The sequence below is a fragment of the Gossypium raimondii genome, chromosome 5 (genome assembly GCF_025698545.1).
Source record: "Gossypium raimondii isolate GPD5lz chromosome 5, ASM2569854v1, whole genome shotgun sequence".
NCBI classification, from domain to species: domain Eukaryota; kingdom Viridiplantae; phylum Streptophyta; class Magnoliopsida; order Malvales; family Malvaceae; genus Gossypium; species Gossypium raimondii.
Window position 1 is genome coordinate 21,307,955 of NC_068569.1, and position 72,089 is coordinate 21,380,043.

General features: G+C 33.1%; 3 protein-coding genes across 3 annotated transcripts; all 3 read right to left on the reverse strand.

Annotated features, from left to right (window-relative positions):
* Positions 1–23,562: 23,562 nt before the first annotated feature.
* On the reverse strand, positions 23,563–24,156 carry LOC105766874 (uncharacterized). The gene has a single exon (XM_012586426.2). It carries the CDS (start codon positions 24,154–24,156, stop codon positions 23,563–23,565), a length of 594 nt encoding a protein of 197 aa, XP_012441880.2.
* Positions 24,157–33,110: 8,954 nt separating this feature from the next.
* LOC105766871 (uncharacterized) lies at positions 33,111–33,729 on the reverse strand. Its single transcript, XM_012586422.2, has one exon. It carries the CDS (start codon positions 33,702–33,704, stop codon positions 33,111–33,113), a length of 594 nt encoding a protein of 197 aa, XP_012441876.1. The 5' UTR covers positions 33,705–33,729.
* Positions 33,730–69,013: 35,284 nt separating this feature from the next.
* LOC105770805 (uncharacterized) lies at positions 69,014–69,607 on the reverse strand. Its single transcript, XM_052630260.1, has one exon. It carries the CDS (start codon positions 69,605–69,607, stop codon positions 69,014–69,016), a length of 594 nt encoding a protein of 197 aa, XP_052486220.1.
* Positions 69,608–72,089: the final 2,482 nt, after the last annotated feature.

Here is a 72,089-nt window from a genome sequence, read left to right on the forward strand (position 1 = left end):
GGTTTTCTGGGTATTGGCTCGATGGCCTAAGAAACTACATAAGTAGTGAATAATTCCTTTAAGGATCCGAACATGCTTTAAGTCCACTTTTGAAAAGATTACCAAATCATTTGCAAAGAACAAAAGGGAAATATCTGGCCCCATTTAGATAGTTTGATTTCAATTTGTTAAAAAGAACCAAAGAAATAAATAGATCCGGTGGCTTGGTTTGATTTCAATTTGCTAAGAAAAACATAATACTGCAAAGTAACATCATTTTTTTCCACGAATAGAGTAAAATATCTTTGTAATGTCAAGTTAAATGATCTTTGGTTTCCCATCTTTTCTTTACAAATGACTCATTATTCTTTCTTAAAGTTTAATAAAGTAATTTTCAAAGGATAAGGCTCTGTCAATTAAGAGGTAATGGTTCCATGATTTAGTTTTTGGATAATAAGGAAAAGTTCACTAGTACTTCTGGATGCAAGGAATTGAAAGAAAGCATTAAGGAGAAGGCAATTAAGGAAAGCAATAAATGGAAATGGAGCGCGACACAAGTAGGGTGGAAGACGGGAAATACTCTTAGATCTTTCTTACAAAAATTTCATCCTAGAACAATAGGTGTAATTATTTCCAATTTTTGCAAAAAGGTCATAAGTGGAAGAGGTAGGAAGCTTGATATTATTTGGGTTTGGTTAGATTCTGAGTCCACTTTGAATAGATAATGATTGGAATATTCATAATTCATTAACTTAATGGAATATGAAAAAAATTATATAATTTTTCAATGATTATTTAAATTAATTCACAGTTTCAACAGCAACAATAATGGCAACACGCCCATGACATCAATATTATATTGTATCAATCAAGATAAAAAATTCACACATTAGTATCTATTCATATTCGCTTAATTTTTTGCCTAATACTCATTTGGATTTTCAAGCTCGAGAGTTGATGTTATCTCATATCTCATTGAGACATAATATTTCATAAATCGATTCCCAGCAAGGAGTCGAGGTGCTTGAACCTTTGTGTTAATTAGTTCCTTTTCAATATTAGCAATTTTGGGACCTATAACAGCTACATCATAGTTTTTGGTTTGGGGATCTTCAACCAATTCTGAAGATACCATTTCAAATGATAAGATTGCATATTTGTAAGCCTCAATGTAACAATTAAGAGCTTTCAAAGCCTGGTGAGAACCTGGTTTCTTAATTATTTCATTATATACATTCAACGTTGCCTTGGCATTTGCTGCTCCCAATTTCATAATGAAGGTTCCTAGTTGGGTTATATCCATTGACGCAGTAACTTCAGGATTGGAAAATGCTTTCAGTCAAAACCTGCGATTTTCAACTGCCTTGCCATTGTATAAATTTTCTACTTGTTGCGATGGAGGTATCGGAAGGGAAACATTAGCCTTTGGAATAATTGCACTTGTTGGCCGAAAAGAAAGCGAAAAGGTAGATAAGAAAATAACTAAAACTAAGCATAACTAGTTTTGAGGAGCTATTGTCTTGTTGATTATGATACGAAGATATTTTTAATTACAAATTTTGATCTTTTGATTTTTAATTTCTTTTACTACTTTTTATAAAGGTAAAACAAATCAATTTTTGGATAAGTCTTAGCAACAACAACATACATTATTTATCAATTATAACAATAAAGTTATTTTACGATTTTGTTAACAAAATTAATTTAGTAATTTATTTACTAATATAAGTGTTTGACTGTACAATTATATTGTTTTTTCCCTTTTTTATTGAAAATTTTGGTTGCAATCAACTTTTCTTTTGGTGTGTAAATAAAACTAACCAACTCTACTGAATAATTACAAACGGAAACTCAACTACTTTATCAAACCCAAATTCATCTAACATCTCCTTAGGGGAATTAACAAACGCTTGAACCTTTGTATTCCTATCTGAAGCCACCTTAGCAAGCCTTTCAGGAACTTTTTTCCTACCTCTCCGAATACACTTGATTTTCTATTGGACTATAGTTTGTAAAAATAAATGAATCCTTCTTATTAAGGTTGAGGACAAACTGGCCAAGCAGCAAACCTGCAAAGCTTTAACGAATTCCAAGATATCCTTGTGTATCGACACATTCTTGAACCCCTTTCTCTAAATAATGGCTAAACCATCAATTATCCACAAATTTCAGCTTCAAAATAGAACAACTCCCTAAATAATGGTTATATCCTGTAACAGCCCGTTTTTGAGTCAGATCGGAACAATGGTTTTGGGACCACAAAAATGAGTTAAAGTATTTATTTTATTATTTTAATAAGTTTTGCTGCATGATAGAATGATAGTATAAAAATTTCGTTACTGTTTAAATGCTTAATTCGGTAAAAAGAACTAAATCGCGTAAAAGTTGTGTTCTATAAGCTAAAGGTATCAAATAGGCATAGAACTTAAAAGTGAAGGTCCTTATGTAGTAAATATCTCATTTATGAGTTAGTGGATGATAGTGGAGTGGCATTTGGTGTAATTACTAATGTTTTTAATGGTTAATTAGTAATTAAGTAATTAAAGTTAAATTAAAAAAAACAAATTAGGTTATCATCATTCTTTCATCATTTTGAACAGAAGGTTGAAGCCTGGGAAGCCATTTTCAGAGTTTTTGAATCCGACAATCTTGCATGCTTGATTAGGGTTGTTTTGAGCTCGATTTTTGATGATTTTTACGTTTTTGAGATCGTTGTTTCGTATACTAGCTAGCTCGTGTTTTAATTTTCAAAATTTTTGATGATTTTGTGAAATGCCATTGATGAATATTCAATATTTTGTTGATAGATTGTCATATTTTGTTAAGTGATTTTTGACAAAAATGTCAAATAGGATTTATTTGTGAAAATGTGAAAATGTGTGGTTAAATGTGTGAATAAGTGATAAATATAAGCTGATTTGTGCACTAGGAAAATTTGGCTAGCTTAGGAAGGTATTAAATTGCATGAATTTTGTGTATTTATGAAATAAGGACTAAATTGTAAAAATGTAAAATTTTGGGAGCAAAAGTGTAAACATGCCCAAATGTGTGTTTTGGATTAAATTGAATAAAGTAGTGATTGAATAAGTTGAATTTGATATTATAGAGATTAAGAAAAGTGGAAATCAAAGTTAGATCAGGGAAAGTCGAAAGTTATCAAGTAATCGATCCGATTCGCCAATTCTGAATACGAGGTAAGTTCGTAAGTAAATAAATGTTTTTGAAATTAAATATAAATGTTATATACATTTCTGAAATTAATTCGTACATGGTTATATATTGTCGATATTGAATTGTTTACGAATACGAGGATGTCGAATTGGATTTGTATATGATTATACATTGCCGAACTTGATTCTTGTATGGATATACATTGCCAAATTGTTTGTTATATGATATAAGTTGTCGAATTGATTCGTATATGGTTGTACCTTGCTGAAATTAATTTGTACATGGTTATATATTGTCGATATTGAATTGCTTATGAATATTGGATGCTGAATTGGATTTCTATTTGATTATACATTTCCGAACTTGATTCGTGTATGGTTATACATTGTCGAATTGTTTGTTATATGGATATAAGTTGCTGAATTGATTAGTATATGATTGTACCTTGCTGAAATTAATTTGTACATGGTTATATATCATTTTGAATTGTTTATGAATATAGGATGCCGAATTGGATTTGTATATGATTATACATTTTCGAACTTGATTCGTGTATGGTTATACATTGCCAAATTGTTTGGTATATGAATATAAGTTGCTGAATTGATTCATATATGGTTGTACATTGCTAAAAGTTAATTCATACATGGTTATATATTGTCGATATTGAATTGTTTATGAATAAATTGGATTTGTGTATGATTATACATTGCCGAACTTGATTCGTGAATGGTTATACATTGCCGAATTGTGGGATATATCAATATTCATTGCTGAATTGGATTCTTATATGAATATATATATCGTTGAATTGATTTGAGTATTGGATGACTGGTTTTATGTATGAAATGATTTAATTATGCAGTTGATAGCTTTGAATGAACCTTAGAAAATGTATTTGATATTGATGACATAATAATAGGAATTCAAGGTGTGATATCGTGTAAGACCATGTCTGGGACATTAGCATCGAAGTAAGAAAACATGTAAGACCATGTCTAGGACATTGGCATCGTATATAATTCGAATAAGACCCTGTCTAGGATAGTGGCATCGATATGCGTTAACATGAAGACTATATCTGGGATATGGCATTGTACGAGTTTTATAAGATTTATGTGTGTTCTAAACAAATCTGAGTGTGAACTTAAACTAAATGGTTCAGGTATGTGTGAATTTATATGTGTTTATAAAATATAAAGGTAAGTTAGTACTTAATATAATAATATGAGTTCATATGAGTTAGCTAATTGTTAGAGTTGTGTGACCCAAATTCTAAGAGATTGCTTGCAAGTCAAGTTAAACAAAAATATATTTTCTTTCTAGAAGATTTAGTATTTATTAGTATAATACATTTAGCATTTATTTGTATAGTTTATTTGACTTACTAATTTAGCCTATAAATAGGCTCTTTTACAATCTTAGAAATATATACACCCATTAGATTAGAACTCATAACACATTCAGAGAATTTTGTGTTTACGTTTTGAGGGTTCTTTGTTTTCGGGTTTTCGGGGTTTAGTTGTTATCTCTATCTTTTTTACTCTTCGTTCTTTTGCCATTATAATAAATTATCTTTGACCGTGGTTTTTATCCTCTTTGGAGGGGTTTTTCCACTTTAAATTTGTGTGTTCATCTTCTCAATTTCTTCTACTATTTTTACTTGTTCGTTGTTTATTCGGGACGATCCTAATACGTGGTATCACAGCTAGTTTAATTTTCATAGATTAGCCCGTTCAGAGATGGGAGCAACAAGGTTTGAATTGAGAAGTTCGATGGTGAGACAAATTTCAATCTGTGGCAAGTTCGGATGATGACAATTCTAGTTCAAAACGGCTTGAAAAAGGTTGTTACAGGGAAAAAGTCTGAGAATCTAAATCAAACAGAATGGGAAGAGCTTGATGAAAAGGCCTTGTTTGCAATCCAGTTGTGCCTCGCGAATATAGTATTGTAGGAGGTATTGATAGAGAAGACCTCATTCACCTTGTGGAAAAGGTTAGAAACTCTTTATGTGTCTAAGTCTTTGGCTACCCGTTTAGTGTTGAAACAATGTCTATTTACGTTTCGCATGAACGAAGGTGAGCTTCTTAAAGATCACATCAGTCAACTCATTACTCTTTTAAATGATTTAAAGAACGTTGAGGTTCATATTGACGATGAAGATCAAGCTATGATATTATTGTGCTCTTTACCCTCTTCATAGAAGTCTTTCAGGGAGACCTTGATTTATGGTAGAGACAAACTCTCGTTTGAAGATGTGAAGGGTCATTTGTTGAGTAGAGACAAACTCGGCAATGAGTTTGGTTTGAATAGCAAAGCAGATAGGCAAGCTTCCATTTTGGTAGCATCAAATAAACGAGACAAAAGGTGTCGCTATTGTAAAAAGTTAGGTCACGTCAAAGCAGATTGTTATAAACTGTGAAATAAAAGAGCTGCTGAGAGTAACGAGGAAGATGTAGTTGGTGCTAACTTGGTCGATGAAGGTGGTGAGGATTTCTTGTTAGTGTCAACGAGCGATAACTCCTAGCTTACGTCTGAGTGGATCCTAGATTCAGGATGTTCTTTCCACATGTGTCCCAATAGAGAATGGCTCTCCACATACAATTCAGTTGAAGGTGGAGTTGTTCACATGGGAAACGATTCATCTAGTAAGATAATCGGTATTGGTACTGTTAAAATTAGGATACACGATGGGACGATTAGGACACTCTCAGATGTCAGGTATGTACCTGATTTACGGAAGAATCTCATCTCCTTGAGTATTTTAGACTTGAAAGGATGTAGAATCAACAACAAGTCGAGCGACATTAAAGTATCTTGTGGAGCTTTCGTTTTGTTAAAAGGTAAAAGAACTGGCAGTCTTTATATTCTGGAAGGTTCTACAGTGACTGGTGAAATCGGACGTCCCTCGTCCGTTACGGAGTCAAAGTCAACTCGTAGGGAGCGGAGGCAACTTGGTCATAGGAGGGAAAAAGGTATGACCGTTTCATTGAAGAGAGGTTGTCTTTTGGATGCAGGTTTTGAAAAGTTAGGGTACTGTATTCGTGAAAATCAGACCTGGGTTAGTATTGATTTGGCAGTGCATAATTCGAAGGCAAGAAGTCTTCCAGCTTCTAAGCATAGGTTCAACTTCCCTGCATAGTTCAAGATAGGCCCGTGGCGGGTTTTGGCAAAGATGGCGTTGAAAGAATTCGTGTCAATGTGGAGATTGTTAGAGTTGTGTGACCCAAATTCTAAGAGATTGCTTGCAAGTCAAGATAAACAAAAATATATTTTCTTTCTAGAAGATTTAGTATTTATTAGTATAATATATTTAGCATTTATTAGTATAGTTTATTTGACTTACTAATTTAGCCTATAAATAGGCTCTTTTACAATCTTAGAAATATATACACCCATTAGAATCAAACTCATAACACATTCAGAGAATTTTGTGTTTACGTTTTGAGGGTTCTTTGTTTTCGGGTTTTCGGGGTTTAGTTGTTATCTCCATCTTTTTTACTCTTCATTCTTTTGCCATTATAGTAAAATTATCTTTGCCTGTGGTTTTTATCCTCTTTGGAGGGGTTTTTCCACGTTAAATTTGTGTGTTCATCTTCTCAATTTCTTCTACTATTTTTACTTTTTCGTTGCTTAATCGAGACGATCCTAACACTAATTGTATGTGTTTGTGATATGTTTGAGTTCAACTTAGTGTAATTGAATTATAATTTTCATTGAAATGATTTATTTGCTTATAACTTACTAAGCTTGCAAAGCTTACTTTGTGCATTCTTCCACTATTTTTTTTAAGATTATCGAAGTTATCTTAGACTCAGGGATTGTCGGAAAACGTCATCGCACTATCGATCATCTTGTTGGTACTTTTGAAGCTTTGTATATATGACATATGACATGTATAGGCTAGTGAACTATTAGTATATTTTTGAAATGTAATTCTCGCTATGTGATTTGGCTTGGAAATGGTGTATATGATGGAATTGTGTTTAGGATGCTTATCACGATATGTGACGTTTTGATGATTAAATGATGGAAAAGAATGAATATGTTTTATAAATGATTGGTCGATTATTTAGGTACGATTCTAATTGGTAAAAAATGAAAATGAATTGACTGTTCTGATCCGTGTTTTGATCGGTAACGCTTCGCAACTCTAATCCGGCAACAGATTCAGGTTAGGAGTGTTACATATCCAAGGATCTATTATCAATTTTGTTTATATGTAACACCCCCGGCAGTAGCAAAACATGTTTCCATTCTAACAGTCGCATCGGCATATAACGCATCAAATTTCCTACCAAATAACATTCAGAATCAATAACGAGATGTCTAGAGAGGTGACTCTTACAGGCTGAATTGTACTATTTTGCCAAGCTTATGAAAATCTTAATAGTTTAAATAAAACCCCATGTTATTCCCTAAAAGTAAAAAAAGGTTCTTGTTTTTCCATATGCGTCTAGCTCTTAAACAAAAATAACTAGACAAAAAGATCCACAAACATGACATCCACACTGGAGATCATAAATTAGTTTCCATCTAGTGTAGAAGACTATTAGAGCAGAATCAGGGCCGACGGTTTGCAAGCACAATCTGTATCCAAGCCTTTTTTGCAGCTGGGAAATCCCTAACCACATGAATTAAATCTTTCATTTCATGGTGACACATCTGATAGGACACACTATGACCAATGCCCTTTCGTATCCGTTCCAAATAGTTAGAAGATGTTGTTCGAACACAAGCCATAAAAAAAGGCACGTTAAGGTCCTTGAAAATTCCTTAGCCACCCTTTGTCTTTTCTATGCCATGTGCCCTCCATTCTAGATCAATAAGCACTCTTGACCAAAAATGACCCTACCGAGGTGCGCACCCAATTGATTTTATCCGGACCAGCCTAAGGGTGGTGAGGGGAATACTCAAAACTCTTTTATCAATATCCTTTGGAAACTGAGCTCTAAACAGTTCTAGATTCCACATCCCATCCTTAGTTACCATGTCACACAGTAAACAATCTATCATAAGATTTATTTGAGAAGGCACATGATTGAATGAACACCAATAGTAGACAAAATTCCAGGTCCATATAGACCAATATAAATTCTCTCCCGATATGGGTCGTACCTTTGCAAGTCCTCTCCATACGGCTGAACACCTTCATCGGGCAATACTTTCAGGCACCACGACTTTAAAGTAGACAATATTACTAAAATAATCTTAGAATAAAAATTAAAAGTTGGCACTTCATGAATGAGTAATAGCTTGCAATTCAAGATTAGGTATCCATGCTTGTAATCAATTTGCGTAATAATCTGCTAGATAATGAGCTGTTTGTAAAGTAAATCAAGGTTAATGATAGATGAAATTTAAATCATGCTTGTTTAGTTAGATGAACAATAATACATGCAATTGACATTAGTCAAATAGAGAAAGAATATTAGATAGTAATTAAAATGTCTATCTTAAATAAAGTGACATGTTACTTGAAATCAAAGTACATATGTAGATGCTTTATTTCAAATCTTTATGCCTTGATAACTATAATTCTAATAATACTTTTGCAAATATACAATCGATAGAATGTTATATTAGTAATTGCAATTCAGTAATCAATGAGTAAGAATAATGGGTGCATTAGAGTATCTGATCTTTTGTTCAAAATACTAATTTAGATCATATGAATATTACATAATTTACAAAGTTAATGTAATGAGAGTTAATTATTGTAGTTGAGCATTAATCACTTAAATCATTCTAAAGATCTTAATTAATTATTAATTTTACATAATTAGAAACTATACAATTACAATAATTTGCACATATTAGTTATTATTGTCATCAATCATAATTTGAATTAGAACATGATTAATTATCCATATGCACCATTAAAACTTTACAAATCATTCATATTTCAGAATTACTCATAATGAATTTGCTAGACTATTTGGCTAAACTAGATGATAATCAATCAAGATTGAAATCATTTGCAATTATATCAGAAATTATTAATGTTTGCCAACTATTATGTCTTTCAACTAGCATTTAAATAACATCCATATTTGAATTGATCTTGACGAGTACCAATTTCGAAAGTCTTAATAGAATTTAGAACTTAAGCCTACAAAGAATGGAGTTTCAATTTATTTTAAATTAATGTTTGACATTAATTCATGTTTCAGATATTAAGTTTAACGCTTTAGTAATCCTAACTAATTTTTATAGTACTACAAAATAACATACTTCTTATCATTATAATAAAGTTCCTAGTTAATTGTACAAAAAATAATTGCTTGTAATTTCTGCAATTTTGACCTAATAGTTTTAATTAACCTATTAGATACATAAGACTCTTGTTCAATATATTTGTAATGCAAGTATTAACAAAATTAGATAACTAAACTACATACTAACTGTCTACTTTATAATCAAAGCTATCATGTATTCCATTTGCTAAAACTTATATCTAACTTTATCATAAACGTATTACTTGATAATCTTACTACTAAATATGTAACAACATTTTCATTATTAAGTTATTCAAACTTTATTTACAAAGCCCACTAATATTATCTTCATTTCATTAATAACAATCAATTTGAAAATAATATAAATTGCTACTAGTCAACTTTGAATACAAATTTCTTCTTAACATTCCCTAAATTAATCACATATGTACACTCAAACTTTATATGCAACCAAATAAGATCTGAACTTCAAATCACGAGACCATCTAGAAGTTCCTTGATTAGAGCTAAATAGTGAGACTATCACTCTTTTTAATATAAATCCTATCCTATAATCTTTTCTACATACTTTACAAGTATAGGTGACATCAAAAATTAACAATACAACTATCATGTAAGTATACACATATAGAATCCCTTACTCAAGTATTCAAATCCACGATCCACAATTTCTTTCAGACTCAATGTAACACTCCAAAATGTAACTTCAGATCTTTCTTCCATTGACTTACTAAACCGATGTCAAATTTCATCCTATATCTAAGAACGCTAATTAAGAACGTTAATTGAAAATCCTTAGGACAATTTACAGTTATCATTGAATGATCTCCATAGTTAATAGACATTTAATCTAAACTCTAATCACTCTAATTAATCTTTATCTAAGACAACAAACTCTGAGATCAAGATCACGTCAACTTTAAATCAAATATACAATTCTAAAAGGCAATTGGTCTTCATCGAATCTTACTACAGTACTACCACTAATATACTTTAAGTCGATTATGCATTCGAATGACAATTGATATGACATATAATTCTAGAATTACTCATATTGATAATCCAATCAACTTTCATAATCACTAGTAATTAAAATGCTACTTGCATGTTTAAAGAATCATTCAAATTACATTTTAAATAAAATGTTCACGAGTGCCTAAAATCTAACACTAAGAGTGCATAGCACATACTCAAATTATCAATTACCTACTAGTCAACGAATCTACAATTGTTGCAACATAATACAAAATAAATATGTATACCTTATAGAATACATTATCTTGCACCAAGTCTAATGATCATATTGTACAGGTCACTTTGTTAAATGCAATATAAGAATATTTAGAATCTCATGACTACAAAAATTCAAATTTTTTTAAAAATTAATTATGTCCTTTGATCATCTACTTATACACACAAATAGCTATTGATTTTTCGAATGCTCATTAATATAATAATTTCAGACATTGATAAATAGAGTACATTTAGCATATTTCACAATTAATCAGACATATGAATAGAAGTGAAATTAATACTTTCAAGATTCTTTCAAATTGAAAATAACTGAATTTCGATTAAATCAATCAAAGGTGGACTAATTAATTGTAACTTAAAACTAATATATAGGCTTAAAAATGTGGATATTCCTAAATAATTCAAATTATACTTAATGCTAGAACTCATTACAAATAGTAGTATTACCTAATTGAAGCATAATAGTTCAATGTTTTCGATTGATATTTCAATACATAAGAGAAGGAAATTTCGGATTATATTGATTAATTTCAAGAAAGAATAGAAATAATAGATTAAAGATACTATTTAAAGAGATTAGCATATTAATGCAAACAATGTAAAATAATACTCGATTATGTAATTGTACAATACTTATAATGTTCAAATACTGATTTATATTGCATATACATTTTCAATATAAAATATTACAATGTAGTAATAATTATTTCATAATTTCATTCCAAATATTTAATTGTATATAGTTTATTTAGTAATTTCATGATTTTAGATGGAGTTAATAATATACAATAATTATTTGAATTAAAAATTCACATAATTCATTCAATTGAAAGAACTTAAACAATAAGTATCAAAATTGAAGACTCGCATAAGCGTAGGAACTTCAAATTATAGATTTTACATATTGATCTGAATTTTATTATACCTAAATTTTCAAATGGTATAATTGATTTGATAGCTTGAATTAGTTTCATGATGACAATTGAATCGTCTAAATAATCATAATGAATTATATGTTCAAATATTATTCATCATTACAATTTATTCAACATATCATTTAGAATGACTAACAAACATGTCCATCCATACAATCAAATTATATCTTTCAATCCTAAGTAAGCCTATCATAAATCAATTCAGACTTAGTCATATTACTAAACTTGAACATTAGTTTATGCTTTGACCCTTAAATTTTTTTATTACAATTGACTAATTACAAATCATAGATTTGGGATCTTGAATCTTAATCACTGAATATCCATTAAATTAAGTTGAGCGATTAATTCAACATCCAACTTTATCTAAGTAAAAGTAAATTCATTTATTGAATTCTTCAACTAACATAATTGAATCCATTGTCTAGATATTCTAATTAACTTTGTTAAAAGGCATTTTAACTTGTACAATTCTCTTGTATATCTTTCCATTACATTTTTGAATTTCAACATCATTTGTTAAATGAAAATAATTATGTTTAATAACGAATGAATAAGCTAAAAATTATCAACAATAACTAACTCTTTGATAAAAGTTGTTACATACAATATCTTGTTAATTTAAATACATAAGTTCATTTTATTATAATAACTAATGAAATCTTTAAACTAATATAAATTATCTTCATCAATGTGATGCAACATACAAATTTAAAAACTTCAATATCTAATCAATTTGACTTTGAATTTCTTCACTATTGTTGAAACCAAACATTTCATTGAACATATTTTCTAATATGTAATCATATCCTAAATCAATATGTAACTAATCAAATTGAAATAAAACTTGACAATAATTTATCAACATTCGAGAAGAATACATGCTTTCACATTACGTATTGATCGTCATCCTTAAATTTTCTAATACATACTATATTGATATCCTTTATAAAACTAATGAATCTTGCCTAATATATTTATTGACACACAAGTCTATCAGAACTAAAGTTACGTACGGAGTCACTGTCGAAATGACTCTATGTACTTCAACGTACTATTCATAAACTAAATCTTAAAGATACTTGTAAACAATACGATACTTAAATTAATTTTAGAATAGAAGATTTGAAAATCAAAAAAGATTGCCAATTTGATGTATGTATAAGCAAATAGGATTAACCTAAATGTTTATCAGCAAAAATTTGCATTAAAAGATGTTACATATAATTATAAAAATACTGGCAATTTAAAGATTATTTTCAAATGATAGATTCGCAAATGTAATTAAAGTATATTAATATGTTCGAAAAAGAATAGCATCTTATAAACAATAGACATTAGATAATTAGGAATATAAAATGATATTCAAACTTGCTAAAATTCATTTTAAAAATTCATCGTAATAATAAAAGATAATTTAAACTTAGAACAATAAATGATATTTGAGTAAATGTAAATATGATAATGACGATATAAAGTTATAAATAGGCATTGTAAAAATATAACATATAAAATTTAAAGATATTTAAAATCAATAATACATTAAAAAAATATGAAAGAAAATAGCTTTTATATCATAGATAAAATATAATAAATAATACATTATATGTATAATATGAAATAATAGATAATATAAAAGAAAAAATAAATATAATAATAATATTAACTAAATATACTAATACAATGAATAATATAATTAAAAGTAAGATATACAACTAGAATAAATATAATTAAATTAAAAAATATATTAATATATAATGAACAAAACTAATTTTGTAATTTATTTACTAATATAAGTGTTTGACTGTACAATTATATTGTTTTTTCTCTTTTTGTTGAAAATTTCGGTTGCAATCAACTTTTCTTTTTGGTGCGCAAATAAAACTAACCAACTCTGCTAAATAATTGCAAATGGAAACTAAACTACTTTATCAAACCCAAGTTCATCTAACATCTCCTCAGGGAAATTAACAAACACCTGCACCTCTGTATTCCTATTTGAAGCCACCATAGCAAGCCTTTCAGCTACTTTATTCCTCTCTCTCGGAATACACTTGATTTCTCATTGGACTATATTTTGTAAAAACAAATGAATCCTTCTTATCAAGGTTGAAGACGAATTGGCCAAGCAGCTACCCTGCAAAGCTTTAATGAATTCCAAGCTATCCCTGTGTATCGACACATTCTTGTACCCCTCTCTCTAAATAATGCAAAAACCATCAAGTATCCACAAATTTCAGCTTAAAAAATAGAACAACTCCCCAAATAGTGGTTATATCGAAGGATCTATTCTTCATTTTGTTTACATGTTACAGCCCCGGCAGTAGCAAAATATGTTTCCATCCTAACAGTCGTGTCAGCATATAACGCATCAAATTTCCTTCCAAATAACGTTCAGAATCAATAACGAGATGTCTAGAGAGGTGACTCTTATAGGCTGAATTGTACTGTTTTGCCAAGCTTCTAAATATCTTAATAGTTTAAATAAAACCCCATGTTATTCCCTAAAAGTTAAAAAGGTTCTTGTTTTGCGTCAAGCTATTAAACCAAAATAACTAGACAAAAAGATCCACACACACGACATCCACACTAGAGATCATAAAATAGTCTCCATCTATATTGGAGCAGAATCAGGGCCGACGGTTTGCAGGCACAATCTGTATCCAAGCCTCTTTTACAGCAGGGAAATCCCTAACCACATGAATTAAATCTTTCATTTCATAGTGACACATATGACCAATACCCTTCCGTATCTGTTCCAAATAGTTAGAAGATGTTGTTTGTACACAAGCCATAAAAAAAAAGGCACGTTATGGTCCTTAAAAATTCCTTAGCCACCCTTTGTCTTTTCTATGCCATGTACCCTCCATTCTAGATCAATAAGCACTCTTGACCAAAAATGACCCTACCGAGGTGCGCACCCAATTGATTTTATCAGGAACAGCCTAAGGGTGGTGAGGGGAATACTTACAACTCTTTTGTCAATATCCTTTGGAAACCAAGCTCTAAACAGTTCTAGCTTCCACATCCCATCCTTAGTTACCATGTCACACTGTAAACAATCAATCATAAGATTGATTTGAGATGGCACATGATTGAATGAACACCAACAGTAGACAAAATTCCTGGTCCAAATAGACCAATATAAATTCTCTCTCGATATGGGCCGTCCCTTAGCAAGTCCTCTCCATACGGCTGAATACCTTCCTCGGGCAATACTTTCAGGCACCCTCACTTTCATTCCATACTTCGATCGAATAACACGAACCCTTAAGGCAGTATCCTTAGAGAATTCATTAATCCCCAATTTTAGCAAAAGAAATAAACATTCAAATCATTTAAATCTCTTAGACCTAATCCTCCATAGGCAAGAGATTGAAAATTAGGTCTTAATCAACTAGAGACACTTTCCTTCCACCATTAGTCGAGACCCATATGAATTGTCTTGTCGGTCGTTCAACCTACAGGAAAACACATTTCAAAAGTTACATTGGTTGCATAAAATAATTTGGTAAAGAAAAAAGAATAGACTAAACAAGAGTAACACTACCTGTCATAGAGAGCTACTTAGCGCCCTAATTACTCAATTTGCTATGCACCTATTCTGCCACAAACCGCAACGTAGAGTTAGAAACTCTGATATAGAATAACGGCACTCCAAAGTACATTTCAATATCTTGGGCCCTTTTCAAACCAAGTAAACTACTTACCATGTTACTAAGATCATCACCCACTCCTTCAGAAAAGAAAATGTTGGTTTTCTTGGTATTGACTTGATGGCCTAAGAAAGTACATAAGCAGTGAAGTATTCCTTTAAGGATCTGAACATGCTTTAAGTCCGCTGTCAAAAAGATTACAAAATCATTTGCAAAGAACAAATGAGAAAGATCTGGCCTCCTTTAGATAGTTTGATTTCAATTTGTTAAAATGAACTAAAGAACTACATGGATCCAGTGGCTTGGTTTGATTTCAATTTGCTAAGAAAAACATAATACTGCAAAGTAACATCATGTTTTTTTCCACGAATAGAGTAAAATATGTTAGTAATGTAAAGTTAAATGATCTTCCTCTGCCCATCTTTTCTTTCCAAATGGCTCATTATTCTTTCTTGAAGTTCAATAAAGTAATTTTCAAAGGATAAGGCTTTGTCAATTAAAAGGTAATGATTCCATGATTTGGTCTTTTGATAATAAGGGAAAGTTCACTAGTACTTCTGGATGCAAGGAATTGAAAGAAAGCATTAAGGAGAAGGCAATTAAGGTAACAAATAAATGGAAATGGAGTACGGCACAAGTAGGGTGGAAGACGGTAAAAACTCCAAGATCTTTCTTACAAAAATCTCATCCTAGAATAATAGGTGTAATTATTACAAGTTTTAGCAAAAAGGTCATAAATGTAAGACGTTAGAAGGTTGATATTATTTGGGTTTGGTTAGATTATGAGTCCACTTTGAATAGCTAAAGATTGGAATATTAATAATTCATTAACTTAATGGAATATGAAAAAAAATGTATATAATTTTACAATGAATATTTATATTAATTCACAGTTTCAACAGCAACAATAATGGCAACACGCCAATGCCATCAATACTATATTATATCAATCAAAATAACAAATTCACACATTACAATCTATTCATATTCCTTTAATTTTTTGCCTAATACTCATTTGGATTTTCAAGCTCGAGAGTTGATGTTATCTCATATCCCATTGAGACATAATATTTCATAAATCGATTCCCGGTAAGGAGTCGAGGTGCTTGGACCTTTGCGTTAATCAGTTCCTTTTCACAATTAGCAATTTCGGGACCTATAACAGCTACATCATAGTTTACGGTTTGGGGATCTTCAACCAATTCTGAAGATACCATTTCAAATGATAAGATTGCATATTTGTAAGCCTCAACGCAACAATTAAGAGATTTCAAAGCCTGAGGAGAACCTGGTTTCTTAATTATTTCATTATATACATTCAATGTTGTTTTGGCATTTGATGCTCCTAATTTCATAATGAGGGTTCCTAGTTGGGTTGTATCCATTACCGCAATAATTTTGGGAGTGGAAAGTGCTTTCAGACAAAACCTGCGGTTTTCCACTGCCTTGCCATTGCATAAATTTTCCACTAGTTGCAATGAAGGTACCGGAAGGGAAACATTAGCCTTTGGAATAATTGCATTTGTTGGCAAAGAAGAAAGCGAAAAGATAGATAAGAAAATAACTAAAACTAAGGATAACTGATTTGGAGGAGCCATTGTCTTGTTGATTATGATACGAAGATATTTTTAATTACAAATTTTGATCTTGTGATTTTTTAATTTCTTTTAATACCTTTTATAAAGGTAAAACGAATCTATTTTTTGATAAGTCTTAGCAACAATAACATACATTATTATCAATTATAACAATAAAGTTATTTTAAACTTTTGTTAACAAAACTAATTTACTAATTTATTTACTAATATAAGTGTTTGACTGTACAATTATATTGTTTTTTCTCTTTTTGTTGAAAATTTCGGTTGGAATCAACTTTTCTTTTTGGTGTGTAAATAAAACTAACCAACTCTGCTAAATAATTGCAAATATAAACTAAACTACTTTACCAAACCAAAGTTCATCTAACATCTCCTCAGGGAAATTAACAAACACATGCACCTCTGTATTCCTATTTGAAGCCACCATAGCAAGCCTTTCAGCTACTTTATTCCTCTCTCTCGAAATACACTTGATTTGCCATTGGACTATATTTTGTAAAAACAAATGAATCCTTCTTATCAAGGTTGAGGACGAACTGGCCAAGCAGCTAACCTGCAAAGCTTTAATGAATTCCAAGCTATCCATGTGTATCGACACATTCTTGTACCCCTCTCTCTAAATAATGCCAAAACCATCAAGTATCCACAAATTTCAGCTTCAAAACTAGAACAACTCCCCAAATAGTGGTTATATCGAAGGATCTATTCTTCATTTTGTTTACATGTAACAGCCCCGGTAGTAGCAAAACATGTTTCCATCCTAACAGTCTCGTCAGCATATAACGCTTCAAATTTCCTACCAAAGAACGTTCAGAATCAATAACGAGATGTCTAGAGAGGTGACTCATATAGGCTGAATTGTACTATTTTGCCAAGCTTCTAAATATCCTAATAGTTTAAATAAACCCCATTTTATTCCCTAAAAGTAAAAAAGGTTCTTGTTTTTCCATATGCGTCAAGCTATTAAACCAAAATAACTAGACAAAAAGATCCACACACACGACATCCACACTGGAGATCATAATATAGTCTCCATCTAGATTGGAGCAGAATCAGGGCCGAGGGTTTGCAGGCACAATCCGTACCCAAGCCTCTTTTACAGCAGGGAAGTCCCTAACCACATGAATTAAATCTTTCATTTCGTAGTGACACATATGACCAATGCCCTTCCGTATCTGTTCCAAATAGTTAGAAGATGTTGTTAGAACACAAGCATTAAAAAAAAGGCACGTTAAGGTCCTTGAAAATTCCTTAGCCACCCTTTCTCTTTCCTATGCCATGTACCTTCCATTCTAGATCAATAAGCACTCTTGACCAAAAATGACCCTACCGAGGTGCGCACCCAACTGATTTTATTAGGACCAGCCTAAGGGTGGTGGGGGGAATACTCCCAACTCTTTTATCAATATCCTTTGGAAACCAAGCTCTAAACAGTTCTAGATTCCACATCCCATCCTTTGTCCATGTCACACTGTAAACAATCAATCATAAGATTCATTTTAGAAGTCACATGATTGAATGAACACCAACAGTAGACAAAATTCCTGGTCCATATAGACCAATATAAATTCTCTCTCGATATGGGTCGTCTTTGAGGAAGTCCTCTCCATACGGCTGAATACCTTCCTCGGGCAATACTTTCAGGCACCCTCACTTTCATTCAATACTTCGATCGAATAACACGAACCCTCAAGGCTATATCCTTAGACATTTGATTTTAGCAAAAAAAATAAGCATTCAAATCATTTAAATATCTTAGAACTAATCCTCCACAGGTAGGAGGTTGAAAATTAGGTCTTAGTCAACTAGTGACACTCTCCTTCCACCATTAGTCGAGACCCACACAAATTAACTTGCCGATCGTTCAACCTACATGCAAACACAATTCAAAATTTACATTGGTTGCATAAAATAATTTGGTAAAGAAAGAATAACATAATAAACAAGAGTAACACTACCTGTCATAGAGAGCTACTTAGCGCCCTAATTACTCAGTTTGCTATGCACCTATTCTGCCGCACACCGCAACGTAGAGTTAGAAACTCTGATATAGAATAACGGCACTGCAAAGTACATTTCAATATCTTGGGCCCTTTTCAAACCAAGTAAACTACTTACCATGTTACTAAGATCATCACCCACTCCTTCAGAAAAGAAAATGTTGGTTTTCTGGGTATTGACTTGATGGCCTAAGAAAGTACATAAGTAGTGAAGAATTCCTTTAAGGATCTGAACATGCTTTAAGTCCGCTTTCGAAAAGATTAGCAAATCATTTGCACAGAACAAATGAGAAAGATCTGGCCTCCTTTAGATAGTTTGATTTCAATTTGTTAAAATGAACTAAAGAACTACATGGATCCAGTGGCTTGGTTTGATTTCAATTTGCTAAGAAAAACATAATACTGCAAAGTAACATCATGTTTTTTCCACGAATAGAGTAAAATATGTTAGTAATGTAAAGTTAAATGATCTTCCTCTGCCCATCTTTTCTTTCCAAATGGCTCATTATTCTTTCTTGAAGTTCAATAAAGTAATTTTCAAAGGATAAGGCTTTGTCAATTAAAAGGTAATGATTCCATGATTTGGTCTTTTGATAATAAGGGAAAGTTCACTAGTACTTCTGGATGCAAGGAATTGAAAGAAAGCATTAAGGAGAAGGCAATTAAGGAAACAAATAAATGGAAATGGAGTACGGCACAAGTAGGGTGGAAGACGGTAAAAACTCCCAGATCTTTCTTACAAAAATCTCATCCTAGAATAATAGGTGTAATTATTACAAGTTTTAGCAAAAATGTCATAAATGTAAGACGTTAGAAGGTTGATATTATTTGGGTTTGGTTAGATTCTGAGTCCACTTTGAATAGCTAAAGATTGGAATATTAATAATTCATTAACTTAATGGAATATGAAAAACAATGTATATAATTTTACAATGAATATTTATATTAATTCACAGTTTCAACAGCAACAATAATGGCAACACGCCAATGCCATCAATACTATATTATATCAATCAAGATAACAAATTCACACATTACAATCTATTCATATTCGTTTAATTTTTTGCCTAATACTCATTTGGATTTTCAAGCTCGAGAGTTGATGTTATCTCATATCCCATTGAGACATAATATTTCATAAATCGATTCCCAGCAAGGAGTCGAGGTGCTAGGACCTTTGCGTTAATCAGTTCTTTTTCACAATTAGCAATTTCGGGACCTATAACAGCTACATCATAGTTTGCGGTTTGGGGATCTTCAACCAACTCTGAAGATACCATTTCAAATGATAAGATTGCATATTTGTAAGCCTCAACGCAACAATTAAGAGCTTTCAAAGCCTGAGGAGAACCTGGTTTCTTAATTATTTCATTATATAAATTCAACGTTGCTTTGGCATTTGCTGCTCCTAATTTCATAATTAGGGTTCCTAGTTGGGTTATATCCATTGCCGCAATAATTTTGGGAGTGGAAAGTGCTTTCAGACAAAACCTGCGGTTTTCCACTGCCTTGCCATTGCATAAATTTTCCACTAGTTGCGATGAAGGTACCGGAAGGGAAACATTAGCCTTTGGAATAATTGCATTTGTTGGCAAAGAAGAAAGCGAAAAGATATATAAGAAAATAACTAAAACTAAGCATAACTGATTTGGAGGAGCCATTGTCTTGTTGATTATGATACGAAGATATTTTAAATTACAAATTTTGATCTTGTGAATTTTTAATTTCTTTTAATACCTTTTATAAAGGTAAAACGAATCTATTTTTTGATAAGTCTTAGCAACAATAACATACATTATTATCAATTATAACAATAAAGTTATTTTAAACTTTTGTTAACAAAACTAATTTACTAATTTATTTACTAATATAAGTGTTTGACTGTACAATTATATTGTTTTTTTCTCTTTTTGTTGAAAATTTCGGTTGGAATCAACTTTTCTTTTGGTGTGTAAATAAAACTAACCAACTCGCTAAATAATTGCAAATATAAACTAAACTACTTTATCAAACCAAAGTTCATCTAACATCTCCTCGTGGAAATTAACAAACACATGCACCTCTCAGTATTCCTATTTGAAGCCACCATAGCAAGCCTTTCACTACTTTATTCCTCTCTCTCAAATACACTTGTTTTACCATTGGACTATAGTTTGTAAAAACAAATGAATCCTTCTTATCAAGGTTGAGGACGAACTGGCCAAGCAGCTAACTTGCAAAGCTTTAATGAATTCCAAGCTATCCATGTGTATCGACACATTCTTGTACCCCTCTCTCTAAATAATGCCAAAACCATCAAGTATCCACAAATTTCAGCTTCAAAACTAGAACAACTCCCCAAATAGTGGTTATATCGAAGGATCTATTCTTCATTTTGTTTACATGTAACAGCCCCGGCAGTAGCAAAACATGTTTCCATCCTAACAGTCTCGTCAGCATATAACGCTTTAAATTTCCTACCAATTAACGTTCAGAATCAATAACGAGATGTCTAGAGAGGTGACTCTTATAGGCTAAATTGTACTATTTTGCCAAGCTTCTAAATATCTTAATAGTTTAAATAAAACCCCATTTTATTCCCTAAAAGTAAAAAACGTTCTTGTTTTTCCATATGCGTCAAGCTATTAAACCAAAATAACTAGACAAAAAGATCCACACACACGACATCCACACTGGAGATCATAATATAGTCTCCATCTAGATTAGAGCAGAATCAGGGCCGAGGGTTTGCAGGCACAATCCGTACTCATGCCTCTTTTACAGCAGGGAAATCCCTAACCACATGAATTAAATCTTTCATTTCATTGTGACACATATGACCAATGCCCTTCCGTATCTGTTCCAAATAGTTAGAAGATGTTGTTAGAACACAAGCCATTAAATAAAAGGCACGTTAAGGTCCTTGAAAATTCCTTAGCCACCCTTTGTCTTTTCTATGCCATGTACCCTCCATTCTAGATCAATAAGCACTCTTGACCAAAAATGACCCTACCGAGGTGCGCACCCAATTGATTTTATCAGGACCAGCCTAAGGGTGGTAAGGGGAATACTCACAACTCTTTTATCAATATCCTTTGGAAACCGAGCTCTAAACAGTTCTAGATTCCATATCCCATACTTTGTTACCATGTCACACTGTAAACAATCAATCATAAGATTCATTTGAGAAGTCACATGATTGAATGAACACCAACAGTAGACAAAATTCCTGGTCCATATAGACCAATATAAATTCTCTCTCGATATGGGTCGTCTTTGAGGAAGTCCTCTCCATACGGCTGAATACCTTCCTCGAGCAATACTTTCAGGCACCCTCACTTTCATTCAATACTTCGATCGAATAACACGAACCCTTAAGGCTATATCCTTAGACACTTGATTTTAGCAAAAAAAATAAGCATTCAAATCATTTAAATATCTTAGAACTAATCCTCCACAGGTAGGAGGTTGAAAATTAGGTCTTAATCAACTAGAGACACTCTCCTTCCACCATTAGTCGAGACCCATATGAATTGTCTTGTCGATCGTTCAACCTACAGGAAAACACATTTCAAAAGTTACATTGGTTGCATAAAATAATTTGGTAAAGAAAAAAGAACAGACTAAACAAGAGTAACACTACCTGTCATAGAGAGCTACTTAGCGCCCTAATTACTCAATTTGCTATGCACCTATTCTGCCACAAACCGCAACATAGAGTTAGAAACTCTGATATAGAATAACGGCACTCTAAAGTACATTTCAATATCTTGGGCCCTTTTCAAACCAAGTAAACTACTTACCATGTTACTAAGATCATCACCCACTCCTTCAGAAAAGAAAATGTTGGTTTTCTGGGTATTGGCTTGATGGCCTAAGAAAGTAAATAAGCAGTGAAGAATTCCTTTAAGGATCTGAACATGCTTTAAGTCCGCTATCAAAAAGATTACAAAATCATTTGCAAAGAACAAATGAGAAAGATCTGGCCTCCTTTAGATAGTTTGATTTCAATTTGTTAAAATGAACTACAAAACTACATGGATCCAGTGGCTTGGTTTGATTTCAATTTGCTAAGAAAAACATAATAACGCAAAGTAACATCATGTTTTTTCCACGAATAGAGTAAAATATGTTAGTAATGTAAAGTTAAATGATCTTCGCTTGCCCATCTTTTCTTTCCAAATGGCTCATTATTCTTTCTTGAAGTTCAATAAAGTAATTTTCAAAGGATGGGGCTTTGTCAATTAAGAGGTAATGATTCCATGATTTGGTCTTTTGATAATAAGGGAAAGTTCACTAGTACTTCTAGATGCAAGGAATTGAAAGAAAGCATTAAGGAGAAGGCAATTAAGGAAACAAATAAATGGAAATGGAGTACGGCACAAGTAGGGTGGAAGACGGTAAATACTTCCAGATCTTTCTTACAAAAATCTCATCCTAGAATAATAGGTGTAATTATTACAAATTTCAGCAAAAAGGTCATAAATGGAATAGGTTAGAAGGTTGATATTATTTGGGTTTGGTTAGATTTTGAGTCCACTTTGAATAGCTAAAGATTGGAATATTAATAATTCATTAATTTAATGGAATATGAAAAAAATGTATATAATTTTACAATGATTATTTATATTAATTCACAGTTTCAACAGCAACAATAATGGCAACACGCCAATGCCATCAATACTATATCGTCTCCATCAAGAAAACAAATTCACACATTATAATCTATTCATATTCGTTTAATTTTTTGCCTAATACTCATTTGGATTTTCAAGCTCGAGAGTTGATGTTATCTCATATCCCATTGAGACATAATATTTCATAAATCGATTCCCGGTAAGGAGTCGAGGTGCTTGGACCTTTGCGTTAATCAGTTCTTTTTCACAATTAGCAATTTCGGGACCTATAACAGCTACATCATAGTTTGCGGTTTGGGGATCTTCAACCAACTCTGAAGATACCATTTCAAATGATAAGATTGCATATTTGTAAGCCTCAACGCAACAATTAAGAGCTTTCAAAGCCTGAGGAGAACCTAGTTTCTTAATTATTTCATTATATACATTCAACGTTGCTTTGGCATTTGTTGCTCCTAATTTCATAATTAGGGTTCCTAGTTGGGTTGTATCCATTGCCGCAATAATTTTGGGAGTGGAAAGTGCTTTCAGACAAAACCTGCGGTTTTCCACTGCCTTGCCATTGCATAAATTTTCCACTAGTTGCGATGAAGGTACCGGAAGGGAAACATTAGCCTTTGGAATAATTGCATTTGTTGGCAAAGAAGAAAGCGAAAAGATAGATAAGAAAATAACTAAAACTAAGCATAACTGATTTGGAGGAGCCATTGTCTTGTTGATTATGATACGAAGATATTTTTAATTACAAATTTTGATCTTGTGATTTTTTAATTTCTTTTAATACCTTTTATAAAGGTAAAACGAATCTATTTTTGATAAGTCTTAGCAACAATAACATACATTATTATCAATTATAACAATAAAGTTATTTTAAACTTTTGTTAACAAAACTAATTTACTAATTTATTTACTAATATAAGTGTTTGACTGTACAATTATATTGTTTTTTCTCTTTTTGTTGAAAATTTCGGTTGGAATCAACTTTTCTTTTTGGTGTGTAAATAAAACTAACCAACTCTGCTAAATAATTGCAAATATAAACTAAACTACTTTATCAAACCAAAGTTCATCTAACATCTCCTCAGGGAAATTAACAAACACATGCACCTCTGTATTCCTATTTGAAGCCACCATAGCAAGCCTTTCAGCTACTTTATTCCTCTCTCTCGAAATACACTTGATTTGCCATTGGACTATATTTTGTAAAAACAAATGAATCCTTCTTATCAAGGTTGAGGACGAATCGCCAAGCAACTAACACCGCAAAGCTTTAATGAATTCCAAGCTATCCATGTGTATCGACACATTCTTGTACCCCTCTCTCTAAATAATGCCAAAACCATCAAGTATCCACAAATTTCAGCTTCAAAACTAGAACAACTCCCCAAATAATGGTTATATCGAAGGATCTATTCTTCATTTTGTTTACATGTAACAGCCCCGGCAGTAGCAAAACATGTTTCCATCCTAACAGTCTCGTCAGCATATAACGCTTTAAATTTCCTACCAATTAACGTTCAGAATCAATAACGAGATGTCTAGAGAGGTGACTCTTATAGGCTAAATTGTACTATTTTGCCAAGCTTCTAAATATCTTAATAGTTTACATAAAACCCCATTTTATTCCCTAAAAGTAAAAAACGTTCTTGTTTTTCCATATGCGTCAAGCTATTAAACCAAAATAACTAGACAAAAGATCCACACACACGACATCCACACTGGAGATCATAATATAGTCTCCATCTAGATTAGAGCGAATCGTACCGAGGGTTTGCAGCACAATCCGTACTCATGCCTCTTTTACGTAAGGAAATCCCTAACCACATGAATTAAATCTTTCATTTCATAGTGACACATATGACCAATGCCCTTCCGTATCTGTTCCAAATAGTTAGAAGATGTTGTTAGAACACAAGCCATTAAAAAAAAGGCACGTTAAGGTCCTTGAAAATTCCTTAGCCACCCTTTGTCTTTTCTATGCCATGTACCCTCCATTCTAGATCAATAAGCACTCTTGACCAAAAATGACCCTACCGAGGTGCGCACCCAATTGATTTTATCAGGACCAGCCTAAGGGTGGTAAGGGGAATACTCACAACTCTTTTATCAATATCCTTTGGAAACCGAGCTCTAAACAGTTCTAGATTCCATATCCCATCCTTTGTTACCATGTCACACAGTAAACAATCAATCATAAGATTGATTTGAGAAGTCACATGATTGAATGAACACCAACAGTAGACAAAATTCCTGGTCCATATAGACCAATATAAATTCTCTCTCGATATGGGTCGTCTTTGAGGAAGTCCTCTCCATACGACTGAATACCTTCCTCGGGCAATACTTTCAGGCACCCTCACTTTAATTCCATACTTCGATCGAATAACACGAACCCATAAGGAAGTATCCTTAGAGACTTGATTAATTCCCAATTTTAGCAAAAAAAATAAGCATTCAAATCATTTAAATCTCTTAGACCTAATCCTCCACAGGCAAGAGATTGAAAATTAGGTCTTAATCAACTAGAGACACTCTCCTTCCACCATTAGTCGAGACCCATATGAATTATCTTGTCGATCGTTCAACCTACATGAAAACACATTTCAAAAGTTACATTGGTTGCATAAAATAATTTCGTAAAGAATGAATAACAAACTAAACAAGAGTAACACTACCTGTCATAGAGAGCTACTTAGTGCCCTAATTACTCAATTTGCTACACACCTATTCTGCCACAAACCGCAACGTAGAGTTAGAAACTCTGATATAGAATAACGACACTCCAAAGTACATTTCAATGTCTTGGGCCCTTTTCAAACCAAGTAAACTACTTACCATGTTACTAAGATCATCACCCACTCCTTCAGAAAAGAAAATGTTGGTTTTCTGGGTATTGACTTGATGGCCTAAGAAAGTAAATAAGCAGTGAAGAATTCCTTTAAGGATCTGAACATGCTTTAAGTCCGCTATCAAAAAGATTACAAAATCATTTGCAAAGAACAAATGAGAAAGATATGGCCTCCTTTAGATAGTTTGATTTCAATTTGTTAAAATGAACTACAAAACTACATGGATCCAGTGGCTTGGTTTGATTTCAATTTGCTAAGAAAAACATAATACTGCAAAGTAACATCATGTTTTTTTCCACGAATAGAGTAAAATATGTTAGTAATGTAAAGTTAAATGATCTTCGCTTGCCCATCTTTTTTTTCCAAATGGCTCATTATTCTTTCTTGAAGTTCAATAAAGTAATTTTCAAAGGATGGGGCTTTGTCAATTAAGAGGTAATGATTCCATGATTTGGTCTTTTGATAATAAGGGAAAGTTCACTAGTACTTCTAGATGCAAGGAATTGAAAGAAAGCATTAAGGAGAAGGCAATTAAGGAACAAATAAATGGAAATGGAGTACGGCACAAGTAGGGTGGAAGACGGTAAATACTTCCAGATCTTTCTTACAAAAATCTCATCCTAGAATAATAGGTGTAATTATTACAAATTTCAGCAAAAAGGTCATAAATGGAATAGGTTAGAAGGTTGATATTATTTGGGTTTGGTTAGATTTTGAGTCCACTTTGAATAGCTAAAGATTGGAATATTAATAATTCATTAATTTAATGGAATATGAAAAAATGTATATAATTTTACAATGATTATTTATATTAATTCACAGTTTCAACAAAGAACAATAATGGCAACACGCCAATGCCATCAATACTATATCGTATCCATCAAGAAAACAAATTCACACATTATAATCTATTCATATTCGTTTAATTTTTGCCTAATACTCATTTGGATTTTCAAGCTCGAGAGTTGATGTTATCTCATATCCCATTGAGACATAATATTTCATAAATCGATTCCTTGAAGGAGTCGAGGTGCTTGGACCTTTGCGTTAATCAGTTCTTTTTCACAATTAGCAATTTGGGACCTATAACAGACTACATCATAGTTTGCGGTTTGGGGATCTTCAACCAACTCAAGATACCATTTCAAATGATAAGATTGCATATTTGTAAGCCTCAACGCAACAATTAAGAGCTTTCAAAGCCTGAGGAGAACCTGGTTTCTTAATTATTTCATTATATACATTCAACGTTGCTTTGGCATTTGCTGCTCCTAATTTCATAATTAGGGTTCCTAGTTGGGTTGTATCCATTGCCGCAATAATTTTGGGAGTGGAAAGTGCTTTCAGACAAAACCTGCGGTTTTCCACTGCCTTGCCATTGCATAAATTTTCCACTAGTTGCGATGAAGGTACCGGAAGGGAAACATTAGCCTTTGGAATAATTGCATTTGTTGGCAAAGAAGAAAGCGAAAAGATAGATAAGAAAACAACTAAAACTAAGCATAACTGATTTGGAGGAGCCATTGTCTTGTTGATTATGATACGAAGATATTTTTAATTACAAATTTTGATCTTGTGATTTTTTAATTTCTTTTAATACCTTTTATAAAGGTAAAACGAATCTATTTTTTGATAAGTCTTAGCAACAATAACATACATTATTATCAATTATAACAATAAAGTTATTTTAAACTTTTGTTAACAAAACTAATTTACTAATTTACTTACTAATATAAGTGTTTGACTGTACAATTATATTGTTTTTTTCTCTTTTTGTTGAAAATTTCGGTTGGAATCAACTTTTCTTTTTGGTGTGTAAATAAAACTAACCAACTATGCTAAATAATTGCAAATGGAAACTAAACTACTTTATCAAACCCAAGTTCATCTAACATCTCCTCAGGGAAATTAACAAACACCTGCACGTCTGTATTTCTATTTGAAGCCACCATAGCAAGCCTTTCAGCTACTTTATTCCTCTCTCTCGAAATACACTTGATTTTCCATTGGACTATATTTTGTAAAAACAAATGAATCCTTCTTATCAAGGTTGAGGACGAACTGGCCAAGCAGCTAACCTGCAAAGCTTTAATGAATTTCAAGCTATCCATGTGTATCGACACATTCTTGTACTCCTCTCTCTAAATACTGCCAAAACCATCAAGTATCCACAAATTTCAGCTTCAAAACTAGAACAACTCCCCAAATAGTGGTTGTTGACACCATTTTTTTGATGGAAAACGGGGTCGACTTGGGTTTTTGAAAATGAAAACGAAAATGGGAGTCGCTACCGATCCTTTTTGATAAGATGTGATCGGGTCACCTTGAAAAGTGGTTGTTTTTAATAAATGATTTGATTTTATTAAAACAACAAGTTTGGTCCACGAAATTCAAAAAAATGAGTTCGGGAGTCGGTTACGCACGAGGAAGGATTAGCACCCTCGATACGCCCAAAAATTGGTACCTAGTTGATTACTTAATGTATTAGTGTCGAAAAACTGAAAAAACTTTAAAGAAATTTAAAATACGATCCTTAAAAAAAACTAGAATAGCATAGATTAAAATTCAAGAGGATATTTGGCAATTTGATTAAACGAGAAATCGAAACCCAGCACCTTAGGGCACGTTCCTCAAATTTCTAAACGCAAAACATTGCCTCGTTTTAAAATTTCGAAAAGATATTCGACTATTTGGCCAAACGAGTAATCGAAACCCAGCACGTTAGGGCACGTTTTCTCGAATTTCCAAATGTGAAATATGGTCTTATTTTGAAAGTTTAAAAAGGGTATTTGGCTATTTGGGTCGAACGAGAAATCGAAACCCAGCACATTAGGGCACGTTTTCTCGATTTTCCAAACGCAAAATATTACCTTATTTAGAAAATTTTCTTTTTGATGTATGGTGTTAATATGCATAACAAAACGATAATGAATACGACAAGTTAAGCATAAATAATGCAAACAATCAACAAAATGAAATAAATAAATATAAGAGACGAATCAATCACATACATAACAACAAGTAAAAAAAATGAATAGATTTAAAATGTCCTTTTTTAAAAAAAGATGATGAACACATGAATAAATAAATAATAACAATAAAGAAGATGAATAAAAATTATGAACATATAAAAAGATATACATGTATGTACATATATGTATATATATATCATAAAATATATGAAAAAGGAAGTACGTATATGTATATTCATAAAAACAAAAATGTATACATATATATATATATATAGATATGGGTACAAATTACAAAATAAATAAAAATATATAGGAGTTTCTATGTATATATAAATAAGTTATAAAAGGTATCTAACTGTACATATGTATATTGAAATGAATAACAAAGATATAATAGGAATCAACAATAAATTATGAAATATAAATTATATACGTGTAGAAAATGAAATTGTTTTTAAAAACATATAAATAAATTTAAAAGACAACTTAAAGTTAATGATATGAAAATAAATGACATATACATAAAATAAAAGTAAATATTATAAATATTATATATAGGTGTATCATATAAAAATATTGTTGCATAAATCTTTAAAGCATCAAATGTATATAAGTGAATCTTAAGAATATACTACAAAGTAACCATTAAAGTATACATATTACGTTATATTAATAATAAATAATTGAATGATACATTATAAAATTAAATGATAATATATGATAAGTAAAAGCTCAAAGTAATAACATGTCATAAATATGATTACGTATATAAAACGTTATATAGGTTAATAAAACATAATAATAATGCTAAATAATAATAATAGTAACAGTAAAGTAAAACTAGTAGTAAACTAATAAAAATAATAAAACAAAGGACCGATTTAGAATTAAATAGAAATTTAGTAGCAAATCTTGACATAAATAGAAAAGAAAGGACCAGATTGAATCATGGTGAAAAATAATAAGGACCTGGAACATAAATAACCCTCCCATACCAAAACTCGAGGGTCAAGCTGCAAGCGGATCGGGTCATCGAATTCGAGCCTTATCGACGTCGTTTTGAGGCTATCAAGCAAGCCACAAACGACGTCGTTTCACGCTTGCTTTAAGACTCAAAAGAAAGGGAAAAATTCATCAGACGACAAAAAAAAACAATAATAAGAACAAGAGAAACCCTAAGGGTTTCCCCCTTTTTTCTCTCCGCCGCTTGAAGCCGCTCTTCTTCAACACCGATTTGGACGGAGCAAAGAAGAGCTTCGACGGCGCCAAGGTAAGAACTCTCCGTCTTTTCTTCTTTTTATTTAATATATATATATATGCTAAAAAACGAAAACGAAAGAAGTAAATCAGGAGATAGAACGAAGAAGAGGAAAGAGGAAAACCTTTTCTTCAAATTTTCAATTTTTTTATTGATTCATCAATGTTTTTTTTAATTTTTTCTATCGGTTTCAGCCCCCCTTTTTTACATTTTTCCGCGGCCTTTATAGCCGATTTTACACTTTTTTCTATTTCTATTGTTGTTTCTTCCTCTGTTCTTGCTGCTTGTTTCTTCTTTCGTGTTTGTTTACAGGTCTTTGGCGAAGGCGGAGGAGTGGCTTGCCGTTTTGGTGCAAGGATGGCTGGCAGTGGCAGGCCTCGGGCGTGGTGCGCGCTGAAGGCGCACATGGGTAGCAGTAGGGGAACGGCGCCAGAAACCCTAGGGTTTCTGGCATTCTGAAAATGTCAAACGTTTTGGGCCATTTGGGCTTTTGAATTTTGGATTGTGGGTCTATTATTGTAATGGACTTATAATTTTTATTTTTTGGCTTGTTATGTTGGTATGGGCCCGGGCAAAATATGGGCTTTACAGTGGTTACATCCCTATTCTCTTTTGCTCGTTATCGTAACGAGAACAAAGCAAAGATTGAGCTTCAAATTTCCTACCAATTTCAATAACTAGATGTCTAGAGAGGTGACTCTTTGTACTGCTTTTGCCAAGTCTTGACTTTATTCTTGGTGTCTTTCCATCCTATTAAACCAAAATAACCAAAAGTTCCACACACGAGTCTTGTTGCTTGATCCACTCCACCCAAGCCTCTTTTACGTAAGGGAAGTCCCTAGACATGACCAATGCCCTTGTAGCTTCAAATCCAGAAGATGTTGTTAGAACACAAGCCATTAAAAAGAAGGCTCCATGGGGATGAGATTTGTGATTTTATGTACCTTCCATTCTAGATCAATAAGCACTCTTGAACCCTACCGAGAGATAAGACTAGATGCGATCTCACAACTCTTTTATCAACTTTAGAAAGATAAGATTTGTTTTCAGACAAAATTCCTGGTCCATATAGACCAATATAAATTCTCTCTCGATATGGGTCGTCTTTGAGGAAGTCCTCTCCATACGGCTGAATACCTTCCTCGAGCAATACTTTCAGGCACCCTCACTTTCATTCAATACTTCGATCGAATAACACGAACCCTTAAGGCTATATCCTTAGACACTTGATTTTAGCAAAAAAAATAAGCATTCAAATCATTTAAATATCTTAGAACTAATCCTCCACAGGTAGGAGGTTGAAAATTAGGTCTTAGTCAACTAGTGACACTCTCCTTCCACCATTAGTCGAGACCCACACAAATTAACTTGCCGATCGTTCAAGCTACATGCAAACACAATTCAAAATTTACATTGGTTGCATAAAATAATTTGGTAAAGAAAGAATAACATAATAAACAAGAGTAACACTACCTATCATAGAGAGCTACTTAGCGCCCTAATTACTCAGTTTGCTATGCACCTATTCTGCCACACACCGCAACGTTGACTTAGAAACTCTGATATAGAATAACGGCACTGCAAAGTACATTTCAATATCTTGGGCCCTTTTCAAACCAAGTAAACTACTTACCATGTTACTAAGATCATCACCCACTCCTTCAGAAAAGAAAATGTTGGTTTTCTGGGTATTGACTTGATGGCCTAAGAAAGTACATAAGCAGTGAAGAATTCCTTTAAGGATCTGAACATGCTTTAAGTCCGCTTTCAAAAAGATTACCAAATCATTTGCAAAGAACAAATGAGAAAGATCTGGCCTCCTTTAGATAGTTTGATTTCAATTTGTTAAAATGAACTAAAGAACTACATGGATCTAGTGGCTTGGTTTGATTTCAATTTGCTAAGAAAAACATAATACTGCAAAGTAACATCATGTTTTTTTCCACGAATAGAGTAAAATATGTTAGTAATGTAAAGTTAAATGATCTTCGTCTGCCCATCATTTCTTTCCAAATGGCTCATTATTCTTTCTTGAAGTTCAATAAAGTAATTTTAAAAGGATAAGGCTTTGTCAATTAAGAGGTAATGATTCCATGATTTGGTCTTTTGATAATAAGGGAAAGTTCACTAGTACTTCTGGATGCAAGGAATTGAAAGAAAGCATTAAGGAGAAGGCAATTAAGGAAACAAATAAAGGGAAATGGAGTATGGCTCAAGTAGGGTGGAAGACGGTAAATACTCCCAAATCTTTCTTACAAAAATCTCAGCCTAGAATAATAGGTGTAATTATTACAAATTGTAGCAAAAAGGTCATAAATGGAATAGGTTAGAAGGTTGATATTATTTGGGTTTGGTTAGATTCTGAGTCCACTTTGAATAGCTAAAGATTGGAATATTAATAATTCATTAACTTAATGGAATATGAAAAAAAATGTATATAATTTTACAATGATTATTTATATTAATTCACAGTTTCAACAGCAACAATAATGGCAACACGCCAATGCCATCAATACTATATTATATCAATCAAGATAACAAATTCACACATTACAATCTATTCATATTCGTTTAATTTTTTGCCTAATACTCATTTGGATTTTCAAGCTCGAGAGTTGATGTTATCTCATATCCCATTGAGACATAATATTTCATAAATCGATTCCCAGCAAGGAGTCGAGGTGCTTGGACCTTTGCGTTAATCAGTTCTTTTTCACAATTAGCAATTTCGGGACCTATAACAGCTACATCATAGTTTGCGGTTTGGGGATCTTCAACCAGCTCTGAAGATACCATTTCAAATGATAAGATTGCATATTTGTAAGCCTCAACGCAACAATTAAGAGCTTTCAAAGCCTGAGGAGAACCTGGTTTCTTAATTATTTCATTATATACATTCAACGTTGCTTTGGCATTTGCTGCTCCTAATTTCATAATTAGGGTTCCTAGTTGGGTTGTATCCATTGCCGCAATAATTTTGGGAGTGGAAAGTGCTTGCAGACAAAACCTGCGGTTTTCCACTGCCTTGCCATTGCATAAATTTTCCACTAGTTGCGATGAAGGTACCGGAAGGGAAACATTAGCCTTTGGAATAATTGCATTTGTTGGCAAAGAAGAAAGCGAAAAGATAGATAAGAAAACAACTAAAACTAAGCATAACTGATTTGGAGGAGCCATTGTCTTGTTGATTATGATACGAAGATATTTTTAATTACAAATTTTGATCTTGTGATTTTTTAATTTCTTTTAATACTTTTTATAAAGGTAAAACGAATCTATTTTTTGATAAGTCTTAGCAACAATAACATACATTATTATCAATTATAACAATAAAGTTATTTTAAACTTTTGTTAACAAAACTAATTTACTAATTTACTTACTAATATAAGTGTTTGACTGTACAATTATATTGTTTTTTTCTCTTTTTGTTGAAAATTTCGGTTGGAATCAACTTTTCTTTTTGGTGTGTAAATAAAACTAACCAGCTATGCTAAATAATTGCAAATGGAAACTAAACTACTTTATCAAACCCAAGTTCATCTAACATCTCCTCAGGGAAATTAACAAACACCTGCACGTCTGTATTCCTATTTGAAGCCACCATAGCAAGCCTTTCAGCTACTTTATTCCTCTCTCTCGAAATACACTTGATTTGCCATTGGACTATATTTTGTAAAAACAAATGAATCCTTCTTATCAAGGTTGAGGACGAATCGCCAAGCCAACACGCAAAGCTAACAAGCTATCCATGTGTAACACATTCTTGCTTTAATGAATTTCAAGCTATCCATGTGGTTATCGACATTCTTCATTCTTGTACTGTTTCCATCTCTAAATCGACATATAACCAAAACCATCAAGTATCCACAAATTTCAGCTTCAAAACTAGAACAACTCCCCAAATAGTGGTTGTCCAAATAGTTAGAAGATGTTGTTAGAACACAAGCCATTAAAAAAAAGGCACGTTAAGGTCCTTGAAAATTCCTTAGCCACCCTTTGTCTTTTCTATGCCATGTACCCTCCATTCTAGATCAATAAGCACTCTTGACCAAAAATGACCCTACCGAGGTGCGCACCCAATTGATTTTATCAGGACCAGCCTAAGGGTGGTAAGGGGAATACTCACAACTCTTTTATCAATATCCTTTGGAAACCAAGCTCTAAACAGTTCTAGATTCCATATCCCATCCTTTGTTACCATGTCACACTGTAAACAATCAATCATAAGATTGATTTGAGAAGTCACATGAATGAATGAACACCAACAGTAGACAAAATTCCTGGTCCATATAGACCAATATAAATTCTCTCTCGATATGGGCCGTCCCTGAGGAAGTCCTCTCCATATGGCTGAATACCTTCCTCGGGCAATACTTTCAGGCACCCTCACTTTCATTCAATACTTCGATCGAATAACACGAACCCTTAAGGCTGTATCCTTAGACATTTGATTAACCCCCAATTTCAGCAAAAAAAATAAGCATTCAAATCATTTAAATATCTTAGAACTAATCCTTCACAGGTAGGAGGTTGAAAATTAGGTCTTAGTCAACTAGAGACACTCTCTTTCCACCATTAGTCGAGACCCATACGAATTATCTTGCCGGTCGTCCAACCTACATGCAAATACAATTCAAAATTTACATTGGTTGCATAAAATAATTTGCTAAAGAAAGAATAACAGACTAAACAAGAGTAACACTACCTGTCATAGAGAGCTACTTAGCGCCCTAATTACTCAATTTGCTATGCACCTATTCTGCCACAAACAGCAACGTAGAGTTAGAAACTCTGATATAGAATAACGGCACTCCAAACTACATTTCAATATCTTGGGCCCTTTTCAAACCAAGTAAACTACTTACCATGTTACTAAGACCATCACCCACTCCTTCAGAAAAGAAAAGGTTGGTTTTCTGGGTATTGACTTGATGGCCTAAGAAAGTACATAAGCAGTGAAGAATTCCTTTAAGGATCTGAACATGCTTTAAGTCCGCTATCAAAAAGATTACAAAATCATTTGCAAAGAACAAATGAGAAAGATCTGGCCTCCTTTAGATAGTTTGATTTCAATTTGTTAAAATGAACTACAAAACTACATGGATCCAAAGGGCTTGGTTTGATTTCAATTTGCTAAGAAAAACATAATCTTCGCAAAGTAACATCATATTTTTTCCACGAATAGAGTAAAATATGTTAGTAATGTAAAGTTAAATGATCTTCGCTGCCCATCTTTTCTTTCAAATGGCTCATTATTCTTTCTTGAAGTTCAATAAAGTAATTTTCAAAGGATGGGGCTTTGTCAATTAAGAGGTAATGATTCCATGATTTGGTCTTTTGATAATAAGGGAAAGTTCACTAGTACTTCTAGATGCAAGGAATTGAAAGAAAGCATTAAGGAGAAGGCAATTAAGGAAACAAATAAATGGAAATGGAGTACGGCACAAGTAGGGTGGAAGACGGTAAATACTCTCAGATCTTTCTTACAAAAATCTCATCCTAGAATAATAGGTGTAATTATTACAAATTTCAGCAAAAAGGTCATAAATGGAATAGGTTAGAAGGTTGATATTATTTGGGTTTGGTTAGATTTTGAGTCCACTTTGAATAGCTAAAGATTGGAATATTAATAATTCATTAATTTAATGGAATATGAAAAAAATGTATATAATTTTGCAATGATCATTTATACTAATTCACAGTTTCAACAACAACAATAATGGCAACACGCCAATGCCATCAATACTATATCGTCTCCATCAAGAAAACAAATTCACACATTATAATCTATTCATATTCGTTTAATTTTTTGCCTAATACTCATTTGGATTTTCAAGCTCGAGAGTTGATGTTATCTCATATCCCATTGACACATAATATTTCATAAATCGATTCCCGGTAAGGAGTCGAGGTGCTTGGACCTTTGCGTTAATAAGTTCTTTTTCACAATTAGTAATTTCGGGACCTATAACAGCTACATCATAGTTTGCGGTTTGGGGATCTTCAACCAACTCTTAAGATACTATTTCAAATGATAAGATTGCATATTTGTAAACCTCAACGCAACAATTAAGAGCTTTCAAAGCCTGAGGAGAACCTGGTTTCTTAATTATTTCATTATATACATTCAACGTTGCTTTGGCATTTGCTGCTCCTAATTTCATAATGAGGATTCCTAGTTGGGTTGTATCCATTGCCGCAATAATTTTGGGAGTGGAAAGTGCTTTGATGTAACTCTGCGGTTTTCCACTGCCTTGCCATTGCATAAATTTTCCACTAGTTGCGATGAAGGTACCGGAAGGGAAACATTAGCCTTTGGAATAATTGCATTTGTTGGCAAAGTAGAAAGCGAAAAGATAGATAAGAAAATAACTAAAACTAAGCATAACTGATTTGGAGGAGCCATTGGCTTGTTGATTATGATATGAATATATTTTTAATTACAAATTTTGATCTTGTGATTTTTAATTTCTTTTAATACTTTTTATAAAGGTAAAACGAATCTATTTTTTGATAAGTCTTAGCAACAATAACATACACTATTATCAATTATAACAATAAAGTTATTTTAAACTTTTGTTAACAAAACTAATTTACTAATTTATTTACTAATATAAGTGTTTGACCGTACAATTATATTGTTTTTTTTCTTTTGTTGAAAATTTCGGTTGGAATCAACTTTTCTTTTGGTGTGTAAATAAAACTCACCAACTATGCTAAATAATTGCAAATGGAAACTAAACTACTTTATCAAACCTAAGTTCATCTAACATCTCCTCGGGAAATTAACAAACACCGCGCGTCAGTATTCCTATTTGAAGCCACCATAGCAAGCCTTTCACTACTTTATTCCTCTCTCGAAATACACTTGATTTGCCATTGGACTATATTTTGTAAAACAAATGAATCCTTCTTATCAAGGTTGAGGATTTAATCGGCCAAGCAATTAACTCTGCAAAGCTTTAATGAATTTCAAGCTATCCATGTGTATCGACACATTCTTGTACTCTCTCTCTAAATCTTGCCAAAACCATCAAGTATCCACAAATTTTAGCTTCAAAACTAGAACAACTCCCAAATAGTGGTTACATCAAGGATCTATTCTTCATTTTGTTTACATGTAATGACCCGTGATAGCAAAACATGTTTCCATCCTAACAGTCTCGTCGGCATATAACGCTTCAAATTTCCTACCAAAGAACGTTCAGAATCAATAACGAGATGTCTAGAGAGGTGACTCTTATAGGCTGAATTGTACTGTTTTGCCAAGCTTCTAAATATCTTAATAGTTTAAATAAAACCCCATGTTATTCCCTAAAAGTAAAAAAGGTTCTCGTTTTTCCATATGCGCCAAGCTATTAAACCAAAATAACTAGACAAAAAGTTCCACACACACGACATCCACACTGGAGATCATAAAATAGTCTCCATCTAGATTGGAGCAGAATCAGGGCCGACGGTCTGCAGGCACAATCTGTACCCAAGCCTCTTTTACAGAAGGGAAGTCCCTAACCACATGAATTAAATCTTTCATTTCGTAGTGACACATATGACCAATGCCCTTCCGTATCTGTTCCAAATAGTTAGAAGATGTTGTTAGAACACAAGCCATTAAAAAGAAGGCACGTTAAGGTCCTTGAAAATTCCTTAGCCACCCTTTGTCTTTCCTATGCCATGTACCTTCCATTCTAGATCAATAAGCACTCTTGACCAAAAATGACCCTACCGAGGTGCGCACCCAACTGATTTTATTAGGACCAGCCTAAGGGTGGTGAGGGGAATACTCACAACTCTTTTATCAATATCCTTTGGAAACCGAGCTCCAAACAGTTCTAGATTCCACATCCCATCCTTTGTCCATGTCACACTGTAAACAATCAATCATAAGATTCATTTGAGAAGTCACATGATTGAATGAACACCAACAAGAGAACAAAATTCACAGTCCATATAGACGAATATAAATTCTCTCTCGATATGGGTCGTCTTTGAGGAAGTCCTCTCCATACGGCTGAATACCTTCCTAGGGCAATACTTTCAGGCAGCCTCACTTTCATTCAATACTTCGATCGAATAACACGAACCCTTAAGGCTGTATCCTTAGACACTTGATTTTAGCAAAAAAAATAAGCATTCAAATCATTAATTAAATATCTTAGAACTAATCCTCCACATGTAGGAGGTTGCAAATTCGGTCTTAGTCAACTAGTGACACTCTCCTTCCACCATTAGTCGAGACCCACACAAATTAACTTTCCGATCGTTCAACCTACATGCAAACACAATTCAAAATTTACATTGGTTGCATAAAATAATTTGGTAAAGAAAGAATAACATAATAAACAAGAGTAACACTACCTGTCATAGAGAGCTACTTAGAGCCCTAATTTCTCAATTTGCTATGCACCTATTCGCCACACACATAACGTTGACTTAGAAACTCGATATAGAATAACAGACCTTTGCAAAGTACATTTCAATATCTTGGGCCCTTTTCAAACCAAGTAAACTACTTACCATGTTACTAAGATCATCACCCACTCCTTGAGAAAGAAAATGTTGGTTTTCGGGTATTGACTTGATGGCCTAAGAAAGTACATATAGTCGAGACCCACACAAATTAACTTTCCGATCGTTCAACCTACATGCAAACACAATTCAAAATTTACATTGGTTGCATAAAATAATTTGGTAAAGAAAGAATAACATAATAAACAAGAGTAACACTACCTGTCATAGAGAGCTACTTAGAGCCCTAATTTCTCAATTTGCTATGCACCTATTCTGCCACACACCGCAACGTTGACTTAGAAACTCTGATATAGAATAACGGCACTGCAAAGTACATTTCAATATCTTGGGCCCTTTTCAAACCAAGTAAACTACTTACCATGTTACTAAGATCATCACCCACTCCTTCAGAAAAGAAAATGTTGGTTTTCTGGGTATTGACTTGATGGCCTAAGAAAGTACATAAGCAGTGAAGAATTCCTTTAAGGATCTGAACATGCTTTAAGTCCGCTTTCAAAAAGATTACCAAATCATTTGCAAAGAACAAATGAGAAAGATCTGGCCTCCTTTAGATAGTTTGATTTCAATTTGTTAAAATGAACTAAAGAACTACATGGATCCAAAGGGCTTGGTTTGATTTCAATTTGCTAAGAAAACATATAATCGCAAAGTAACATCATGTTTTTTTATATGTTAGTAATGTAAAGTTAAATGATCTTCGTCTGCCCATCTTTTCTTTCCAAATGGCTCATTATTCTTTCTTGAAGTTCAATAAAGTAATTTTCAAAGGATAAGGCTTTGTCAATTAAGAGGTAATGATTCCATGATTTGGTCTTTTGATAATAAGGGAAAGTTCACTAGTACTTCTAGATGCAAGGAATTGAAAGAAAGCATTAAGGAGAAGGCAATTAAGGAAACAAATAAAGGGAAATGGAGTATGGCTCAAGTAGGGTGGAAGACGGTAAATACTCCCAGATCTTTCTTACAAAAATCTCATCCTAGAATAATAGGTGTAATTATTACAAATTTCAGCAAAAAGGTCATAAATGGAATAGGTTAGAAGGTTGATATTATTTGGGTTTGGTTAGATTCTGAGTCCACTTTGAATAGCTAAAGATTGGAATATTATTAATTCATTAACTTAATGGAATATGAAAAAAAATGTATATAATTTTACAATGATTATTTATATTAATTCATAGTTTCAATAAAGAACAATAATGGCAACACGCCAATGCCATCAATACTATATTATATCAATCAAGATAACAAATTCACACATTACTATCTATTCATATTCGTTTAATTTTTAGCCTAATACTCATTTGGATTTTCAAGCTTGAGAGTTGATGTTATCTCATATCCCATTGAGACATAATATTTCATAAATCGATTCCTGCAAGGAGTCGAGGTGCTTGGACCTTTATGTTAATCATTTCTTTTTCACAATTAGTAATTTCGGACCTATAATGACTACATCATAGTTTATGGTTTGGGGATCTTCAACCTACTCTGAAGATACCATTTCAAATGATAAGATTGCTTATTTGTAAGCCTCAACGCAACAATTAAGAGCTTTCAAAGCCTGAGGAGAACCTGGTTTCTTAATTATTTCATTATATACATTCAACGTTGCTTTGGCATTTGCTGCTCCTAATTTCATAATTAGGGTTCCCAGTTGGGTTGTATCCATTGCCGCAATAATTTTGGGAGTGGAAAGTGCTTTCAGACAAAACCTGCGGTTTTCCACTGCCTTGCCATTGCATAAATTTTCCACTAGTTACGATGAAGGTACCGGAAGGGAAACATTAGCCTTTGGAATAATTGCATTTGTTGGCAAAGAAGAAAGCTAAAAGATAGATAAGAAAATAACTAAAACTAAGCATAACTGATTTGGAGGAGCCATTGTCTTGTTGATTATGATACGAAGATATTTTTAATTACAAATTTTGATTTTGTGATTTTTTAATTTCTTTTAATACTTTTTATAAAGGTAAAACGAATCTATTTTTTGATAAGTCTTATCAACAATAACATACACTATTATCAATTATAACAATAAAGTTATTTTAAACTTTTGTTAACAAAACTAATTTACTAATTTATTTACTAATATAAGTGTTTGACTGCATAATTATATTGTTTTTCCTCTTTTGTTGAAAATTTCGTTGAATCAACTTTTCTTTTGGTGTGTAAATAAAACTAACCAACTCGCTAAATAATTGCAAATATAAACTAAACTACTTTAGCAAACCAAAGTTCATCTAACATCTCCTCGTGAAATTAACAAACACCGCACCTCTGTATTCCTATTTGAAGCCACCATAGCAAGCCTTTCACTACTTTATTCCTCTCTCAAATACGCTTGATTTGCCATTGGACTATATTTTGTAAAACAAATGAATCCTTCTTATCAAGGTTGAGGACGAACCGCCAAGCAACTAACACCGCAAAGCTTTAATGAATTCCAAGCTATCCATGTGTATCGACACATTCTTGTACCCTCTCTCTAAATAATGCATAAACCATCAAGTATCCACAAATTTCACTTCAAAACTAGAACAACTCCCCAAATAGTGGTTATATCAAGGATCTATTCTTCATTTTGTTTACATGTAACATTTCTCAGAGTAGCAAAACATGTTTCCATCCTAATAGCCTCACAAGATATAACGCTTCAAATTTCCTACCAATTAACATTCAGAATCAATAACGAGATGTCTAGAGAGGTGACTTTTATAGGCTGAATTGTACTATTTTCCCAACCTTCTAAATATCTTAATAGTTTAAATAAAACCCCATTTTATTCCCTAAAAGTAAAAAAGGTTCTTGTTTTTCCATATGCGTCAAGCTATTAAACCAAAATAACTAGACAAAAAGATCCACACACACGACATCCACACCGGAGATCATAATATAGTTCCATCTAGATTCGAAAGCGTAATCGGTAGAGGTTTTGCAGCACAATCTGCACTCCAAGCCTCATTTACAGAGGGAAATCCCTCAACCACATGAATTAAATCTTTCATTTCATAGTGACACATATGACCAATGCCCTTCCGTGATCTGCTCCAAATAGTTAGAAGATGTTGTCGTAACACAAGCCATTAAAAAAAGGCACGTTAAGGTCCTTGAAAATTCCTTAGCCACCCTTTGTCTTTTCTATGACATGTACCTCCATTCTAGATCAATAAGCACTTTTGACCAAAATGACCCTACCGAGGTGCGCACTCAATTGATTTTATCAGACCAGACCTAAGGGTGGTAAGGGAATACTCACAACTCTTTTATCAATATCCTTGGAAACCGAGCTCTAAACAGCTTCTAGATTCCATATCCCATCCTTTGTTACCATGTCACACAAGAAACAATCAATCATAAGATTGATTTGAGAAGTCACATGATTGAATGAACACCAACAAGAGACAAAATTCTGGTCCATATAGACCAATATAAATTCTCTCGATATGGGCCGTCCCTCAGGAAGTCCTTCCATACGGTCAATACCTTCCTCGGGCAATACTTTCAGGCACCCTCACTTTCATTCAATACTTCGATCGAATAACACGAACCCTTAAGGCTGTATCCTTAGACATTTGATTAACCCCCAATTTTAGCAAAAAAAAATAAGCATTCAAATCATTTAAATATTTTAGAACTAATCCTTCACAGGTAGGAGGTTGAAAATTAGGTCTTAGTCAACTAGAGACACTCTCTTTCCACCATTAGTCGAGACCCATACGAATTATCTTGCCGATCGTCCAACCTACATGCAAATACAATTCAAAATTTACATTGGTTGCATAAAATAATTACTCAATTTGCTATGCACCTTTTCAAACCAAGTAAACTACTTACCATGTTACTAAGACCATCACCCACTCCTTCAGAAAAGAAAATGTTGGTTTTCTGGGTATTGACTTGATGGCCTAAGAAAGTACATAAGCAGTGAAGAATTCCTTTAAGGATCTGAACATGCTTTAAGTCCGTTATCAAAAAGATTACAAAATCATTTGCAAAGAACAAATGAGAAAGATCTGGCCTCCTTTAGATAGTTTGATTTCAATTTGTTAAAATGAACTACAAAACTACATGGATCCAAAGGGCTTGGTTTGATTTCAATTTGCTAAGAAAACATAATAACGCAAAGTAACATCATGTTTTTTCCACGAATAGAGTAAAATATGTTAGTAATGTAAAGTTAAATGATCTTCGCTGCCCATCTTTTCTTTCCAAATGGCTCATTATTCTTTCTTGAAGTTCAATAAAGTAATTTTCAAAGGATGGGGCTTTGTCAATTAAGAGGTAATGATTCCATGATTTGGTCTTTTGATAATAAGGGAAAGTTCACTAGTACTTCTAGATGCAAGGAATTGAAAGAAAGCATTAAGGAGAAGGCAATTAAGGAAACAAATAAATGGAAATAGAGTACGGCACAAGTAGGGTGGAAGATCGGTAAATACTCCCCATCTTTCTTACAAAAATCTCATCCTAGAATAATAGGTGTAATTATTACAAATTTCAGCAAAAAAGGTCATAAATGGAATAGGTTAGAAGGTTGATATTATTTGGGTTTGGTTAGATTTTGAGTCCACTTTGAATAGCTAAAGATTGGAATATTAATAATTCATTAATTTAATGGAATATGAAAAAATGTATATAATTTTGCAATGATTATTTATACTAATTCACAGCTTCAATAAAGAACAATAATGGCAACACGCCAATGCCATCAATACTATATCGCTCCATCAAGAAAACAAATTCACACATTATAATCTATTCATATTCGCTTAATTTTTTGCCTAATACTCATTTGGATTTTCAAGCTCGAGAGTTGATGTTATCTCATATCCCATTGACACATAATATTTCATAAATCGATTCCCGGTAAGGAGTCGAGGTGCTTGGACCTTTATGTTAATCTGCTTCTTTTTCACAATTAGCAATTTCGGGACCTATAACAGCTACATCATAGTTTGCGGTTTGGGGATCTTCAACCAACTCTGAAGATACCATTTCAAATGATAAGATTGCATATTTGTAAACCTCAACGCAACAATTAAGAGCTTTCAAAGCCTGAGGAGAACCTGGTTTCTTAATTATTTCATTATATACATTCAACGTTGCTTTGGCATTTGCTGCTCCTAATTTCATAATTAAGGTTCCTAGTTGGGTTGCATCCATTGCCGCAATAATTTTGGGAGTGGAAAGTGCTTTACAAAACTGCGTAGCTTTCCAACGCTTTGCCATTGCATAAATTTTCCACTTGTTGCGATGAAGGTACCTAAGGAAACATTAGCCTTTGGAATAATTGCATTTGTTGGCAAAGAAGAAAGCGAAAAGATAGATAAGAAAATAACTAAAACTAAGCATAACCGATTTGGAGGAGCCATTGTCTTGTTGATTATGATATTAAGATATTTTAATTACAAATTTTGATCTTGTGATTTTTAATTTCTTTTAATACCTTTTATAAAGGTAAAACGAATCTATTTTTGATAAGTCTTAGCAATAAAGAATATACATTATTATCAATTATAACAATAAAGTTATTTTAAACTTTTGTTAACAAAACTAATTTACTAATTTATTTACTAATATAAGTGTTTGATGCATAATTATATTGTTTTTCCTCTTTTGTTGAAAATTTCGTTGAATCAACTTTTCTTTTTGTGTGTAAATAAAACTAACCAACTCGCTAAATAATTGCAAATATAAACTAAACTACTTTATCAAACCAAAGTTCATCTAACATCTCCTCGTGGAAATTAACAAACACCGCACCTCTCAGTATTCCTATTTGAAGCCACCATAGCAAGCCTTTCACTACTTTATTCCTCTCTCTCAAATACGCTTGATTTGGCATTGGACTATATTTGTAAAACAAATGAATCCTTCTTATCAAGGTTGACGACGAACTGGCCAAGCAGCTAACCTGCAAAGCTTTAATGAATTCCAAGCTATCCATGTGTATCGACACATTCTTGTACCCCTCTCTCTAAATAATGCATAAACCATCAAGTATCCACAAATTTCAGTTTCAAAACTAGAACAACTCCCCAAATAGTGGTTATATCGAAGGATCTATTCTTCATTTTGTTTACATGTAATGTTTCTCGGCGATAGCAAAACATGTTTCCATCCTAACAGCCTCACAACATATAACGCTCAAATTTCCTACCAATTAACGCTCGGAATCAATAACGAGATGTCTAGAGAGGTGACTCTTATAGGCTGAATTGTACTATTTTGCCAACCTTCTAAATATCTTAATAGTTTAAATAAAACCCCATTTTATTCCCTAAAAGTAAAAAGGTTCTTCTTTTTCCATATGTCCAAGCTATTAAACCAAAATAACTAGACAAAAGATCCACACACACGACATCCACACGGAGATCATAATATAGTCTCCATCTAGATTCGAGCGTAATCAGTAGCTTAGGGTTTGCAGCACAATCCATAACCAAGCCTCTTTTTACAGGAAATCCTAACCACATGAATTAAACCTTTGCGTTAATCATTCTTTTTCACAATTAGCAATTTCGGACCTATAATGCCTACATCATAGTTTGCGTTTGGGGATCTTCAACCAACTCAAGATACCATTTCAAATGATAAGCATGCATATTTGTAAACCTCAACGCAACAATTAAGAGCTTTCAAAGCTCGAGGAGAACCTGGTTTCTTAATTATTTCATTATATACATTCAACGTTGCTTTGGCATTTGTCTGCTCCTAATTTCATAATGAGGGTTCCTAGTTGGGTTGTATCCATTGCATAATAATTTTGGGAGTGGAAAGTGCTTTGTAAAACTCGCGGTTTTCCAACGCCTTGCCATTGCATAAATTTTCCACTAGTTGCAATGAAGGTACGGAAGGAAACATTAGCCTTTGGAATAATTGCATTTGTTGGCAAAGAAGAAAGCGAAAAGATAGATAAGAAAATAACTAAAACTAAGCATAACCGATTTGGAGGAGCCATTGTCTTGTTGATTATGATACTAAGATATTTTTAATTACAAATTTTGATCTTGTGATTTTTAATTTCTTTAATACTTTTTATAAAGGTAAAACGAATCTATTTTTTGATAAGTCTTAGCAACAATAACATACATTATTATCAATTATAACAATAAAGTTATTTTAAACTTTTGTTAACAAAACTAATTTACTAATTTATTTACTAATATAAGTGTTTGACTGCATAATTATATTGTTTTTTCACTTTTGTTGAAAATTTTGGTTGAATCAACTTTTCTTTTGGTGTGTAAATAAAACTAACCAACTATGCTAAGTAATTGCAAATGGAAACTAAACTACTTTATCAAACCCAAGTTCATCTAACATCTCCTCGTGGAAATTAACAAACACCGCCTCTCAGATTCCTATTTGAAGCCACCATAGCAAGCCTTTCACCTACTTTATTCCTCTCTCAAAATACACTTGATTTGCCATTGGACTATATTTTGTAAAAACAAATGAATCCTTCTTATCAAGGTTGAGGACGAACTGGCCAAGCAGCTAACCTGCAAAGCTTTAATGAATTCCAAGCTATCCATGTGTATCGACACATTCTTGTACCCTCTCTAAATAATGCCAAAACCATCAAGTATCCACAAATTTCAGCTTCAAAACTAGAACAACTCCCCAAATAGTGGTTACATCAAGGATCTATTCTTCATTTTGTTTACATGTAACACCCCTAAAGAGCAAAACATGTTTCCATCCTAATAGTCTCTTCGGCATATAACGCTCAAATTTCCTACCAAAGAACGTTCGTAATCAATAACGAGATGTCTAGAGAGGTGACTCTTATAGGCTGAATTGTATTGCTTTTGCCAAGCTTCTAAATATCTTAATAGTTTAAATAAAACCCCATGTTATTCCTAAAAGTAAAAAAGGTTCTCGTTTTCCTTATGCGCCAAGCTATTAAACCAAAATAACTAGACAAAAGATCCACACACACGACATCCACACGGAGATCATAAAATAGTCTCCATCTAGACCGGAGCGTAATCGTGGTCGACGGTTTGCGGGCACAATGCACTCCAAGCCTCTTTACAGCAGGAAGTCCCTAACCACATGAATTAAATCTTTCATTTCAGTAGTGACACATATGACCAATGCCCTTCTATATCTATTCCAAATAGTTAGAAGATGTTGTTAGAACACAAGCCATTAAAAAAGCGGCGTTAAGGTCCTTGAAAATTCCTTAGCCACCCTTTGTCTTTCCTATGCCATGTACCTTCCATTCTAGATCAATAAGCACTCTTGACCAAAATGACCCTACCGAGGTGCGCACTAATTGATTTTATCAGACCACCCTAAGGGTGGTGAGGGAATACTCACAACTCTTTTATCAATATCTTTTGGAAACCGAGCTCTAAATGTTCTAGATTCCACATCCCATCCTTTGTCCATGTCACATCTGTAAACAATCAATCATAAGATTCATTTGAGAAGTCACATGATTGAATGAACACCAAGAGACAAAATTCCGGTCCATATAGACCAATATAAATTCTCTCGATATGGGTCGCCTTTGAGGAAGTCCTCTCCATACGGTTGAATACCTTCCTCGGCAATACTTTCAGCACCCTCACTTTCATTCAATACTTGATCAAATAACACGAACCCTTAAGGTCAGATCCTTAGACACTTGATTTTAGCAAAAAATAAGCATTCAAATCATTTAAATATCTTAGAACTAATCCTCCACAGTGGGAGGTGGTAAATTAGGTCTTAGTCAACTAGTGACACTCTCCTTCCACCATTAGTCGAGACCCACACAAATTAGTTGCCGATCGTTCAACCTACATGCAAACACAATTCAAAATTTACATTGGTTGCATAAAATAATTTTGTAAAGAAAGAATAACATAATAAACAAGAGTAACACTACTCATATAGAGAGCTACTTAGCGCCCTAATTACTCAATTTGCTATGCACCTATTCTCGCCACACACCGCAATGTAGACTTAGAAACTCGATATAGAACAAATGAGAAAGATCTAGCCTCCTTTAGATAGTTTGATTTCAATTTGTTAAAATGAACTAAAGAACTGCATGGATCCAAAGGGCTTGGTTTGATTTCAATTTGCTAAGAAAAACATAATCTTGCAATGTAACATCATGTTTTTTCCACGAATAGAGTAAAATATGTTAGTAATGTAAAGTTAAATGATCTTCGCTGCCCATCTTTTCTTTCCAAATGGCTCATTATTCTTTCTTGAAGTTCAATAAAGTAATTTTCAAAGGATGGGGCTTTGTCAATTAAGAGGTAATGATTCCATGATTTGGTCTTTTGATAATAAGGGAAAGTTCACTAGTACTTCTAGATGCAAGGAATTGAAAGAAAGCATTAAGGAGAAGGCAATTAAGGAAACAAATAAATGGAAATGGAGTACAAGACAAGTAGGGTGGAAGACGGTAATCTTGCCGAGATCTTTCTTACAAAATCTCATCCTAGAATAATAGGTGTAATTATTACAAATTTCAGCAAAAAGGTCATAAATGGAATAGGTTAGAAGGTTGATATTATTTGGGTTTGGTTAGATTTTGAGTCCACTTTGAATAGCTAAAGATTGGAATATTAATAATTCATTAACTTAATGGAATATGAAAAAATGTATATAATTTTACAATGATTATTTATATTAATTCACAGCTTCAACAAAGAACAATAATGGCAACACGCCAATGCCATCAATACTATATCGTCTCCGTCAAGAAAACAAATTCACACATTATAATCTATTCATATTCGTTTAATTTTTGCCTAATACTCATTTGGATTTTCAAGCTCGAGAGTTGATGTTATCTCATATCCCATTGAGACATAATATTTCATAAATCGATTCCTGCAAGGAGTCGAGGTGCTTGGACCTTTATGTTAATCAGTTCTTTTTTCACAATTAGCAATTTGGGACCTATAAAAAATTTACATCATAGTTTGCGTTTGGGGATCTTCAACCAACTCTGAAGATACCATTTCAAATGATAAGCATGCATATTTGTAAACCTCAACGCAACAATTAAGAGCTTTCAAAGCCCGAGGAGAACTCGTTTCTTAATTATTTCATTATATACATTCAACGTTGCTTTGGCTTGCTGCTCCTAATTTCATAATGAGGGTTCCTAGTTGGGTTGTATCCATTGCCGCAATAATTTTGGGAGTGGAAAGTGCTTTTAGGCAAAACCTGCAGTTTTCCACTGCCTTGCCATTGCATAAATTTTCCACTAGTTGCGATGAAGGTACCGGAAGGGAAACATTAGCCTTTGTAATAATTGCATTTGTTGGCAAAGAAGAAAGCGAAAAGATAGATAAGAAAATAACTAAAACTAAGCCTAACTGATTTGGAGGAGCCATTGTCTTGTTGATTATGATACTAAGATATTTTAATTACAAATTTTGATCTTGTGATTTTTAATTTCTTTTAATACTTTTTATAAAGGTAAAACGAATCTATTTTTTGATAAGTCTTAGCAACAATAACATATATTATTATCAATTATAACAATAAAGTTATTTTAAACTTTTGTTAACAAAACTAATTTACTAATTTATTTACTAATATAAGTGTTTGACTATACAATTATATTGTTTTTTCTCTTTTGTTGAAAATTTCGGTTGAATCAACTTTTCTTTTTGTGTGTAAATAAAACTAACCAACTATGCTAAATAATTGCAAATGGAAACTAAACTACTTTATCAAACCCAAGTTCATCTAACATCTCCTCGGAAATTAACAAACACCGCACCTGTGATTCCTATTTGAAGCCACCATAGCAAGCCTTTCACTACTTTATTCCTCTCTCTCGAAATACACTTGATTTGCCATTGGACTATATTTTGTAAATACAAATGAATCCTTCTTATCAAGGTTGAGGACGAATCGCCAAGCAACTAACCCGCAAAGCTTTAATGAATTCAAGCTATCCATGTGTATCGACACATTCTTGTACCCTCTCTAAATAATGCCAAAACCATCAAGTATCCACAAATTTCAGCTTCAAAACTAGAACAACTCCCCAAATAGTGGTTACATCAAGGATCTATTCTTCATTTTGTTTACATGTAATTTCCAGTAGTAGCAAAACATGTTTCCAACCTAACAGCCTCAAATGCCGGCATATAACGCTCAAATTTCCTACCAAAGAACGTTCGAAATCAATAACGAGATGTCTAGAGAGGTGACTCTTATAGGCTCAATTGTACTGCTTTTGCCAAGCTTCTAAATATCTTAATAGTTTAAATAAAACCCCATGTTATTCCCTAAAAGTAAAAAGGTTCTCGTTTTTCCTTATGCGCCAAGCTATTAAACCAAAATAACTACACAAAAGATCCACACACACGACATCCACATCGAGATCATAAAATAGTCTCCATCTAGATTGGAGCGTAATCGTACGGACGGTTTGCGTGCACAATCTGCACCCAAGCCTCTTTTACGTTAGGAAGTCCCTAACCACATGAATTAAATCTTTCATTTCAGAGTGACACATATGACCAATGCCCTTCAGATATCTGCTCCAAATAGTTAGAAGATGTTGTTAGAACACAAGCCATTAAAAAAAGGCACGTTAAGGTCCTTGAAAATTCCTTAGCCACCCTTTGTCTTTCCTATGCCATGTACCTTCGATTCTAGATCAATAAGCACTCTTGACCAAAATGACCCTACCGAGGTGTGCACTTTAATCGATTTTATTAGGACCACCTAAGGGTGGTGAGGAATACTCACAACTCTTTTATCAATATCCTTTGAAAACCGAGCTCTAAACAGCTTCTAGATTCCACATCCCATCCTTTGTCCATGTCACATCTGTAAACAATCAATCATAAGATTCATTTGAGAAGTCACATGATTGAATGAACACCAACATGAGACAAAATTCTGGTCCATATAGACCAATATAAATTCTCTCGATATGGGTCGCCCCGAGAAGTCCTTCCATACTACTGAATACCTTCCTTGGGCAATACTTTGAGCACCCTCACTTTCATTCAATACTTGACCAATAACACTAACCCTTAAGGCTATATCCTTAGACACTTGAGTTTAGCAAAAAATAAGCATTCAAATCATTTAAATATCTTAGAACTAATCCTCCATGTGGGAGGTTGAAAATTAGGTCTTAGTCAACTAGTGACACTCTCCTTCCACCATTAGTCGAGACCCACACAAATTAACTTGCCGATCGTTCAACCTACATGCGAACACAATTGAAAATTTACATTGGTTGCATAAAATAATTTGGTAAAGAAAGAATAACATAATAAACAAGAGTAACACTACATCATGAGAGCTACTTAGCCTCTAATTACTCAATTTGCTATGCACCTATTCGCCTACAAACCGCAACGTAGAGTTAGAAACTCGATATAGAATAACGGCACTCAAAGTACATTTCAATATCTTGGGCCCTTTTCAAACCAAGTAAACTACTTACCATGTTACTAAGATTATCACCCACTCCTTCGTAAAAGAAAATGTTGGTTTTCGGTATTGACTTGATGGCCTAAGAAAGTACATAGCGTTGAAGAATTCCTTTAAGGATCGGAACATGCTTTAAGTCCGCTTTCAAAAGGATTACCAAATCATTTGCAAAGAACAAATGAGAAAGATCCGCCTCCTTTATATAGTTTGATTTCAATTTGTTAAAATGAACTAAAGAATTACATGGATTTAGTGGGTTGGTTTGATTTCAATTTGCTAAGAAAGACATAATATCGCAAAGTAACATCATGTTTTTTATCCCTGAATAGAGTAAAATATCTTAGTAATGTCAAGTTAAATGATATTTGCCTGCCCATCTTTTCTTTCCAGATGACTAATTATTGTTTCTTGAAGTTCAATAAAGTAATTTTCAAAGGATAAGGCTTTGTCAATTAAGAGGTAATGATTCCATGATTTGGTCTTTTGATAATAAGGGAAAGTTCACTAGTACTTCTGGATGCAAGGAATTGAAAGAAAGCATTAAGGAGAAGGAAATTAAGGAAACAAATAAATGGAAATGGAGTACGGCACAAGTAGGGTGGAAGACGGTAAATACTCCCAGATCTTTCTTACAAAAATCTCATCTTAGAATAATAGATGTAAATATCATAAATTTTAGCAAAAAGGTCATAAATGGAAGGGGTTAGAAGTTTGATATTATTTGGGTTTGGTTAGATTCTGAGTCCACATTGAAAAGCTAAAGATTGGAATATTAATAATTCTTTAACTTAATGGAATATGAAAAAAATGTATATAATTTTACAATGATTATTTAAATTAAGTCACAGTTTAATAAAGAACAATAATGGCAACACGCCATTGCCATCAATATTATATTGTATCAATCAAGATAACAAATTCACATATTATAATCTATTCATATTCGCTTAATTTTTATCCTAATACTCATTTGGATTTTCAAGCTCGAGTTGATGTTATCTCATATCCCATTGAGACATAATATTTCATAAATCGATTCCAGAAGGAGTCGAGGTGCTTGAACCTTTGCTTAATCATTCCTTTTCACAATTAGCAATATCGGGACCTATAACTTGACTACATCATTGTTTGCGGTTTGGGGATCTTCAACCAATTTTCAAGATACCAATTCAAATTATTAGATTGCATATTTGTAAGCCTCAACGCAACAATTAAGAGCTTTCAAAGCTTGAGGAGAACCTCGTTTCTTAATTATTTCATTACATACATTCAACGTTGCTTTGGCATTGGTCGCTCTAATTTCATAATAAGGGTTCCTAGTTGGGTTGTATCCATTGCGCAATAATTTTGGGAGTGGAAAGTGCTTTCAGGACAAAACTGCGATTTTCAACGCTTGCCATTGCATAAATTTTCCACTAGTTGCGATGAAGGTACCGGAAGGGAAACATTAGCCTTTGGAATAATTGCATTTGTTGGCAAAGAAGAAAGCGAAAAGATAGATAAGAAAATAACTAAAACTAAGCATAACTGATTTGGAGGAGCCATTGTCTTGTTGATTATGATACGAAGATATTTTTAATTACAAATTTTGATCTTGTGATTTTTTTAATTTCTTTTACTACTTTTTATAAAGGTAAGGCGAATCTATTTTTTGATAAGTCTTAGCAACAGTAACATACATTATTATCAATTATAACAATAAAGTTATTTTAAACTTTTGTTAACAAAACTAATTTAGTAATTTATTTACTAATATAAGTGTTTGGATGTACAATTATATTGTTTTTTCTCTTTTGTTGAAAATTACAGCTTGTAATCAACTTTTCTTTGGTGTATAAATAAAATTAACCAACTCTACTAAATAATTACAATTTGAAACTCAACTACTTTATCAAACCCAAATTCATCTAACATGTCCTCAGGGAAATTAACAAACAGCTGCACCTCTGTATTCCTATTTGAAGCCACCATAGCAAGCCTTTCAGCAACTTTATTCCTCTCTCTCTTCATACACTTGATTTGCCATTGGACTATAGTTTGTAAAAAACAAATGAATCCTTCTTATCAAGGTTGAGGACGAACTGGCCAAGCAGCTAACCTGCAAAGTTTTAATGAATTCCAAGCTATCCATGTGTATCGACACATTCTTGTACCCCTCTCTTTAAATAATGCCAAAACCATCAAGTATCCACAAATTTCAGCTTCAAGAATAGAACGACTCCCCAAATAGTGGTTATATCAACAAATCTACTCTTTATTTTGTTTACATGTATCACCCCCGGCAGTAGCAAAACATGTTTCCAGCCTAACAGTAGCGTCGGCATCTATCGTTTCAAATTTCCTACCAAAGAACATCCAGAATCAATAATGAGATGTCTAGAGAGGTGACTCTTATAGGCTGAATTGTACTATTTTTCGAAGCTTCTGAAAATCTTAATAGTTTAAATAAAACCACATGTTATTCCCTAAAAGTAAAAAAGGTTCTTGTTTTTCCATATGCGTCAAGCTATTAAACCAAAATAACTAAACCAAAAGATCCACACACACGACATCCACACTGGAGATCATAAATTAGTCTCGATCTAGATTGGAGCAGAATCAGGGCCGACGGTTTGCCAGCACAATCTGTATCTAAGCCTCTTTTACAGCTGGGAAATCCCTAACCACATGAATTAAATCTTTCATTTCATAGTGACACATATGACCAATGCCCTTCCGTATATGTTCCAAATAGTTAGAAGATGTTGTTTGAACACAAGCCATAAAAAAAAGGCACGTTAAGGTCCTTGAAAATTCCTTAGCCACCCTTTGTCTTTTCTATGCCATGTACCCTCGATTCTAGATCAATAAGCACTCTTAACCAAAAATGACCCTACTGAGGTGCGAACCCAATTGATTTTATCAGGACCAACCTAAGGGTGGTGAGGGGAATACTCACAACTCTTTTATCAATATCCTTTGGAAACCGAGCTCTAAACAGTTCTAGATTCCACATCCCATCCTTAGTTACCATGTCACACTGTAAACAATCAATCATAAGATTGATTTGAGAAGGCAGAAGATTGATTGAACACCAACAGTAGACAAAATTGTGGTCCAAATAGACCAATATAAATTCTCTCTCGATATGGGCGTTCCTTAGCATGTCCTCTCCATACGGCTTTATACCTTCCTCGAGAAATACTTTCGTGCACCCTCACTTCCATTCCATACTTCGATCGAATAACACGAACCCTTAAGTCAAGATCCTTCGAGACTTGATTAATCCCCAATTTTGCAAAAAATTAGGTCTTAGTCAACTAGAGACACTCTCCTTCCACCATTAGTCGAGACCCATATGAATTATCTTGCCGATCGCTCAACCTACACGCTAACACAATTGAAAATTTACATTGGTTGATAAAATAATTTGGTAAAGAATAAATAATGACTAAACAAGAGTAACACTACCCATCATAGGGAGCTACTTAGCGCCCTAATTACTCAATTTACTACGCACCTATTCTCGCCACAAACCGCAACGAGAGTTAGAAACTCATTATAGAATAACGGCACTCAAAGTACATTTCGATATCTTGGGCGCTTTTCAAACCAAGTAAACTACTTACCATGTTACTAAGATCATCACCCACTCCTTCCGAAAAGAAAATGTTGGTTTTCCGGCATTGACTTGATGGCCTAAGAAAGTACATAAGTCAGAACACCCTTAACCCTAAACCGTCATGGAACAGGTTCTTATAGGTGAATTGTACTATTTTGCCAACCTTCTAAATATCTTAATAGTTTAAATAAAACCCCATTTTATTCCCTAAAAGTAAAAAGGTTCTTCTTTTTCCATATCGTCAAGCTATTAAACCAAAATAACTAGACAAAAGATCCACACACACCGACATCCACACCGGAGATCATAATATAGTCTCCATCTAGATTCGAAAGCGTAATCGGGCCGAGGGTTTGCAGGCACAATCCATAACCAAGCCTCTTTTACAGCAGGGAAATCCCTAACCACATGAATTAAACCTTTGCGTTAATCAGTTCTTTTTCACAATTAGCAATTTCGGGACCTATAACAGCTACATCATAGTTTGCGGTTTGGGGATCTTCAACCAACTCTGAAGATACCATTTCAAATGATAAGCATGCATATTTGTAAACCTCAACGCAACAATTAAGAGCTTTCAAAGCCTGAGGAGAACCTGGTTTCTTAATTATTTCATTATATACATTCAACGTTGCTTTGGCATTTGCTGCTCCTAATTTCATAATGAGGGTTCCTAGTTGGGTTGTATCCATTGCCGCAATAATTTTGGGAGTGGAAAGTGCTTTCAGGTAAAACCTGCGGTTTTCCACTGCCTTGCCATTGCATAAATTTTCCACTAGTTGCAATGAAGGTACCGGAAGGGAAACATTAGCCTTTGGAATAATTGCATTTGTTGGCAAAGAAGAAAGCGAAAAGATAGATAAGAAAATAACTAAAACTAAGCATAACCGATTTGGAGGAGCCATTGTCTTGTTGATTATGATATCAAGATATTTTTAATTACAAATTTTGATCTTGTGATTTTTAATTTCTTTTAATACTTTTTATAAAGGTAAAACGAATCTATTTTTGATAAGTCTTAGCAACAATAACATACATTATTATCAATTATAACAATAAAGTTATTTTAAACTTTTGTTAACAAAACTAATTTACTAATTTATTTACTAATATAAGTGTTTGACTGCATAATTATATTGTTTTTTCACTTTTGTTGAAAATTTTGGTTGGAATCAACTTTTCTTTTGGTGTGTAAATAAAACTAACCAACTATGCTAAGTAATTGCAAATGGAAACTAAACTACTTTATCAAACCCAAGTTCATCTAACATCTCCTCAGGGAAATTAACAAACACCTGCACCTCTGTATTCCTATTTGAAGCCACCATAGCAAGCCTTTCACTACTTTATTCCTCTCTCTCAAATACACTTGATTTGCCATTGGACTATATTTTGTAAAAACAAATGAATCCTTCTTATCAAGGTTGAGGACGAACTGGCCAAGCAGCTAACCTGCAAAGCTTTAATGAATTCCAAGCTATCCATGTGTATCGACACATTCTTGTACCCCTCTCTCTAAATAATGCCAAAACCATCAAGTATCCACAAATTTCAGCTTCAAAACTAGAACAACTCCCCAAATAGTGGTTACATCGAAGGATCTATTCTTCATTTTGTTTACATGTAACAGCCCCGGCAGTAGCAAAACATGTTTCCATCCTAACAGTCTCGTCGGCATATAACGCTTCAAATTTCCTACCAAAGAACGTTCAGAATCAATAACGAGATGTCTAGAGAGGTGACTCTTATAGGCTGAATTGTACTGTTTTGCCAAGCTTCTAAATATCTTAATAGTTTAAATAAAACCCCATGTTATTCCCTAAAAGTAAAAAAGGTTCTCGTTTTTCCATATGCGCCAAGCTATTAAACCAAAATAACTAGACAAAAAGATCCACACACACGACATCCACACTGGAGATCATAAAATAGTCTCCATCTAGATCGAGCGTAATCGTGGTCGACGGTTTGCGTGCACATCTGCACTCCAAGCCTCTTTTACAGCAGGGAAGTCCCTAACCACATGAATTAAATCTTTCATTTCGTAGTGACACATATGACCAATGCCCTTCTATATCTATTCCAAATAGTTAGAAGATGTTGTTAGAACACAAGCCATTAAAAAAACGGCACGTTAAGGTCCTTGAAAATTCCTTAGCCACCCTTTGTCTTTCCTATGCCATGTACCTTCCATTCTAGATCAATAAGCACTCTTGACCAAAAATGACCCTACCGAGGTGCGCACCCAATTGATTTTATCAGGACCAGCCTAAGGGTGGTGAGGGGAATACTCACAACTCTTTTATCAATATCTTTTGGAAACCGAGCTCTAAACAGTTCTAGATTCCACATCCCATCCTTTGTCCATGTCACACTGTAAACAATCAATCATAAGATTCATTTGAGAAGTCACATGATTGAATGAACACCAACAGTAGACAAAATTCCTGGTCCATATAGACCAATATAAATTCTCTCTCGATATGGGTCGTCTTTGAGGAAGTCCTCTCCATACGGTTGAATACCTTCCTCGGGCAATACTTTCAGGCACCCTCACTTTCATTCAATACTTCGATCAAATAACACGAACCCTTAAGGCTGTATCCTTAGACACTTGATTTTAGCAAAAAAATAAGCATTCAAATCATTTAAATATCTTAGAACTAATCCTCCACAGGTAGGAGGTGGTAAATTAGGTCTTAGTCAACTAGTGACACTCTCCTTCCACCATTAGTCGAGACCCACACAAATTAGTTGCCGATCGTTCAACCTACATGCAAACACAATTCAAAATTTACATTGGTTGCATAAAATAATTTTGTAAAGAAAGAATAACATAATAAACAAGAGTAACACTACCTGTCATAGAGAGCTACTTAGCGCCCTAATTACTCAATTTGCTATGCACCTATTCTGCCACACACCGCAATGTAGACTTAGAAACTCTGATATAGAACAAATGAGAAAGATCTAGCCTCCTTTAGATAGTTTGATTTCAATTTGTTAAAATGAACTAAAGAACTGCATGGATCCAGTGGCTTGGTTTGATTTCAATTTGCTAAGAAAAACATAATACTGCAATGTAACATCATGTTTTTTTCCACGAATAGAGTAAAATATGTTAGTAATGTAAAGTTAAATGATCTTCGCTTGCCCATCTTTTCTTTCCAAATGGCTCATTATTCTTTCTTGAAGTTCAATAAAGTAATTTTCAAAGGATGGGGCTTTGTCAATTAAGAGGTAATGATTCCATGATTTGGTCTTTTGATAATAAGGGAAAGTTCACTAGTACTTCTAGATGCAAGGAATTGAAAGAAAGCATTAAGGAGAAGGCAATTAAGGAAACAAATAAATGGAAATGGAGTACAAGACAAGTAGGGTGGAAGACGGTAAATCTTGCCGATCTTTCTTACAAAAATCTCATCCTAGAATAATAGGTGTAATTATTACAAATTTCAGCAAAAAGGTCATAAATGGAATAGGTTAGAAGGTTGATATTATTTGGGTTTGGTTAGATTTTGAGTCCACTTTGAATAGCTAAAGATTGGAATATTAATAATTCATTAACTTAATGGAATATGAAAAAAATGTATATAATTTTACAATGATTATTTATATTAATTCACAGTTTCAACAGCAACAATAATGGCAACACGCCAATGCCATCAATACTATATCGTCTCCGTCAAGAAAACAAATTCACACATTATAATCTATTCATATTCGTTTAATTTTTTGCCTAATACTCATTTGGATTTTCAAGCTCGAGAGTTGATGTTATCTCATATCCCATTGAGACATAATATTTCATAAATCGATTCCCGGCAAGGAGTCGAGGTGCTTGGACCTTTGCGTTAATCAGTTCTTTTTCACAATTAGCAATTTCGGGACCTATAACAGCTACATCATAGTTTGCGGTTTGGGGATCTTCAACCAACTCTGAAGATACCATTTCAAATGATAAGCATGCATATTTGTAAACCTCAACGCAACAATTAAGAGCTTTCAAAGCCTGAGGAGAACCTGGTTTCTTAATTATTTCATTATATACATTCAACGTTGCTTTGGCTTGCTGCTCCTAATTTCATAATGAGGGTTCCTAGTTGGGTTGTATCCATTGCCGCAATAATTTTGGGAGTGGAAAGTGCTTTTAGGCAAAACCTGCAGTTTTCCACTGCCTTGCCATTGCATAAATTTTCCACTAGTTGCGATGAAGGTACCGGAAGGGAAACATTAGCCTTTGTAATAATTGCATTTGTTGGCAAAGAAGAAAGCGAAAAGATAGATAAGAAAATAACTAAAACTAAGCCTAACTGATTTGGAGGAGCCATTGTCTTGTTGATTATGATACGAAGATATTTTTAATTACAAATTTTGATCTTGTGATTTTTTAATTTCTTTTAATACTTTTTATAAAGGTAAAACGAATCTATTTTTTGATAAGTCTTAGCAACAATAACATATATTATTATCAATTATAACAATAAAGTTATTTTAAACTTTTGTTAACAAAACTAATTTACTAATTTATTTACTAATATAAGTGTTTGACTATACAATTATATTGTTTTTTTCTCTTTTTGTTGAAAATTTCGGTTGGAATCAACTTTTCTTTTTGGTGTGTAAATAAAACTAACCAACTATGCTAAATAATTGCAAATGGAAACTAAACTACTTTATCAAACCCAAGTTCATCTAACATCTCCTCAGGGAAATTAACAAACACCTGCACCTCTGTATTCCTATTTGAAGCCACCATAGCAAGCCTTTCAGCTACTTTATTCCTCTCTCTCGAAATACACTTGATTTGCCATTGGACTATATTTTGTAAATACAAATGAATCCTTCTTATCAAGGTTGAGGACGAACTGGCCAAGCAGCTAACCTGCAAAGCTTTAATGAATTCCAAGCTATCCATGTGTATCGACACATTCTTGTACCCCTCTCTCTAAATAATGCCAAAACCATCAAGTATCCACAAATTTCAGCTTCAAAACTAGAACAACTCCCCAAATAGTGGTTACATCGAAGGATCTATTCTTCATTTTGTTTACATGTAACAGCCCCGGTAGTAGCAAAACATGTTTCCAACCTAACAGTCTCGTCGGCATATAACGCTTCAAATTTCCTACCAAAGAACGTTCAGAATCAATAACGAGATGTCTAGAGAGGTGACTCTTATAGGCTGAATTGTACTGTTTTGCCAAGCTTCTAAATATCTTAATAGTTTAAATAAAACCCCATGTTATTCCCTAAAAGTAAAAAAGGTTCTCGTTTTTCCTTATGCGCCAAGCTATTAAACCAAAATAACTACACAAAAAGATCCACACACACGACATCCACACTGGAGATCATAAAATAGTCTCCATCTAGATTGGAGCAGAATCAGGGCCGACGGTTTGCAGGCACAATCTGTACCCAAGCCTCTTTTACAGCAGGGAAGTCCCTAACCACATGAATTAAATCTTTCATTTCGTAGTGACACATATGACCAATGCCCTTCTGTATCTGTTCCAAATAGTTAGAAGATGTTGTTAGAACACAAGCCATTAAAAAAAAGGCACGTTAAGGTCCTTGAAAATTCCTTAGCCACCCTTTGTCTTTCCTATGCCATGTACCTTCGATTCTAGATCAATAAGCACTCTTGACCAAAAATGACCCTACCGAGGTGCGCACCCAACTGATTTTATTAGGACCAGCCTAAGGGTGGTGAGGGGAATACTCACAACTCTTTTATCAATATCCTTTGGAAACCGAGCTCTAAACAGTTCTAGATTCCACATCCCATCCTTTGTCCATGTCACACTGTAAACAATCAATCATAAGATTCATTTGAGAAGTCACATGATTGAATGAACACCAACAGTAGACAAAATTCCTGGTCCATATAGACCAATATAAATTCTCTCTCGATATGGGTCGTCCCTGAGGAAGTCCTCTCCATACGGCTGAATACCTTCCTTGGGCAATACTTTCAGGCACCCTCACTTTCATTCAATACTTCGACCGAATAACACGAACCCTTAAGGCTATATCCTTAGACACTTGAGTTTAGCAAAAAAAATAAGCATTCAAATCATTTAAATATCTTAGAACTAATCCTCCACAGGTAGGAGGTTGAAAATTAGGTCTTAGTCAACTAGTGACACTCTCCTTCCACCATTAGTCGAGACCCACACAAATTAACTTGCCGATCGTTCAACCTACATGCGAACACAATTGAAAATTTACATTGGTTGCATAAAATAATTTGGTAAAGAAAGAATAACATAATAAACAAGAGTAACACTACCTGTCATAGAGAGCTACTTAGCGCCCTAATTACTCAATTTGCTATGCACCTATTCTGCCACAAACCGCAACGTAGAGTTAGAAACTCTGATATAGAATAACGGCACTCCAAAGTACATTTCAATATCTTGGGCCCTTTTCAAACCAAGTAAACTACTTACCATGTTACTAAGATTATCACCCACTCCTTCAGAAAAGAAAATGTTGGTTTTCTGGGTATTGACTTGATGGCCTAAGAAAGTACATAAGCAGTGAAGAATTCCTTTAAGGATCGGAACATGCTTTAAGTCCGCTTTCAAAAGGATTACCAAATCATTTGCAAAGAACAAATGAGAAAGATCTGGCCTCCTTTATATAGTTTGATTTCAATTTGTTAAAATGAACTAAAGAATTACATGGATTTAGTGGGTTGGTTTGATTTCAATTTGCTAAGAAAGACATAATACTGCAAAGTAACATCATGTTTTTTATCCCCGAATAGAGTAAAATATCTTAGTAATGTCAAGTTAAATGATATTTGCCTGCCCATCTTTTCTTTCCAGATGACTAATTATTGTTTCTTGAAGTTCAATAAAGTAATTTTCAAAGGATAAGGCTTTGTCAATTAAGAGGTAATGATTCCATGATTTGGTCTTTTGATAATAAGGAAAGTTCACTAGTACTTCGGATGCAAGGAATTGAAAGAAAGCATTAAGGAGAAGGAAATTAAGGAAACAAATAAATGGAAATGGAGTACGCACAAGTAGGGTGGAAGACGGTAAATACTCCCGATCTTTCTTACAAAATCTCATCTTAGAATAATAGATGTAAATATCATAAATTTTAGCAAAAGGTCATAAATGGAAGGGTTAGAAGTTTGATATTATTTGGGTTTGGTTAGATTCGAGTCCACATTGAAAAGCTAAAGATTGGAATATTAATAATTCTTTAACTTAATGGAATATGAAAAAAAATGTATATAATTTTACAATGATTATTTAAATTAAGTCACAGTTTCAACAGCAACAATAATGGCAACACGCCATTGCCATCAATATTATATTGTATCAATCAAGATAACAAATTCACATATTATAATCTATTCATATTCGTTTAATTTTTATCCTAATACTCATTTGGATTTTCAAGCTCGAGAGTTGATGTTATCTCATATCCCATTGAGACATAATATTTCATAAATCGATTCCCAGCAAGGAGTCGAGGTGCTTGAACCTTTGCGTTAATCAGTTCCTTTTCACAATTAGCAATATCGGGACCTATAACAGCTACATCATTGTTTGCGGTTTGGGGATCTTCAACCAATTTTCAAGATACCAATTCAAATTATTAGATTGCATATTTGTAAGCCTCAACGCAACAATTAAGAGCTTTCAAAGCTTGAGGAGAACCTGGTTTCTTAATTATTTCATTACATACATTCAACGTTGCTTTGGCATTGGCTGCTCCTAATTTCATAATAAGGGTTCCTAGTTGGGTTGTATCCATTGCCGCAATAATTTTGGGAGTGGAAAGTGCTTTCAGACAAAACCTGCGATTTTCAACTGCCTTGCCATTGCATAAATTTTCCACTAGTTGCGATGAAGGTACCGGAAGGGAAACATTAGCCTTTGGAATAATTGCATTTGTTGGCAAAGAAGAAAGCGAAAAGATAGATAAGAAAATAACTAAAACTAAGCATAACTGATTTGGAGGAGCCATTGTCTTGTTGATTATGATACGAAGATATTTTTAATTACAAATTTTGATCTTGTGATTTTTTTAATTTCTTTTACTACTTTTTATAAAGGTAAGGCGAATCTATTTTTGATAAGTCTTAGCAACAAGAATATACATTATTATCAATTATAACAATAAAGTTATTTTAAACTTTTGTTAACAAAACTAATTTAGTAATTTATTTACTAATATAAGTGTTTGGATGTACAATTATATTGTTTTTTTCTTTTTGTTGAAAATTACAGTTGTAATCAACTTTTCTTTTGGTGTATAAATAAAATTAACCAACTCTACTAAATAATTACAATTTGAAACTCAACTACTTTATCAAACCCAAATTCATCTAACATGTCCTCGGGAAATTAACAAACAAATGCACCTCTGTATTCCTATTTGAAGCCACCATAGCAAGCCTTTCAAAGAACTTTATTCCTCTCTCTTCATACACTTGATTTGCCATTGGACTATAGTTTGTAAAAACAAATGAATCCTTCTTATCAAGGTTGAGGACGAATCGCCAAGCAACTAACTCGCAAAGTTTTAATGAATTCAAGCTATCCATGTGTATCGACACATTCTTGTACCCTCTCTTTAAATAATGCCAAAACCATCAAGTATCCACAAATTTCAGCTTCAAGAATAGAACGACTCCCAAATAGTGGTTATATCAACAAATCTACTCTTTATTTTGTTTACATGTATCACCCCCGGCAGTAGCAAAACATGTTTCCAGCCTAACAGTAGCGTCGGCATCTATCGTTTCAAATTTCCTACCAAAGAACATCCAGAATCAATAATGAGATGTCTAGAGAGGTGACTCTTATAGGTGAATTGTACTATTTTTCAAGCTTCGAAAATCTTAATAGTTTAAATAAAACCACATGTTATTCCCTAAAAGTAAAAAGGTTCTTGTTTTTCCATATCGTCAAGCTATTAAACCAAAATAACTAAACCAAAAGATCCACACACACGACATCCACACTGGAGATCATAAATTAGTCTCGATCTAGATTGGAGCAGAATCGTAATGACGGTTTGCCAAAGACAATCAGATCTAAGCCTCTTTACAAATGGAAATCCCTAACCACATGAATTAAATCTTTCATTTCATAGTGACACATATGACCAATGCCCTTCCGTATATGTTCCAAATAGTTAGAAGATGTTGTTTGAACACAAGCCATAAAAAAAAGGCACGTTAAGGTCCTTGAAAATTCCTTAGCCACCCTTTGTCTTTTCTATGCCATGTACCCTCGATTCTAGATCAATAAGCACTCTTAACCAAAAATGACCCTACTGAGGTGCGAACCCAATTGATTTTATCAGGACCAACCTAAGGGTGGTGAGGGGAATACTCACAACTCTTTTATCAATATCCTTTGGAAACCGAGCTCTAAACAGTTCTAGATTCCACATCCCATCCTTAGTTACCATGTCACACTGTAAACAATCAATCATAAGATTGATTTGAGAAGGCAGAAGATTGATTGAACACCAACAGTAGACAAAATTGCTGGTCCAAATAGACCAATATAAATTCTCTCTCGATATGGGCCGTTCCTTAGCATGTCCTCTCCATACGGCTTTATACCTTCCTCAGGAAATACTTTCAGGCACCCTCACTTCCATTCCATACTTCGATCGAATAACACGAACCCTTAAGTCAGTATCCTTCGAGACTTGATTAATCCCCAATTTTTGCAAAAAAATTAGGTCTTAGTCAACTAGAGACACTCTCCTTCCACCATTAGTCGAGACCCATATGAATTATCTTGCCGATCGTTCAACCTACACGCTAACACAATTGAAAATTTACATTGGTTGATAAAATAATTTGGTAAAGAATAAATAACAGACTAAACAAGAGTAACACTACCTGTCATAGGGAGCTACTTAGCGCCCTAATTACTCAATTTGCTACGCACCTATTCTGCCACAAACCGCAACGTAGAGTTAGAAACTCTGTTATAGAATAACGGCACTCCAAAGTACATTTCGATATCTTGGGCGCTTTTCAAACCAAGTAAACTACTTACCATGTTACTAAGATCATCACCCACTCCTTCTGAAAAGAAAATGTTGGTTTTCTGGGCATTGACTTGATGGCCTAAGAAAGTACATAAGCTGTAACACCCCTTAACCCTAAACCGTCGCCGGAACAGGGTTACGGAGCATTACCGGATATATCAGATAACTTATAACTAGTTTAAACATCATTCTACAACCGTAATAACAAAACTTTTATACTTAACCTATACATCACCTAGGTACATGCCACATTATCAAACAAAGGTACATCACTAAAATTTCTCTGAGGTCGGGATTACTCTGGATGCTGGACCGGACACTGACTTTCTACTAACTCACATGACGAAACAATCGTGCATCGAGTATAGGAATACTCAATGGTATTACCATAATTCAAATTAATAACATTAATCGATAAATTATACACATTTAAATTTATGTCTACAATTATTCATTAATTATCTCGTACTTTAAATTAACTTGATAATTAATAATAATAAGCAATATTTCAATCTTATACTTAATTGTATTCATACCTTATTTCACTATCTAAATTTTATTGGATATTTCAACAACAACAATTATAATAACTAATTTTATAAATTTGTATTCAAATTAACTCATACACTATTTCTTAATTCAATTTATACCATTAATTTTTCAATAAACATTTAATACATTAAATCAACTTGTTTCAACAACAACAACAATAATAATAACTATCTTTTAATTCGATTTGTTCATTACAATCAATTTACACTAAAATCTTTTAACACTCAATTTATTCATTAAATTCATAAATAAATTTCAATAACTTGTATTCAATTAAATTCACATATTATTTCACTATTTCAAATCATTTTATTTTCACTTCTCATTTCTCAACAATAGCTATTTTAATTTGTTTTTATTCACTTAGATTTTTTTTTTTACATTATCTCCACTTCATGAACTATATCATTATCTATTTCTTGAACCCATGGTTTATACATTTCATTTTCTATATCTCAATTTAATATCTCTTTTCGATTCATATTCAAGATCATTCAATAAAATTTATATTATCAAAATTATTCATTTGCCCCTATTAACTTGACTCGGACTCTGACAGATACGCGGATTCCACCCAACACACAAGAATATCCAACCAAAACACACCCGAAATAAATATAAATCCTCCATAACACACCAATATATCATATCCTCCCAAACACACCAATAAGACATTAAATGCCTCTTCGGATAAACCGAAGCATATAATAACATAATCATCTTCTCGGCCGAGCTACAAATCTCCTCATCACATCACAAATCCTATGGCATGCCATTTGTATCCAATCTAGTCCGATAAGTTAATAGGGTATTCGAATCACATTTCAATTCAATCATTTTCTCATACTTTCAATTCCAATTTAATCACAATTTAATTCAATACATTTTTCACCTTCCAATCAGTATACCATCAATTGCTCATATTCAATACATTTTTCACCTTCCAATCAGTATACCATCAATTGCTCATACATATTCATACTTCATTTTAATTTCATTCAATTCACATACAATTCAATATCATTTAATTCAATATCGATATTCACCTTATTTTTATTTACTAAACATATTATTCAAATTTCAACAATTGCTATTAATAAATTCAATATCAATATTTATTTATCATTCAATTCAATCATGATACTTAATTCAATTTGCTTATCATGTATATTAATTTAAATTTTAACAATTAATAATTAAATTGAATTATAGTAATACTAACTGTAAATTTTCTCGAGTCACTCATTGTTCACCTTCTCCTTTCCTTTCTGGACAATGACTCTTGCATGACATTAGCTACGTAATTAAACAATTAAAATCATTAATACACAATTTCATTAAAATATTTCCTTTTATACCTAAACTTTACCCAAATTCCAATTTAATCCCTTATCAATACTAATTTTATTTTCCGATTCTAACTCTATATTCTCTCTTAATTCTTACTATAAATTCACTTTAACTCTTCATTTTCACCATAAATCCCTAATTTCAAAATTCTCTCAATTTAGTCCCTATTAATTCAAAGCCTATAATTTATTTTACAAATCAACCTTTTACTAACTTCTAACTTGAAATTTAATCAATTTAACCCCTAATTCTTTCATTTATTCAACATAATCAATGTCTAGAAATATAATAACTTCCCAAATTTCAACATAAATCCAATAATACTTTGTTCTAGGATACCAAAACTCAAAATTATAAGAAAAGGACTTAATTTAACTTACCAATTGAGCTTGGAATCTTGAAATCCCAAATTTTCTTCCTTTGCTTCCCTTTTCCTTTTCTTTCCTTTCTCCCCTGTTTTCTTGCCTATTCTGCTTCCATTTCTCTTTTCCATCTTTTATTTCTTTTATTTAGTTAGTTTAATATAATAACAATAAAATAATAATATAATATTACTTACTTAAATAATAAGGAAATATGTAATCATTACTAATATGTATGTATTTTATTTTTCCACATGTCATCATATACACCATACATTTATCAACAATTTTGTTTATTTGAAATATAATAATATAATATAATTAATATAATTTACAATATAAAAAATCTCAGATTTTATCATGCATATGCCGCCTCATTTATGGGACTTGGCATATTTACTTATTTAGTCCTTTAACTTTTCTTTAATCTATTATTTAACTTTTACCCTATTGTAATTTAGTCCTTTTAATCAATTAACCATCAAAACATTAAAATTTCTTGATGAAACTTTAATACTACCCTAATGACACTCCGTAAATATTTATAAAAATATTTACGGCTCATTTTATCATATCGAGGTCTCGATACCTCATTTTCGACCCAATTTACCTAATAATTTCTTGTAAATCACAAAAATCACTAATTCAAAAATATTTCTAAAATTATGCTTAACTTATAATTATTAATTAATAATTTTTTTTCTAACTTTTTCATCGGATTTAGTGATCTCAAATCACTGCTTTGACACTACTAAAAATTGGGCTGTTACATAAGCAGTGAAGAATTCCTTTAAGGATCTGAACATGCTTTAAATCCGCTTTCAAAAAGGTTACCAAATCATTTGCAAATAACAAATGGGAAAGATCTGGCCTCCTTTAGATAGTTTGATTTCAATTTGTTAAAATGAACTAAAGAACTACATGGATCCAGCGGCTTGGTTTGATTTCAATTTGCTAAGAAAAACATAATATTGCAGAGTAACATCATGTTTTTTTTCCACGAATAGAGTAAAATATCTTAGTAATGTCAAGTTAAATGATCTTTATCTACCCATCATTTCTTTCCAAATGACTCATTATTCCTTCTTGAAGTTCAATAAAGTAATTTTCAAAGGATGAGGCTTTGTCAATTAAGAGGTAATGATTCCATGATTTGGTCTTTTGATAATAAGGGAAAGTTCACTAGTACTTCTGGATGCAAGGATTTGAACGAAAGCACTAAGGAGAAGGCAATTAAAGAAAAATATAAATGGAAATGGAGTACGGCACAAGTAGGGTGGAAGACGGTAAATACTCCCAGATCTTTCTTACAAAAATCTCATCCTAGAATAATAGGTGTAATAATTATAAATTTTAGCAAAAAGTCATAAATGGAAGAGGTTTGAAGGTTGATATTATTTGGGTTTGGTTAGATTTTGAGCCCACATTGAATAGCTAAAAATTGGAATATTAATAATTCTTTAACTTAATGGAATATGAAAAAAATGTATATAATTTTACAATGTTTATTTAAATTAATTCACAGTTTCAACAGCAACAATAATGGCAACACGCCAATGCCATCGATACTATATTGTATCAATCAAGATAACAAATTCACACATTATAATCTATTCATATTCGTTTAATTTTTTGCCTAATACTCATTTGGATTTTCAAGCTCGAGAGTTGATGTTATCTCATATCCCATTGAGACATAATATTTCATAAATCGATTCCCAGCAAGGAGTCGAGGTGCTTGGACCTTTGCGTTAATCAGTTCCTTTTCACAATTACCAATTTCGGGACCTATAACAGCTACATCATAGTTTGCGGTTTGGGGATCTTCAACCAATTCTGAAGATACCATTTCAAAAGATAAGATTGCATATTTGTAAGCCTCAACGCAACAATTAAGAGCTTTCAAAGCCTGAGGAGAACCTGGTTTCTTAATTATTTCATTATATACATTCAACGTTGCTTTGGCATTTGCTGCTCCTAATTTCATAATGAGGGTTCCTAGTTGGGTTGTATCCATTGCCGCAATAATTTTGGGAGTGGAAAGTGCTTTCAAACAAAACCTGCGATTTTCAACTGCCTTGCCATTGCATAAATTTTCCACTAGTTGCGATGAAGGTACCGGAAGGGAAACATTAGCCTTTAGAATAATTGCACTTGTTGGCAAAGAAGAAAGCGAAAAGATAGATAAAAAAATAACTAAAACTAAGCATAACTGATTTGGAGGAGCCATTGTCTTGTTGATTGTGATACGAAGATATTTTTAATTACAAATTTTGATCTTGTCATTTTTAATTTCTTTTACTACTTTTTATAAAGGTAAACAAATCTATTTTTGATAAGTCTTAGCAACAATAACATACATTATTATCAATTATAACAAAGAAAGTTATTTTAAACTTTTGTTAACAAAACTAATTTAGTAATTTAGTTACTAATATAAGTGTTTGACTCTACAATTATATTGTTTTTTCTCTTTTTGTTGAAAATTTCGGTTGCAATCAACTTTTCGTTTTAGTGTGTAAATAAAACTAACCAACTCTACTAAATAATTACAAATGGAAACTCAACTACTTTATCGAACCCAAATTCATCTAACATGTCCTCAGGGAAATTAACAAACAACTGCACCTCTGTATTCCTATTTGAAGCCACCATAGCAAGCCTTTCAGCAACTTTACTTTTCTCTCTCTGCATACACCTGATTTGCCATTGGACTATAGTTTGTAAAAACAAATGAATCCTTCTTATCAAGGTTGAGGACGAACTGGCCAAGCAGCTAACCTGCAAAGCTTTAATGAATTCCAAGCTATCCATGTGTATCGACACATTCTTGTACCCCTCTCTTTAAATAATGCCAAAACCATCAAGTATCCACAAATTTCAGCTTCAAGAATAGAACGATTCCCAAAATAGTGGTTATATCAACGGATCTATTCTTCATTTTGTTTACATGTAACACCCCTGGCAGTAGCAAAACATGTTTCTAGCCTAACAGTCGCGTCGGCATATAACGCTTCAAATTTCCTACCAAAGAACGTCCAGAATCAATAACGAGATGTCTAGAGAGGTGACTCTTATAGGCTGAATTGTACTATTTTTCGAAGCTTCTGAAAATCTTAATAGTTTAAATAAAACCACATGTTATTCCCTAAAAGTAAAAAAGGTTCTTGTTTTTCCATTTTCATCAAACTTTTAAACAAAAATAACTAGAGAAAAAGATCCACACACACGACATCCACATTGGACATCATAAATTAGTCTCAATCTAGATTGGAGCAGAATCAGGGCCGACGGTTTGCAGGCACAATCTGTATCCAAGCCTTTTTTACAGCAGGGAAAACCCTAACCACATCAATTAAATCTTTCATTTCATGGTTGCACATCTGACAGGACAGACTATGACCAATGCACTACCGTATCCGTTCCAAATAGTTAGAAGATGTTGTTCGAACACAAGCCATAAAAAAAAGCCACGTTAAGGTCCATGAAAATTCCTTAGCCACCCTTTGTCTTTTCTATTCCATGTACCCTCCATTATAGATCAATAAGCACTCTTGACCAAAAATGACCCTACCGAGGTGCGCACCCAATTGATTTTAGCAGGACCAGCCTAAGGGTGGTGAGGGGAATACTCACAACTCTTTTATCAATATCCTTTGGAAACCAAGCTCTAAATAGTTCTACATTACATATCCCATCCTTAGTTACCATGTCACACAGTAAACAATCAATCATAAGATTGATTTGAGAAGGAACATGATTGAATGAACACCAACAGTAGACAAAATTCCTGGTCCAAATAGACCAATATAAATTCTCCCTCGATATGGGTCGTACCTTAGCAAGTCCTCTCCATACGACTGAATACCTTCCTCGGGCAACACTTTCAGGCACACTCACTTTCATTCCATTCTTCGATCGAAAAACTCGAGCCCATAAGGCAGTATCCTTATACATTTGATTAAACCTCAATTTTAGCAAAAAAAATAAGCATTCAAAACCTTTAAATCCCTTAGACCTAATCCTCTACAAGCACGAGGTTGACCATTAGAGTCTTAATCAACTAGAGACACTCTCCTTCCACCATTACTCGACGCCCATATAAATTATCTTGCCGATCGTTCAGTATACACGCAAACACATTTCGAAATTTACATAGGTTGCATAAAAATTTTGGTAAAGAAAGAAGAACAAACTAAACAAGAGTAACACTACCTGCCATTGAGAGTTGCTTAGCGCCCCAATTACTCAATTTTCCACGGACCTATTCTACCACAAACCGTAATGTAGTGTTAGAAAATCTGTTATAGAATAACGGCACTACCCGGTACATTTCAATATCTTGGGCCCTTTCTAAGCCAAGTATACTACTTAGCATGTTACTAAGATTATCACCCACTCCTTCAGAGAAGAAAATGTTGGTTTTCTACGCATTGAATCGATGGCCTAAGAAACTACATAAGCGGTGAAGAATTCCTTTAAGGATTCGAACATGCTTTAAGTCCGCTTTCGAAAAGATTACCAAATCATTTGCAAAGAAAAAATGAGAAAGAGCTGGCCCCATTTAGATAGTTTGATTTTAATTTGTTAAAAATAACCAAAGAACTAAATGAATCTGGTGGCTTGGTTTGATTTCAATTTGCTAAGAAAATCATAATACTGCAAAGTAACATTATGTTTTTCAACGAATAGAGTAAAATATCTTAGTAATG

Bases quoted from the DNA above. Each gene is read 5' to 3' on its own strand.
- LOC105766874 (XM_012586426.2), bottom strand. From the start codon at position 24,156: ATGGCTCCTCCAAATCAGTTATGCTTAGTTTTAGTTATTTTCTTATCT.
- LOC105770805 (XM_052630260.1), bottom strand. From the start codon at position 69,607: ATGGCTCCTCCAAATCAGTTATGCTTAGTTTTAGTTATTTTTTTATCT.
- LOC105766871 (XM_012586422.2), bottom strand. From the start codon at position 33,704: ATGGCTCCTCCAAATCAGTTATGCTTAGTTTTAGTTGTTTTCTTATCT.